Raw genomic sequence first — 63,557 nt, forward strand, 5'->3', positions numbered from 1 at the left:
AAAAACTACCTGGTATTGGTACAGAGACAGGCAGGAAGATCAATGGAGTAGAACTGAAGACCCAGAAATGAACCCACACTCCTATGGTCACTTGATCTTTGACAAAGGAGCTAAAACTGTCAAGGTGAAAAAGGACAGCATTTTCAACAAATGGTGCTGATTCAACTGGAGGACAACATGTAGAAGAATGAAAATTGATCCATTCTTATCTCCTTGTACAAAGCTCAAGTCTAAGTGTATAAAGGACCTCCACATAAAACCAGATACACTGAAACTAATAGAAGAGAAGGTGGGGAAGACCCTCAAATACTTGGGCACAGGGGAAAAGTTCCTGAACAGAACACCAATGGCATATGCTTTAAGATCAAGAATTGACAAATGGGACTTCGTAAAATTGCAAAGTTTCTGTAAGGCAAAGGACACTGTCAATAGGACAAAATGACAACCAACAAATTGGAAAAAGATCTTTACCAATCCTACATCTAATAGAGGGCTAATATCCAATATATACAAAGAACTCAAGAAATTAGACTCCAGACAACCAAATAACCCTATTAAAAAATGGGGTATCGAGCTTAACAAAGAATTTTCAAGGGAAGAAACTAGAATGGCCGAGAAGCACCTAAAGAAATGTTCAGTGTCCTTAGTCATCAGGGAAATGCAAATCAAAACAACCCTGAGATTCCATCTCACACTAGTCAGAATGGCTAAGATTAAAAACTCAGGTGATAGTAGATGCTGGCGAGGGTGTGGAGAAAGAGGAACACTCCTCCATTGTTGGAGGAACTGCAAGATGGTGCAATCACTTTGGAAATCAGTCTGGCGGTTCCTCAGAAAATTGGACATAGCATTACCTGAGGATCCAGCTACACCACTCCTAGGCATATACCCAGAAGATGCTCAAACATATAACAAGGACATATGCTCAACTATGTTCATAGCAGCCTTATTTATAATAGCCAGGAGCTGGAAAGAACCCAGATGTCCTTCAACTGAGGAATGGATTCAAAAAATGTGGTATATTTACACAATGGAGTATTACTCAGCTATTAAAAACAATGAATTCGAGAGTTTCCTAAGTAAATGGATGGAACTAGAAATTATCATCCTGAGTGAAGTAAGCCAATCACAAAAGAACACACATGGAATTCACCAACTGATTATCGGATATTAGTCCAGAATCTTGAAATGCCCAAGATGCAACTCACAGGCCACATGAAGCTCATAAAAAAGGAAGACCAAGTGGGGGTGATTCAGTTCTTCTTTGAAGGAGCAACAAAATACTCAAGGGAGCAATTATGGAGACAAAGTGAGGGACAGAAACTGAAGGAGGGGCCATTTGAAGACCTTTCCACCTGAGTATCCATCCCATGTGCAGTCACCAAAGGTAGATGCTGATGTGGAAGTCAGGAAGTGCATGCTGTTAAGGGCCTGATATGGATGTCTCCTCAGAGGCCTTCAAGAGTCTGACATATTCAGAGGCAAATGCTCACAACTAACCATGGAACTGATCATGAGGTTCTCAATGGAGGAGTTAGAGTGAGGACTGAAGGAGCTGAAAGGGTTTGTGGCACCATGAGGAGAGCAACAATACCAACCAACCACAGCTCCCAGGGTCTAAACCACCAGCCTGGGAGCACCTAGGGAGGGATCCAGGGCTTCAGCTGAATATGTAAGAGTGGAGGGCCCTACTGGGCACAGGTGGAAGATGAGATCCTTGACCTCATGAAGGCTGGACGCCCCAGGGGGTGGGAATTTTGAGGGTGGGGAAGTGGCAGTGGAGGGGCTAGGTGGGAGTTACATCCACGGAGAAGAAGGAAGAGGGGTAAGGGGATGGGGGGTTCCCGGGTGGGTGGGGGATGGGGTAAGGGGACAACATATGAAATGTAAATATAATATCCAATTAAAAAAAAAGATTCCATATTGTTGTGGTAATTCTCCAACCCAAATAAGACCAGTCAAAGAAAACACAAGTCAATAACTATGAATATAAGCTGCACGCCTAGATTGGGCAGATTTACCACTACACTGCTCTATTCCCCAGCTATGAGATCCCTTATAACTTGTGGTTTTTCCAGGCCATGTGCTTCTCCTCCATTGTCCTTCCACTTCCTACTCCTCTGTTGACTTCCTCTTCCTTCTGCTTCCTCTTCCATTGACTTCCTCTTCCTTTCTCCTCCCCTAAGTCTTTTTCTCCACCTCCCCTTCTACTGCCCAATCACTGGCTCTCGCCATTATTTTACAAATTAAGATGGGCAGAAGGTTCACTAGAATTCACCTGTGTACTGATTCACTCCTCCTCTGCAGCCCTTCCCAGGAAAGCATTAGCATCAAAATATAAGGTCAGGCTATCCACACCACATAAAGTGTTTTTATACAGTATTTTTCTTCCTTGTATATTTTCACTAAGTACAATGTTTTCCAAGTTTGTCAATGTTATTATAGTTGATAGGACTTGATTTTCTAAGGATATTAAATATTCTATGATATATTTTGTATGTGTGTGTATGTACTTGTAGCAAATGGGTAAAGTACTTGAATAGCAATGTTGTTTATGTGAAGGGGTGGTGGGTTAATTCTAATTTGCTTGACTCATTCATGTGTAAATTACTTACCAGATGTTGTATCCAAATATTTCTTTAACCATTCTATTAGTTTTATCTTCATTCTACTGATAGTTTCCATTATTGTACAGAATGTTTTAATTGATGCAACCCACTTATTTGCTTTACTCATTGCTAAATCAGTACCCAAAATATTTGTTCTTACATTTCTTATAGTATCATTTAGATGCAGGTCTTGTGGATGAAAAATGTTTTTAGTTTTGTGCTTCTCTAGGTGTATGTCCAGTTGGTTCAGGACCAGTTAAAAACTATATTTTATCTTATGTAACTTATCAGTAAATGAGTGAGGAATATATATATATATATATATATATATATATATATATATGATTTTGTTTCCATGGTCTATATATCATTTTTATGGAAATGCAGTATTATTCTTATCCCTATAGCTTGTAATGCTTTTGAAATCAGTAAAGCAAAAGGTAAGTGTGATTGATATGTTTGTTCCAGCAATGCTTTATGTCCTAAACCAACCTCCTCAGGGCCGATTGCAGGAGACCAGTATTTGAGGATCTGAGCCATGGAGAACATTCTCCTTCAGACTACCACTGTAACCACTAATATCTCTTTGTTGTAGCCTAACAAAATATAAGATCTGAAGAATGTCTTTGTGTTATGGTCATACTAATATATTTATCTTGTATGGTCATTGTGAGGCTAAATAGTTAAGTATGCCAAGCTCTTAAAAATTAATACTTGATGTTCAATAAGCTATTTCTTTGTATTATTATTGTTGAAAATTTTATGATGTAGTTAACACACACAAATATATTTAGAGATGTTTCAAAGGGAAAATATCAACAGTTTCCCCCAAATTGATCTGAACCATTAGCCATTTTATTATGGAATAACATATTTAACGTCTCGAGTACAAGGAAATAATAAGCCAACCATTTGTTATATAGTTAATAATTAATAATTACATCCTGTAATTTCTGCTCTCACCAAACAAACATAGCAGCAAATTCATGTATGTAGAAAAGATATTATAACCCTCCCATTACCTCTCTTATCTCCCTCCTATTCCTGCTGACCTCCTTCTCCGCTAGCCTCTCTCACACTTTCAGGACTTCAATCCGTTGCTTCATTTTGTCATGCCTTATGTAGGTAGCCAAAGCTTAGATGTGTTCATGACCATTGTCACATCAGGTGTCCAGCATCCTCCCAATCTTACAGCTTTTCCACCCGATTGTATGTGTTCTCTGGTCCTTGGAGGAAGTGATAGAGATATATTATTTAGAGCTGACACATCCATCACTCAGCATTTTGACTACAAATCCAAAAATATCTCTTAGTACATTTATCCATAGAGCCTATGATCTTCTCAACCATATGTATTTGGCCAATTTTACATTAAAAGGAATGCATTTCTTTCAATGGAATGAACTTCACTTTTAATCAGAAAGCAGTTAGCTATTGCTCAAATTCCATACCACTATTGTACTACTAGACATCACTTGCCTAGAAGGTTGGTATAGAAGCATACTGTGTACACTTTTGAGTAAGGCAGTTAACTCCTGTTCTTCTTCAGCAGCTTGCATCGCATTAGGATAACTAGCCAGGAGGGAATGATCTTCTAGCTTACTTGTAGTTTGATTTCTGCATCTTATATCCAAGCTATAGAGGGACTTCCACAATAAAGTCTTACCTTTACCTTATCTGATTTCTACTTTTACCAAATAAAAATCAATTTTTTCTTCTTTGTTTATATTGCCTGATTTACATATTGAACTTATGTATTGAAAATAATTTAAAATTGTCATTATTATTATTATGTACTAAATAACAGTGTTCTGGTTAACAAAATCCCATGTATGCAACAATGAATCCTTTTGTTTAAAATGGGTAGTATATCCTTCTTCCTTGGTGTGAATGCACTCTATGTCTAGTGATCAACATACTTAAAGATACACTTAGCAATAGGTATTGTAAGTGCTAAAGGACGACATATGCTTGACAAATACAAGAAGCTAGAAAAACCCCAGCCAGCCAAGCAAGCAAGCAAACAACAAACCAACCAAACAAACAAAAAAACAAACTTTTATAAAATTAAATAAAGCCCATATTAGATGACCAAGATTCCAGCTAGAAGATTTTGTATTTAGAATATGAATGTTTCAGTCTTCATTAAGAGAACCAGCTCTGGATGATTTACTGAATAGATTTTCTAAATGCAGGTTTTTTTTGTTGTTGTTGTTGTTTGTTTGTTTTTGTTTTTTTGAGATTTTTTTGGTGACTTTGTGATTCTAAGAATAAGAAAAACACTGATTTATTAATTAGGAGACTTTGTAATACAAATAATACAAACAAATTTCAACTTTCCATAAGCAGAACCAGGAAAATTTATATAACATGAGAGAAAAATTTAAGTATTAATTATTAATTGTATGTAATAAACGGTTTGACTATAAAATGTATAGATGATATTTTCACCCCTGCCCTTATGGTGTTTTAGATTCTTCTATAAGGTCTATGATTTGTTTCACTAGCCTTGGGTAGTTGGTTAGCTTTCCAGTACCAGGTATTGGTGTGCAAATCTTAAGTCAAATCATAGATCTATCAGCTTGGGCTAATATGTATGGCATGCCTCTATTGCACCCCTAGGTTCACTTTGCTATGATCATTCTTTTTGTGATTCATAGGCATAATAGGTATGCAAATAGGTTGTGTCCTTCCTTTCAAAGCTTGCATGGTACACTCTGGTACCTTGATAGCCAGTCCTTAGGGAAGAGTCATTAAGGTTAGTGTGACATAAGTGATCTCTGGGCCCTTTGTCTTCAGTACACAGTGTCTTCAGCAGCAGAAACCCAACTTCACCTCTGGAGACAACCAAAAGCAATAATAATAGTCTGTATGTTTATCCATAAGACAATTTATAAAAAAGGTATTCTCATGTCCAGTGTTGCTACTTTTTTTAATCGTCATAAGAAGTATTCTCAACTAGGAGAGAAAATTTTCATCGAAACACCCTATGTATATATGTATGTATGTATGTATGTATGTATGCATGCATGCATGTATGTATATATGTATGTGTGTATGTATATCATGTATATGCATCGTGTATCCCAGTGCTGCTCATCTCCCTGTCCACTCATATCTGCTTGTTACTCTTGCAACCTTCCCCCAAAATAAAAACTACACACATAACCGAACAATCAAAACAATGAAGCCTAGAAAAACATCTCATCGTGGAAGCTACTATTTGTCTTAGTATGTATCACAATAAATCCCTCTCTCCACACATCTTCACTTGCAAATGTTCAGTGCAATGAGTCGTTGGTGTGGTTTGAAGTCTATGGTTTCTGTGAATCATCAATATTGGATCCTCACCGGGACTCCACCTGGTTATCTTGATGTTACCCTGTGTCATGGATATTCTGCAGCTTTGAATCAGTAAGACCGGCCCTTTCAAGCATCCCAAATATTCATGTCCAGGTGTGTGAGTTCAGAGCCCTGGATGAGGGCCTGGGTAATAGCTGAGTTAGGCAGCATGCCATCATTCTTCTATCTGTACCTCCAGGACAATCTCCAGGGGTTGAGGACATCAACCTGGACCCATAGTTGCACTCAGTCTCTCACATGGCAGGCAGATCAGTTACAGGGTAGGTCACTTCCTCCAACCCCTGCTCCCACCCCGGCCTCCACCAAGGCCAGTTCCACTAGTTTTGAACAATACAACTGCACTTGATCCCAGGGCCAGCTCTCTTAATTGCCACAGATTGTGAGGGCCCAAAGGTGGGATGGGCATCACCCCTGTACTCATGCCTCCTTAGAGCAGCTGAGGGATGGGGATATGTATATTTATATGCATCTCTTTTGCATCGTAGGATTTTAAATTGATAGATAGTATTATTCCTTATGCCATTTCCCAAATATTCTTACTGTTATTTTACTGTCCTTGTGCTGTTATTTATCTCCCTCTCCCCTTCAAATTAGAGCCCAGTCTTCCATTCTCTTAGTCAAATCACTTGTAATTTGCTTGTTGCTTCTGTGCTTCTCTCTACCAACCCCCAACCCAAGCAACTTTTCCATTTTACTCTTCTGCTTTCATGCAGTTGCTCCAGGATCTGTATCTAGGAGCCTCAAATAAGAGAAAATATGTAATGCTTGTCTTCCTAGGTCTGGGTTACCTTACGCAATATGATTTTATTTAGTTCCATCATTTTTTGAGCCAAGTTCATTATTTTATTTTCCTTACAAGTGAATAGTATTCCATAGTGTATATATACCATATTTTCATTATTCATTTGTCAGTTGAAAGACTTTTGTGTTGTTTCAATTCCCTAGCTATTGTGAATATAGTAGCAATGAACATGGCTCAGCAAGTATTTGTTGGGGAGGATATTGAGTCCTTTGGGCATATGCCAAAGAATGGTATAGCTGAACCATTTAGTAGATTTATTTTTATCTTTTTGAAAATTCTTCATACTGATTTTCATAGTGGCTGCACCAATTTGCAATTCCACCAAAAGCAAATGAATGTTCTCTTTTCCTCACACCAGCTCCAGCACTGGCTGTTCATTATTTTGTAGATCTTTCCCACTCTAATTGAGGTAAGATGGAATCTCATTTTTTTTTAGACTTTCTTTTTCATAATTTCTAGGTATGCTGAATATTTTTTATGTATTTTGTGCCATTTCATTTCTTGTTTAAGAACATTTTTTTAGGTTCTAGGCCCATTTTTGAATAAATATTTCTCCTTCTCCTCCTCCTCCTCCTCTTCCACTTCCTCCTCTTCCTTCTCCTCCTCCTTTTCAATTCTTTGTATATCCTCTTTCAGATGTATAGCTGCCAAACATTCCTTCCCTTTTTGTGAGCTTCCTCTTTACCCATCTTTTCCCTCTAGATTTATAGAAACATTTTAGTTTATAATCCCCACTTGTCAATTATTAGATTTAATTATTGGTCTAATGGAGTCTATTACAGAAAGTGCTTTCCTACAATTGTATCATGTAGGATACCACATGTGTTACATTTTAGAAATTTTAGATTTCCTGATTAGGTGTTTGTAACTATTTTGGAGTTAGGTTTTGCAAATAGTGATAGCTATGGTCTAATTTTATTCTTCTTTTGTTCACGTACATCCACCTTTCTTAGCACCATTTATGAAGGATGCTTTCTTTCCTCCAAGTTATATTTCTGGAACCTTTTTGAAAGATTAAGTGGTTGAACTTATATTTAACTTCAGGTCTTCAACTTTGTTGCCCTGGCTTAGATGTCTGTTTTAGTGCTTGTTCCATATTGTATATCTTCCATCAGAGATAGTAGTTCTTCCATTCTTCCAGCATGGATCTTTTTGATCAGGATTGTTTGGCTATCCAAGGCATTTTGTTGTTGTTGTGGCTGTTGTTGTGGTTGTTGTTGTGGTTGTTGTTGTGGTTGTTGTTGTGGTTGTTGTGGTTGTTGTTTCGTTGTTTCTGCTGCTGTTCCATATGAATTTTATAGTAGATTTTTTGTTTCTATTTTTGTGATGAATGAGATAGGGAAGGGATATTCATAGGAATCACATAATATTTGTAAACAACTTCTTGTAAAATTGCCATTTCCCCTAATATTAACTCTAACAGTCCATATGCATACAATCAGATGTCATTCCATTTTCTGCTGTTGTTCTCAATCTTCAGGAGTTTGAAGTTTTCATTGTAGACTTTCTTCACTTCCGGTCTTAAGTTTCTTTCTAGATATTTCATTTTCTTTCAGGCTGTTTTGAATAGGAATGTATTCATGATCTCTGTCTTGGTATGCTTGGTGTCATGCATAAAAGCTGTTTATTTTGTGCTCCTCTAGTTCACCTAGGATAATGGCGACAGCCGAAGTACTGAACATCGGGAAGAAACTCTATGAGGGTAAAACAAAAGAAGTCTATGAATTGATAGATAATCCTGGAAAAGTCCTCCTGCAGTCTAAGGACCAGATTACAGCAGGAAATGCAGCCAGAAAGAACCACCTGGAAGGCAAAGCTTCAATCTCCAATAAGATCACCAGCTGCATATTTCAGTTGTTACAGGAAGCTGGTATAAAAACTGCCTTCACCAAGAAAGTTGGGGAGACTGCTTTCATTGCACCTCAGTGTGAAATGATTCCAATTGAATGGGTCTGCCGAAGAATAGCGACTGGCTCTTTTCTCATGAGGAACCCTGGTGTGAAGGAGGGGTATAAGTTTTATCCACCGAAAGTAGAGATGTTCTTCAAGGACGATGCCAATAATGACCCACAGTGGTCTGAGGAGCAACTCATCGCTGCAAAGTTTAGCTTTGCTGGACTTCTTATAGGGAAGACTGAAGTGGACATCATGAGTCATGCCACACAAGCTATTTTTGAAATTCTGGAGAAATCCTGGCTGCCCCAGAACTGTACGCTGGTTGATACGAAGATTGAATTTGGCGTTGATGTAACCACCAAAGAAATTGTTCTTGCCTATGTCATTGATAATGATTCCTGGAGACTGTGGCCGTCAGGAGATCAGAGCCAGCAGAAGGACAAACAGTGTTACCGTGATCTCAAAGAAGTAACTTCAGAAGGACTTCAGATGGTGAAGAAAAACTTTGAGTGGGTTGCAGACCGAGTGGAGTTGCTTCTCAAGTCAGACAGTCAGTGCAGGGTGGTAGTGCTGATGGGTTCAACCTCTGACCTTGCTCACTGTGAAAAAATTAAGAAGGCTTGTGGAAACTTTGGGATTCCGTGTGAACTTAGAGTAACATCCGCGCATAAAGGACCAGATGAAACTTTGAGAATTAAAGCAGAATATGAAGGTGATGGCGTTCCTACTGTATTTGTCGCAGTGGCAGGCAGAAGCAATGGTCTAGGCCCAGTGATGTCTGGTAACACTGCATATCCAGTTATCAGCTGTCCCCCAGTCACACCAGACTGGGGTGCTCAGGATGTGTGGTCATCTCTTCGACTGCCCAGTGGTCTTGGCTGTTCAACTATACTTTCTCCAGAAGGATCAGCCCAGTTTGCTGCTCAGATATTTGGGTTAAACAACCATTTGGTGTGGGCCAAACTTCGAGCGAGCATATTGAACACATGGATATCCTTAAAGCAGGCTGATAAGAAAATCAGAGAATGCAATTTGTAAAAAAAAAGCAATTTAATTTTTAGGAGAATAGTTACTTATTCCTAGTTTGGATTTAAAGAAATATCAAGCAAAATGATTTCATATAAGAGAAAACCATTCAGTTTACTAATTGAACAAATGGTCCACAGTGTTCCTGAGTCAGCACATTGTCAGTGCATATTATTAATATTTTCTAGCCTTACATAGTGATAGGTCCCTGTGACCTTAGCACACCAGAGGCTGAGGCCGCAGGATCACTTAAGTTCAAGGCTACCCTGAACTGTGTACTGAGACTCTGCTTCCCTGGGAAGGAATCTTTATAGCTAGTACATCCCATCCTCTGTGTAGTCACTGTTGGTTAGTATGTCATCATGGAACTGGAGCGATGTGTTTGCAGGTCAAGAACCAGTAGGGCTCTCTTGTAGACAGCCTGAGCTTGGTTTCCAGCATGTATGTAGACGGCCTCACAGTAAATAACCTTTAGTCAGGGGCCCTGACCCATGGCTTCCTTATGCACCCACTCTCAAATACTATCGCATCCCCCCACCCAACACACAGAATTTTAAAAAATAAAGTTTTTAAAAGAGAAAAAAAAACAAAACAAAAAAAGCTGTTTATTTGTTAATTTAGTACCTGTAGGCCTGGTTGGTGGGTTTTGCTTTATTGATATATTATAGATATTAATCTCTGCTATATGTATTATTAGCAAAGTCTTTCTCCCATTCTATAGGTTGTGACTTCACACATCTTAATTTCAAAAGGTCTCATTTATCATTTGCTATCCTTATTTGTGTGATGTATAGCTAGAGGGCTCGGAATACCTTCATTAGAAACAGAAACCTGAGGGGTTTCATAGTTATTTGTAGCTTTTTGTGTGTATGGGTCTGTCTGTCTGTCTATCTGTCTGTCTGTCTGTCTGTCTGTCTGCCTGTTTTTGAGTTTCTTTCTGTCTGCTTCTCTGTCTCTCTTTCTCTCTTTCTCTCTTTGTGTGTATGTGTGTATTTGTGTTTGTGCATATCAGTGATTTAGAAGATGCTAAAATATAATCTGAAATGGTAAAGTTTTACTCTAGAAAAGATAAAACGTCCTACCACAAAGATTTTTAAATGGAATGTTAAAAAGAAGTAATCACATTCATTGAAGGATTATTAATGAGTATACTTGAGAAGACATGTAGATTGTCGAACAAATGATATCAATATTTAAATGAAATATTCTCTTTTCCCTCTTTCTTTAATATTCTCATTTTGATAGAATTTAGAAGTTTCACCAGAAGCAATTATAAGTTGATATTTTGTTCATTAAAACTATCATTCTTTATTTCTCTTGAACCTTATAACTTACTATGAGTTGATGCTTTATTGTAAAAGTAGAACTTTGATTTTAGATTTTTTCCCATGTCTAAGTACATTTGTTTGATACTTATTATTATTTCCTAGTATTTTATGGATGCTCAGTTCTTCCAACAAACAACAACTTATGAAGTAGGAATTTTAAACTTATATTCTGAAAAAGTATTTTCTGTATATCAAGTATGTGACATTTACAGAACTTTTACATAAAGTTTGTGAATGAAATGGTTTGTGATTTAGCAGTAGATCTTGAAGAATAATTGTGTTTAACTATTTTGTATGTTATTAAGATTACTTTTCATTCATAAGTTGATGAATATAATTGAAAATAGATAAACCTTAAAAATAAATTAAAGCCATAAATTATTCTATCTTCCATTGTGGATTTTCTTTTGAGACTTGAAAAACGATTACTCAACTTATGTACATCACTGATGACACACAAAGAAACAATTTCTCCCACATTTTGTTTTAAAAATCAGAACATTTATGGAAGTTACTCACAGGAGTGAGGGTTAAGGGATGCTTACAGAAACACGATTAACCAGTGCAGACCCTTGTCAAGAAAACATTCCACAACAGGGGTGGTAACTACACAGACTGTAGCCTTGTTCAGTCACAAACAGAAGAAAATAAGATAACTGAGCTGCTTTGGCCAAGGCTCAGTAAATTCAGGATCACAGAGAGCAATGAGAAAGGATACTAGCTTTTGAGCCAGAGACAGTGCTTGGTAATCATTTTTTCTGAATGGGAGTATTTCATTCTTGGAGGAGGAGACATCTCAGTACTCTAAGGAAAATTATAAAACACAGTATAATCATGAAACAGAAGTTTCAGGAACCCAAGGAAGGTACAAGATCCACAAGGTCCTCTTACTTGGAATGTCAATCTTACAGATTCACAACTTCATCTTCATTGCATAAAGTTTTAAGTTTATCCTTTCTTCATCCTGACAATTACATAGAAACATCTCTTTGAAAGATGATCACATTTGATACAGTGTAGTATACAGACTTGTTTCCTACTCATAAAATAAATAGAGTAAGATATGCATGAATTTTACTTTTAGCCAAAGGAAGATTTAATTCATGGATTAATTGGTCTACATTTTTTTATTGTGAAGAATTCTTGGATTATAAATTCATAAGTATACAGAATACAGATAGCATGGAGAAAGCGCTACCAAATCAGCACAAAGACTCAATAAGAACAGCTATGAAAGAAAGGAGTGTATTTTGATGAATGTATCATTTAGCATTTAGAAAATATTGTGGGACTAATAAGTGTAGCCTGGAGAAAAGCAATTAAGACTACCTGATCCCTTTAGTGTGTATTTGGATGATAGTAATACCAGGTTGGAGACATCAAATCCCTCAGACTACTGAGTTTCCCATTGTTGTATTAAAGGAGACAATTTGGCAGATGGACACAAGTACTTGTACAGGGTAATATGGTATCACACTGAAGAATTGCCCAGGGATGAGCAGAAGAGTCATCACAGATGTGATAAACTGATGAAAACAAGACAAGATAATATAAACCTAAGGTTTTTTTTTCAAGTGTTTAAATGGGTCAAGTTAGTTGCAAGTTTCTTCATTTGTTTTGGTTTTCCATCTGGGATATATTGCTGATAATGCTCTACTGGCTTCATGTATTATTAACTAATTAATTAGCTCCTACACTGAAAAGCTTCGAAATTAAACCTGACTATTTAAAAGAGCTAAATTTGCAGTTTAAAAGGATAACCCTCTCAGAGCCACTCTTGCATTGGCCTTCATTTTACTGTAATTATAACTTTGACATATTTAAATTTGAAGGAGCTTGTGTAACAAACGCTGCTGTGAGAAAAATAAACATACATTTTAATATGTCCTATGGGGGAAGATATTTTAAAATGAATAGACTGTAAGTCCTGATATTTAAAAACCGGTCAGGTGGGAAGAAGAGAATTCATACATTAATTATAAAGCATATTGGTAGGTATGTTTGCTATACATATTAAATGTAAGTGGACAAAAGAAATAGAACAAATGTTAATTTATACATACTTACAGGGTCAATTACAAGCAAAGACATGAAAATATTGTATACATTGTGTTTATGGGCTTGTTTCTTTGCTATTATTTCCTTAATACATTGTTTTAAGCATAGATGTATATATACATGCACATCTATTGTCTCAAAGTCCTTGTAAAAATGTATGCCTCAGCTCTCTGTCTCCTGTTCTGGCTGGATTAAAAATGAGAAATTCTTTTGTCTCTACTCATGAGAGTTTAGAACACTATAGCCAAGAACTTAATGATCACATACAGTTATGACATTTAAAACAAAAGCAATGAATTCCTATTTTTGACTTACGGGAAATATTTTATTCAAAAAGCCTAAAGTTTGTACAAACTATCTTCATAATTAACAAAATAACCACAAGTCACATTAACAAAACCGCAGTAATGCAGTGAGGCAAAACTGTGATTCCAAGTTCCCTAGGGGGCATCCTCCAAACTTCACCAAATCACCGTAATTAAGAGACAATTGAAAGCTCAAATGCTCACTGGATATGTTTTGATTTGCAAACCTTACTGAATCAATTATCAAACTGAACATAGGAAGCACATTTAGAGAAGCCATGTGAGCATAACTCTTCCAAATTTCTGTTTAAAATGTTGAAACTTGTGTTACTAAAAGGAGAAGTCATGTATTAAATGTAACAGCCTTGTGCCTTTATTTTACAGTTAAATGTGTCATTTAAAACGTGTCCTTTTTCTTGCTTATCAATTTATGGGCACATTAAATAAATAATTCCTTTTGATCTGTCATTTCTTTATAACTCATATGATTGACTTCCAGACTAAAAGCTCTATCATTTCTATATCCACAGTGCTAAATTATGTAACATATGTAGCATTCAAACATTAATCTATTCATTAATACCCACAGAAAAAGTTTATTAAGCATCGATTATTGACATATCCTTGTACAGCTTGGGTACCAAGAAATGAAGGAAATTAAGACAGAACAGACACATGAGCAGAAAATCTGGGATTCGGTATACTGAGTTATTTAATACAGATTCTTCAGCACCCTGGAAGTTTATTATGTACAGTTTAATAGCAAGGAAACATTGTTGCATACAACTAAATAAGAAGAAAGGATCATTACATACAGCTAAATATGTAGTTGAACAAGGAGTTAGGCTTGGCTAATCTCAGTAGGAGCAGCATCAATAGAGGAACAGTTTCCAGGCTGTAAACATCTGAGGGATGGGGAGCTATACTATACATTTTCTGTGTACACTGTCAACATTCATATTAGGATCAGGGGAAGGCTCCCCTCTGAACCTCAAACAGGGAAGGCTTTGTGACCCCCATAGTATGGAGATACTGGTTCCTGACATGTTATTACCCATGTCAAAACCACATTCTTTTAGAATATTTCGTGCTGCGCCAAAATTGTATGCTATATATAATCCTGAATCACTGGGACATGATGCTCAATGGTGAAAAATCGTTGTCCTCAAAATAGTTAATGCTCAATTTAAGAAAAAGGCAAACATTGATTATAAACTTTGAAAAATTCTCCCTGCAACTGAGAAAAGAACACTAAATTCAAATACAAGGTTATGGAAAGCTAGCATTGAATTTTAGGAAGTAGTAGGTATTTTTTATGATGAAGTGAAGGTAGGGTCTTCTAAATACATGAGCAGCTTGAATAAGGAGATTTATGAATGAGTCACATTCTGTGTAGAGCAGTGACATTTCAATGTTGTCTTGAATGCTACATGGAATTAGAAGGATTTTTTGAAAAAACCTAATCATGTGATCCAGTTTGAAAGTTTAGAAAGTGTCTCTTGAATCAGCTTGGAGAATTAAATAAGTTAAGTCTTTGTTGAAAGCAGAGGAGAGGCTTCCTGGGAATCGAACCGGGAAAACTGACATAATTGGTTGAAATATTTGAATTCAGATATTGAAAATACAAGAGAGAAAAGAGACATGAAAGATTGCAAAGGAACCAATACACAGATGACAGGGATGTAGGCTTAAAGGTACTTAAGTACTGATTCAGACATATGTATTTTGAGTTGTGCACATAACTTCTGAAAACCAAAAAATTGTTGTCATTTTAAATGAATTTTGTCTCAGAGAAAAGATAGGCAAATATTAAACGCATATATCTAGGAAGACAGTGTATACTTAGGAGAATATGTGCATTGAATAGGTGACTACCTTATCATAGACCTTTCAAGAACAGGTCGAAAGTATGGTTACAAGTTTCCACAGAGGAGCATTTAATTTAACAGGATGCTTAGTAACTAGCAAAGCCCCTAAAGAAGTAACTTCCTAAGTCTTACCCAAGACAGCCTAAACTATCACCCTTTCTGCTTTCAGTGATAATCGCCAGCAAGATTTCTAACAGGAGGGGATGTTAGAAATAAGGATTGACTTTGAAAATTCTATAAGTGGTTCCTAATGGTTTGAGCTACTGATCTTTTCCAAACTTATATTAATAGCTATTGATTATGATGCTGGGGATAAAATCTGTGCTTCTAACATGCTGGGCACACATCCAACTTTTGAGTAATATCCCCAACAAACTCACTCACTTTGCTTCCTTTCTGTTTCTTTATTTCCTTTCCTTTCTTCTTCCTTCATTTTTTTCCTCAAAATCTCCCCCCTCCCCTCCCCCTCCCCCTTTCCCTCTCCCTCTCTCTCTCTCTGTCTCTCTCTCTATCTCTATCTGTGTATGTGTTTGTATGTGTTTGTGTTTGCGTTTCTATGTCTGTGTGTATGTGTGTGTTTGCTTCTGTTCCTCTGTTTCTGTATTCATTTCTTTTTCTTTCTGTTGGTTTGTGCCTCTGTATCTGTCTGTCTGTCTGTTAATCTATCTGTCTGTCTATATCTTTGCCCTTCTATCCCCATCTCAGTTGCTTGAGCTGTCCTGGAATTCCTGTGCTCAAAAGATCTTTCTGCTCTAGCAATCCAAGTCACTAGGGTCATAAGCATATGATGTTGGGTCTAGCTTATGTTACAATTTGATAATTTAAAGATATTGGGGATGAGTCCTTTAATATTGATTAAGACATGGAAATCCTTCTCTACTAGTGTCTTAAATGGCTTAATAACAGAGTTTTTTGGGGATAAACTTGCCTTGATTGTTTCATCCTTCTCCCATGTGATAGTGATGCTACTCTCCAGAGGAAACCATGCTCAAGGTACCACTTGAAGGAAATGCCAAAGTCCTTCCTAAACACCAAGTTGACAGATTGGTAATATTGTCCTATGTCACAGCACTGTAAATCAACACATTTTTTTGCTTTACAAATTATCAATCTTAACAATGTGTTGTAACAAGCTCAAAATAGACTAATACAGCTCATAAAATGGCCCATAAAATACCTTATATAGAAAACTTACATGAGAAAAATATTCCCAACATATATCAATTAGTTTGCTAGCAATATTCTTATACATATGCTAGAATAATCCTAAAACTGAAAACCAATTTATATCACATATAATTTGATACCAGATAGACTGATTGCTTATGTAATAGAAATGAACAAAATATATTTCATGCAAAATAACTTGTTGAAATAAATCTCATGCTGCACTTTGCATAAGCTAATTTTCTGACTTTTATGTCCTACAAAGAAGTCTGAATTTTGGAAGAATATTGAATCTCAAGCTCCTTCTGATCTCTGATTGGTCCCTTATGTTTCCAGAATGCTTATGTAATATCCTCCACATGCATAATTTTGATTTCTATAGCCTTGTCTCTCCAAACCACTAACTTATGAATCTTAACTAATCATTTTTTCATTTTTAAGCTACAGTGAATGGCAAATATTTACAAACCTGGAAAAATTACAAAGTTGGCAAGAATACGTATTTTACTAAAATTATTAGAATATTACTTTTATTATGATTCTCAGTACTCTGCTAGTTAAATGCTAGATTATTTACTTTAAAATATTCTTTGATAGAGCTATCTAAACACATCTCATCTAAACCTGGAGTTTTGACACTTTTTGGAGAAACTGTTGGAGATCTTCTGTGAGAAATTATAAAGCTGCTCATGGAGAGAATAGACAAGCAAACAAGACAAATCTTATAAAAAGCCAATCTTGTGTTTGACAAGTCCTTAAATGTGCTACAGTAAAGTGTTCCACTTTTTTGTAATAAATAAAGGCAACTGTCATTAATATGAGGAGGAAGCAACTGGAAACTTCATGATTCTGCTGTCAATCTTTACATGGAAAAACATACTTACATAGATATGTATGTATGTATGCATGTATGTATGTATAAGCTCAGGCTTGGACTCTCTTATAACCCATCCCTGAAACAGCAAGACAAGAAGGCAGAGCCACTGTGAACCCTCAACAGGACATGGTTTTATAAGAAATGGAAGTAAATGAGGTGGGGGCAGATCTATCCTTGCAAGTATCAAACCAAATGACTAGTGTAAGCCCACAGGTGGGTGTTTCAAAGTAAGACAGTATACAATCACAAATAGTCTAAAAGAACAACTAAAACAACCAGATCAGTCTTTGATTAACTGTTGCTAGGAAGTAGCTAGGGAGTAACTCTGGGATATGGACCAAAACAAGCCGTAGGGTCTTTCCTGGAGGTGGATGTAGCTTGTGTTCAGCTATAGGTCAAGTTTTCAGGCCCGTCCCAAGATCCAGTAAGTTTGACCTTTCCAGACAAGGTAGAAAGAGCATAAGATCCAGAGGAGAAGGAAGTCAGCTGTATTGTGCCTCCTAGTTAGGAAAGGGAAGCTACATCAGCAAGATTGGAACAATTCCAAGAGAAGTTAATATCATAGTTGATGGAGGAAATCTCAGGGGTCATCACCCCTAGATAAAGACTTACAAGCAATTAACAGCTGTTGAGATAGGGAGAATTCATCTTCCCTAGAGATGAGTACCTCATTGGTTTCCCAATATTGATTAGTCAAACCTGAAAAGCTATACAGGCAGTCAACACATTAAACTGATACTTAGGTATATGTAACAACTGTGATTAAAGACAAGGAGGCTGTAAATTTGGGGGGCAGTGTCAAGTGTGGGAGAGGGAGTAAAGGGAGAAATTATATAACTATATTTTAATTTTTTAAAAAAGAAGAAAAGCATCCTTTTTTCAATATAGGCAATTGGGTGCATTGTTTGTTCTTTTTCCTTCCAGCCCTATGTTTCCAGAAATGAGACTCGGGCTCAAAATATATTTACAAATACCTTGGCCATATGGCTCTTCTCTGAGTAGATCATAATTTAAAATAACTCATTTATTTTAATCTACATTCTGCCATGTGTTCATGTGTTCAGGTACCATGCATCAGCTTTGTCATATCTTCCTGGGTGAATCTTCTGCCTGGCACTCTTGCAGAATCCTCTCTGCCTCCTGGATGTTCCACATTCACGTTCTATTCTACACTTTCCTATAGGCCATAGGGTTTTTAAATTGAAAGGTGGTGCATTTATACAATATACAAGATATTCTTTCTACAGTGAATTTTGACAATTTATTATAATTTTTCCTACAAAATAACAAATGGGATAAATGATATATTTATAAAGAAACTATACATAAAACATAATTTATAATATATATATACATAATATTTAAAATATATAAAGTGTAATGTATACTTATAATATTTAGTATAATATAAATATGAAATATATGAAATGTAAAATATAAAACATAAGATATATAATATAAAATATAAAATATATAAAATATAATATAAAATATAAGATATATGTTTAATATATATCCTTCATGGAACATTTACAATTGAGTTTTAACCAAGTTAGAGAGCAAACTGGTCAAGCTAAGTTGAGATAATATAACTGACAGTGCCTGCCACAGAGTTCATTCTCTACGAGGTCCTGGGTCTAGTTACACGCCATTGAGAACAGCAGAAGTTGGAAGTGTGCTGAAGGAGATCACATGAAGACTTATCTTCAGACCACATGGGGAATGCAGGACTGAGGATGGCTGGTTCATAGCTTCAGATGCTGGGTAGAGCCGAAGCGTAAGAAACAAAGCTTTGAATGGATCAACAGCTCAGAGGGATGATGAGCTTTATATCTTTCTTCTGTTTTCCTTCTAATTTTCATGTAAATCTTATTTCTCACTTTTGATGCTAGGTCTCTAGTTTCTCTGTTGCTTTGTAGGTGAGTCCAGTGCCAGGAAATGAGGTATCTGACTCTCTTCAGTGTTCTTCCACATCCCCAGAGGCCTCTGGTTGTTCAGTTTTCTCTAGCAACATGCTTGTGCCTCTCAGCTGTGAAAACCTGCTTGTGTGTCTAAACTAGTGACTAAAGTAGTTTTTTCAAAAGTATTGGCAATTTTAAAACAAAACAAAACTCTCACAATGGAAACCGTATTTGCTTTCCCTTCTATGATGTCAGTTTCTGGAAACAAAAGCAACATCCAAGCTCTTCTAGAAGCAGAAGTATGCAAATTTCTGCAAATCTAAGCTTTTCACGTGTCTTAAAAATCATTCTCAAAAAACTTTTCAGATTCCATTTTAACTAGAAGTCTGTAGCAGGAGAGGTCCTTTATTCAGTAAATATTCACAGAAAATACAAAAACTTAGGTCTTCATGGTCCCCACTGTGTGCTTGATGCTAAGGCAAAAGGCAAAGACTATGAGATAGGCATGCTAATAGTATATTCGCCTTTGACTAAGTGAAAGTTGTTGAACTTGTGTACATTCTGAGGGTTTGAGACAAACAAAAGGACACAAGCTTTAGGAATAAGTTTGTCAAAGAAGAAAAACTAACAAAGCATCATATAACATTTGCTACAATCACAAATGATCATTTCAAAGGAACTTTCAATCACATTTATATCCTAGGTATTAGCTATGTTATTTCAATTAACAATATCACTTATGCCTGCTATTTAATTTAGGAAAAAATAACAGTATTTCTGAGAGTCATAGACATATAGTTTAACTATATAAAATCATCCAGTTTTTCATGTATCAACATCATTAAGATTTTCTAGAAATGATCATGATTTAAAAAAATATAACAAAACCCTAAATCAAGACCTGGAAACTGAGGGAATTCTTGTTTTACCATGATCTGGGTTTGCCAAGTTATGCAACTGAAGGAAATACAGGCATCCATAAATTCTAAGAGCCCTGACTGTGCAACTTTATCAACCATGGTACTGACTCACAACCACTTGATAAAATTAAATAAATATACCATGAACCAGCTTGCTGGGCAAAGTCATATAATTATCCCACTGACCTCAAAGGAGGCAAATCTAAAGACATAATAGCCTTCCTGGATCTGTAATCTGTCAAAAGAAGGAACACACACAGTCTACAAAAGAAAATAATTTAAACCAAAATGTCACTAGTGCTGAGGCCTTATGTACTTTGTGGGTTTTCTCACTGAAGCAGGAACATATTCAATTTGTAACATATTGGTACGATTATATTGAACTGAGTCTGAGCTTTGCTGAAATGTAATGTTTCTTTTTCTTTGATTGTGAGGATTTCTATGTTCAGAAAGAAAAGTTCATTTGAATCCTATTTGTTAAATTTCTGTAAACTGTCCCAACAAAACTACGTAAGTTTCACTGGTGAGAGAGATTTGTGTGGCGAGGGAGGGGTTGTGAGGCGGCGGGAGGTGGAGAGAATGATAACTACAGACGTAGTGTCAGAAGAGACTTTCATGAAAACATTAATTATTTGTTGGTGAAAACACAGTTGTACAAATAAGCAAAATTACATCCTTTGTGGGTTTTATGTGAAGGCTAAATACCTACCTTTAATGTTTGTCAAGAATTACCTCACAGAAGTACCAACTGCAGGCCTCCTGTTTTCAGGCTTCTTTCCTTTTTGAAAGTAGAACACAGTTGTAAAAAATAGGATGACTGCTATCTATCATGTTCATTTAATAGAAAGTCGAGTTTAATCACATGAACATTTGGAGAAAAATAATTTATTCTAACACAGCATGGTCTGACAATCTTGCTGAACATCTGTGAGTTTCACTAAAAATAGTAAACTTGTGTGCTTCCTCTTAGTGAAGAATTCCTCTAACAATCAGCTTTGGTGAGCGTAAAGAAAACTGTTAGCACTGAATGATTGTCATTGTGATTTTTAGTGATTTTTCTTTTAAGTCCAGAAAGAGGACTTAAGATTTTAGTTGCCTGAACATATAAAAGTGGAAGTTTCATGCCTTATGCTATTTCAAGTGAAGACCTTCATGGTTAGACCTAAGACGACTCTGAGGCTCATGAATCCATAGCTGAATTATCTTTGACAGTTGTGTAGAGACTGGACCATTGAACAAACTGATCCTGAGTTACTCAAAAATTTACCCTGTCTCCAGATGCCCAGTACAACAATCTTAACAGCAAAACAATCTTCTTAATCAATCTAGACAGCTCCTTAAAGTACTGTTTTTCTTATTCTCAATTATATATATATATATATATATATATATATATATCATGCATATATAATTATGTATTATAAAGCTAAAAATAAGTCATAGCTCTTGCACATGTTCTGTACTCTGAAGAAAACAAGCACTTAAATTAACTAACTATCCAATGATTTTTTTCTATTTGTTGGCAGTCGCATCCTAAGTCATGATGCTATATCCTGGAATGAAATGATGTGAATGAGGTGGAAACTTAAGGGTTCTTTGGAGAATCGGCTGTGTGGGGTGTTGTTTTGCTGGGGCAAACACATGAAATAGTGTTTTCCTGAAGTGGACACAGGTGAAAGGCTAAGGCGGACTCATGAAGGAACATTGCAATGAAGCCAACACAGGTGAAAGGATGTTCTGCTAAAGCAAGTACTTGAAAGGGCACGTAGTGAAGGATTCATTGTTGCATCAGTACGCCATAGAGAGATGTGGCAGAAAACTGCTACTGGTGTGCTGCAGCTTCTTGCCACTTCCTCCAACTTGGGCGATTGGCAGGGTGATGTCAGCTGAGACAGACTCAGCAGCTGAGGCAAGACACACGGTGAGGCATCACAAATGGTGAAGTAAGACTCATGGAGGACACATGACGTTTGGAGGGAGTATAAAAAGGATTCCACAGACGGTGACTAAGGCTGAGTTTGTCTTGTTTACAGAGCTAGCTGTGCAACACTTGTTGGCCTTGCATGTTTGTATCTTCACTGATTTTTGCTTCGCTAAGAGAGGCACAGCTAAGAACTTCTGATGTCCTTCTGAACTGGACTGCTGGTACATCTGTAAAGCATTTAGGAGTCGATTGAGCTGCCTGCTGCTGTTCTGTGAACTGAACTGCTGATTTCCAGACAGCACATATGGGAGTTGCTCCAAAGAATGATTTCTGTACAGGTCCACTTCCCCTGTGTCCCTTCTTTTCTATTACCTCTGGTGGGTGGTGGGCTAGAAGGGAGGTTAAAACACTTAAGAACCATCATTAAAAATATGTTTTGAAAATGTTTGTTAACTTTTTCAAAGTTACACATGACTTTCAATGAGGTCTTGGATTTTAAAAGAAAATGAGTTAAAAGGCAAAAGGATACAGGAAAATAGCCTTGCCCCTAAAATTTTATCTAAATAAGTTTGCAATCATCATCTATAGATGTAAAAGAAAAATATTCAAAGATTATTATTAAAGTGTTCTGTTTAATCACATCTTAAATGTTACTTTTATTGTGACATGAAGAATAAAAAAAAATCAATGTTGATGTTAGTGCATAAATTCTGAGGTTCCAATGCCATTATAAAATATACTGCAACGATATGAAATGGTGACCTGTAATGGTACTCTTGGTGGCATTGTGAATTAAGAGTAAGCCATTGAATAGTTTCAATGATGACTGAAGTAGTATTATAGTCAGTTCATTACAGAAGGGAGAAAAGAGACAACATCTTCATTGTTTACAGTTTTCTCTACTAGAAGAGAGATATTCTAGGTTATCAAAACCAATTTTTGAAATTGGGGTAAATATTTATTTATATAAATACATAAATCACCATGGGCAAGTTATCCTTTATGAACTGAAAAATGTGCTAGGGTTTGTGTATCATTTATTGGAAAGTTGACTGTATCATGTCTTAGGAGAACGAGCATCTAGATACATGAGAAAGCTGGTTGCAATTCTTCCCACAGACTTTAGATGACAGTACTTGCCTCCAGTTACAGCTGAACACTTTATGATTTGCCATAGCTGTATATTAAAGTCTCTGTCTGAAATATTAGAAATGTAGAAATGATTCCTAGATGGTCCTTGGAGACAGGGTGGGGTGATATAATTATCACTGTTAAGAGCTGGTGCTAAATGCCATTTGAGCAGTTTCTTCAGGAATGTATTACAGAAGCATTGTCTTCCTTTCCCTAATGCAAATGTTTGCCTTTTCTAACTGTCTAATTTGCTGCTGTGAGGTAGAAGCCCCTGGCCCAGTTTCCATACCCTAGATCTAACTGTTTTGCCATGTCTCTTTTTCTTTAAAATTCCATAGAGCAGTCTCATTTTCAACTGTTCAGATTAAAAATTTATTTCAATCAAGTTTTCTCTTCTCCTGGCAATTTATTTGATATTCATTTTGTTACTTCTGTCTTTAATTCTGATGATTAAGTGATTGACAGACAAGAAAAATGGATCAGAAAAAAATTAGTGATAATTCCCACATACAGATATACAATTATTGTTTTATTAGTGTTTTGAAATTCTTGGTGTGGTAGAAGAAAAGAGTTATTTTAGCTCATAATGATTGATGTTGTTTTTGAAAAATCATCTATGGAAAGAAAACTGTACCAAGTAATAAAGCACATTTCAGCCTCACATTGTCTGACTGTATCTGAATATGAATGAACATACAAAAATACAATAAAGATACAAGATAACATAAAGATCAATTAATCAAAATTATATTTCAAAGTTTCAGTATAAGAGCTTCAAATTATATAAAATATATCTAGTACATATATTTAATTATCATTAAAATATAAATACATTTTGTATTTGCACAATTCTGAAAATATATTTTAAATACAAAAATGATATAAACTGCATATATATTTCCAGAAGGAGATGACTTTATAATTCCTTCAGATGCAGAACTACTTGTATGAAAATCAACATTTAAAATAATACCATTATATATTTCCCTCTTTGTCAGCATTCATTGTATTATAAATATATGTTCAAAATTATGATAAAATATAAAATTAGTAGGGAAATACAAGAATCAAATTTAGTCTGTGATTTTCATGAATATTTATTAACTACAGTCTCAGTGTTAAGTGAGAAATATTTTGTTGTCAATGATAAATGAAAAACCAATTGATTACCTTATGAATAACAGTATTAGACTAAGTCATGCTTGTCAGAGAGGGATGAACCAACACATATAACAAGATTTCAGCTCTAATACTGAAAGATACCATCTCCATTCCATTACTCTAAATCAGTGGTTCTCAAACTTTAATACAATTCTTCATGTTGTGGTGACCTCCAACCATAAAATTGTCTTGTTTCTGCTTCATCAAATTAATTGTGCTGCTGTTTTGAATCGTAATATAAATATGTGACATGCAGGATATCTGATGTGTAACCCCCCAAAGGGATTGTGAGTGAGCCACAAGTTGAAAATAGCTGCCCTAACTGTTGTAATTTCTCAAAAGTTCGAAAAGCCTAAAGTCATCAATCACTGGTGCTTAAAAATCTGAAAGACAAAACGTATCTCTTGTAATTCTGAAGAAATATTTTTTTCAAAAAAATAAAAGATGCTTGCTTGAAAAACCTACAAGAAGGCTAACCAACGTGGCTGCCTTCCTGGTCTTGATCCTGCACTTTTGAGTTGGTACACCCCAGCATCTACTCCATCAACAGGTTACCTGATCCAGTGGAGGAGATGCTGCAGAATCAGATGCGGGAACACATCATCATCAATAAAGATAAAAACCTAAAGCATGGCTGTGATCAAAGAGGCAGCAGTTGGTGGCACCTGTCAAGGGACTTCAGAGTAGCTACAAGATGCCTGAAAGACCCAGAGATGCTCCAAGGGGAGATTTAGCAGTGATGCAGGAGTCTACAGAGCCCACAATATCTCTGGAAAAAATTAAGAAAGATGTAGTTCCAATGGAAAAATGTCTTTAAAAAGTAGATTTCTGAAATTGGAGGAAAAGATGAAGGAATAGATCTGTGAATTGAGGGAAGTGGCAAAACTACAGACGAGGCAACAAAGGGTGTGGGGAGTGGTGTGGAGCACAACCACAGTGGACAAAGAACATGGCATTACTGGACAGAGCTGGTCCTCAGTCCTTGGGCTGGTCCACAGTGTGGATCTGTCGCTGTTGCTCGCTATCCTGGGAGAAAGAGAGTATAGGACAACAGCCATATACTGTAGGCTGCAAGCACAAAGGTAATGCCAGGTAAGTCTCTGTGTAGCCTGCATCAAGAGCTGAAGGTGTAAGGCAGTCTGAGGGTGATGGAGATCTTGCCCCAGGAATCGGGACCTTGAAGCAAGATCACCCTGACTCTGGACAACAACAGGATATCTTACATGAGTCTCCGAGATTGTCCAGTATTTATGGTGCTTCAGAAACCAGAAACCTTTACTAGGTATTTGTTTTTCTTTTCTTCTTTTCTTTTCTTTTTCTTTTCTCTTTCCTTCTCTCTTCTTTAGTTTGCTCCTCTTTTTCTTTTCTCTCTCTCGTTATTTCTTCTTTCTCTCCTTTTTTTCTTCTTTTTTCCTGGGAGGAGGTCACAATGATGTGGGGGAGGGGAGATAGACATGGGAAGATTGGGACGTAAGTATGATCAGGTACCACCTGTGAAATTCCAAAATAATCAACAAAAATAATATTTTGAAAAAAACTAAAAGACATATCATTACATTCTTAAATGATACTTTTGATAAACACAAAAACATGACAAAAACACTTTATTGAATGCCTTATATGGTGAACTTAACAAATATATATATATATATATATATATATATATATATATAATTTGCATATACATACCTACATACACACACAAACAAACACACACACACACATGTATATACGTATGTGTGTGTTTGCTCTAGTGGTATGGTATGTACCTACTAATGTGTATGTATGGTACATGCAGTTGCCAAAGACTGAGAAAAATATCTGTTAAATATATTTGATTTAAAACAAAATAAATTAGTAAAGATAATTTTTAAAGTGTCATATTTCAGGTGCAGTGAGGCATACAATGATTTCTCTGTTGAATTTAGTGATTACACATGTACTGTATTTATATGGTAGTCAAATTATTAATCATGAAGAATAGTTCATATGGATATACATATATGAACTTATTACATATACAATATATAATATAAATAAATAACAATTTGCTTCATGATACTGGTATAAATTTTTACCAGTAAATGTCTTCTATTTAGAAGTTCGTATAGTTTGACATTTTCTTTGATGGATATCATTATCATTCTCTGATGAATATCGTATGAAAACAAGACTGATGTTATGCATGAAGGGTAAGAAGCAATGCAAAATAGAAGAATTCGGGAGGTATCTCTGGGTACAACTGAAACACACTACTGTGTTTCTTAGAATCCCTCCTTCTACACAGTAAATAGCCTTTTCTGTGTTTGGTGTCAGTCATGATTTTAGAATTTCAGGTTTCAATTTCAGTACTCAGGAATGTAATTATTTAAGAATATTTTTTTCTCAATTTTTTTTCTTTTGATCTCATCTGTATTTACCTTATAAAGTAGAAAGTGACTGGGCACTATTATTTCCATTCACAAGCCTTGCTGAGAGTTACAAGACCTAGGGAAACTTAAGGTTTTGTTCTTGGTACTTTGGAAAACAAGCCACTTGGGGAGTTCCTGTCAAGTTGTTTTAACTTGTGTTTACTTCTAAGACTAGTACATGCAGAATTAACTACAGGGAATGAAAGTTTTAAGATGTAACTTAAGCCGTCTTAATTTGGTCAACTAAGGAATCCAGCTCAACAGCTAAACACTTCAGACCACAGAGTTGACATTAACAGCAGGTTACATCTTACAACAAACGTTCTATCAACCTCTTGAGTCAAACCTACAGTATCACAGTATCACATGCAGACATTTTATCTTCCCCTTAGTTTTCATGCCACACAGATGCTTTTAATGTTAACAGAAATAAACAGAAATCATGGAAAATATATTATCAGAAGGAATGAAGGTAAGCATCAAACACATAGTTCTGGTGAAGCTTAGTCTACTTTGCGTGATGTGTCGTCGTCATCTCCTTCCAGGGGTGGCATTTCTTCAGGTACAGCAGCACTGGTCTCATCCACAGTGGGATCATCCTCATCAATACCTAGACCAAGCTTGATCATCCTGTAGATCCTGTTAGCATGGGTCTGAGGATCTTCCAGACTGAAGTCAGAAGACAGGAGTGCAGTTTCATACAGCAAGATGACCAGATCTTTCACAGACTTGTCATTCTGGTCAGCCTCTGCCTTTTGCCTTAAGGTTTCAATAATGGAGTGATCAGGGTTTATCTCCAGGTGTTTCTTTGCTGCCGTGTAACCCATTGTTGAGTTGTCTCTGAGGGCTTGAGCTTTCATGATTCCCTCCATGTTTGCTGTCCACCCATAGGTTCCTGTGACAATACAGCCTGGGGATGTCACCAGTCGGTTTGACACAACCACCTTTTCAACCTTTTTCTCCAAAATATCTTTCATAATTTTGCAGGGGTTCTCAAATTTTGTCTTTTTCTCTTCCTGTTTCTTCTTTTTCTCTTCATCTTCTGGAAGTTCTAGTCCCTCTTTGGTAACAGACACCAAGGTCTTGCTCTCAAATTCCTTCAGCTGTTGCACACAATACTCATCAGTGGGCTCAATCATATAGATTACTTCTAAGCCATGCTTTCGGAGATGTTCCAGAAAGGCTGAGTTAGCAACCTGGTCCTTGGTCTCGCCTGTGATAAAATAGAAGTGCTTCTGGTTTTCCTTCATTCTGGTGCAGTAGTCCTTCAGAGACACCATCTCATCCCCAGAAGCAGATGTGTAGTACCGCAACAGCTCTGAAAGCTTCTTCCGATTTTGAGAGTCTTCATGAATTCCAAGCTTTATGTTTTTTGAGAACTGCTCATAAAAGTTTTTGTAATTCTCTTTATCTTCTGCCAGTTCAGTAAATAGTTCTAAGCATTTCTTGACCAAGTTCTTTCTGATAACATTCAGAATTTTGCTTTGTTGCAGCATTTCACGGGAAATATTTAGAGGGAGATCCTCAGAATCCACCACCCCTCTAATGGAATTCAGATATTTGGGGATTAACTCTTCACAGTTATCCATGAAAAAAACTCTGCGAACATACAACTTGATGTTGTTCTTTTTCTTTCTGTTTTCAAACAGATCAAAAGGAGCAGGTCTTGGGACAAAAAGAAGGGCCCGGAATTCTAATTGTCCTTCAACAGAAAAATGCTTTACAGCCAGATGTTCTTCCCAATCGTTGGTTAAGCTCTTGTAGAACTCTCCGTATTCTTCATTAGTAACGTCATCAGGATTCTTGGTCCAAATCGGCTTTGTTTTGTTGAGTTCTTGATCAATGTACTTTTCCTTTATCTTCTTCTTTTTATTCTTGTCACCATCTTTCTTCTCTTCCTCTTCTTCATCAGAACCAACATCTTCTATTTCAGGCTTGTCATCAGACTCCTTTTCTTCTTTTTCTTTCTCTTCCTCCTTCTCTTCCTTTTCTTCAGCCTCATCATCACTGACGTCCTTATCACGTTCCTTCTCCACAAACAGAGTAAAGGAATAGCCAATAAACTGAGAATGCTTCTTCACAATCTCCTTTATTCTTCTTTCCTCCAAATACTCAGTTTGGTCTTCTTTCAGATGCAAGATAACCTTTGTTCCATGACGCACTGGTTCACCTGTGTCAGACCTCACTCTGAAGGATCCCCCAGCTGAGGACTCCCAGGCATATTGCTCATCATCATTATGCTTCGTGATGACAGTCACTTTCTCAGCAACCAAATACGCAGAGTAAAAACCAACACCAAACTGGCCAAATATAGAGATATCTGCACCAGCCTGCAAAGCCTCCATGAAGGCTTTGGTACCTGACTTGGCAATAGTGCCAAGGTTATTGATCAAGTCAGCCTTGGTCATTCCAATTCCAGTATCCACAATAGTGAGGGTTCGATCCTGTTTGTTGGGAATGAGATTAATGTGCAGCTCCTTCCCCGAGTAGAGTTTACTAGGGTCGGTCAAGCTCTCGTATCTGATTTTATCCAGAGCATCCAATGAATTGGAAATGAGCTCCCTCAGAAAGATCTCTTTGTTCGAGTAAAAAGTATTGATGATCAAGGACATTAACTGGGCAATTTGCCTGAAAGGCAAAGGTCTCGACCTCCTCCTCCTCCATTGGTTGGTCTTGGGTCTGGGTTTCCTCAGGCATCTTGGCTGAATGAGCACGCACGAAACGTGACTACCCATACCAGGACTCTGAAGCAACTGGCACCTTTTTTCTCAATTTTGAGTTTTAGGACTTTTGGATTTCAGAGACTTTTTCTCTTGAAAATTTCAGAATCTATGAGTGCATTTTATTCAGGATTTAGGAGCCTCATCATTTGGGAATACTTCTTTATTGTAAGTAACAAGTTAAAAAACTTAATATCTCATATTGAACAGGAAGTATATGGTAGTAAATTTAACAAACTTACATAAATTTGAATGCAGTCTCATCTATTATGGCATTTACATCATATAGCATATTATATAAGCAAGGTGATATAGAAGAGACAAAATATTTACCTATGCATTCTTAGGTTTCCTGAAGTCTGAGAGTTAATGTTACAAAATAAACATATTTATGACAGATATAGTGTATCCATTTAGTAAAGTTCCTACGTACATGAGATTTCACAGAACAATGAAAACAGAAGGCAGTTGCTAGCCCCAGGGCTTATTTTCATGTTAGCAGAATACAAGCAGTAGAAGAAACAGATCAGACAATTCAAGGAGGGAATAGGCTTCTAGGAAGTTAACTTATAGGAAGATGACCATAAGGGACATGGCAAACGGGCAGGAGCCATGTTTTGTAACGTCTCTCCTGAAGACTGAATTGTGTGGTCTTGTCTCTAGGGTCATGATATTCCAGATCCATGAGTAGGAAAATGCAAGCACTTTGGCACAGGAGCTGCAGCTGCTTTTTGGGAGATGAGACATGCCACATGTGCTATGTCTAGTTTCTTCTGCATAATGAACTTTACACACCAGGAGGTATAGGCTTTGCATACCAAGAGGTATATTTTGGAGTGGTACAGTCTTATGTTTGTTGTTAGAACTCTTTATCATCAGTTGGCTCACTAGATTGAATGTAAAATCAGGTAGAATAAGGAAGGATGACAGAGAGGGGAATGAATTCAGAAACCAATGTGTGTAATACAAATTCCAAAAGATTTTAAAAAGTTGGTCTGTTTTGACAGTTATTATGATATTCAACTGAACTATTTATTTGCTTATGGGTAAACTTACTGCAAATCTGTTTTCTTTCTTTTATAGATGGTTGTTTTCTGTCCCTATAAGCATCTGAAGCAATCTCCATTCTCTTCAGTTTGTAAAACTGGTGAAATTGATTCCCTTGATTAACAAAACACAAATGGAAAGCATATGAGAATATAGTGAACTCATTTTAATCAAAATAAGCTGAATATTTTCTTAGATCTGTGAGCTCCATTGATATAAGTCTAAAGCCCCATTCAGTGATATAAAGTTAATATTACTCTCTGTAGATTTCTTTAAAGGATATGTTGTGCTTTTTTACTCACCTGTTACTCTCTGCCTTTATGTTGAATCCTTTGACTATGGACAAGAATCCAGTTTACAAACATCCTTTGTAATATCCTGATTCTGCACACTTAGCTTAAAACATTTCTCTTGGTTGAATTTGGAAGTTTTCACACTCTTCTTTCCAAGTGGAACAGAAGAGAAAGAGTGCCCTCAGAGATAGCTGCTGTTGGCGATGGTTTGGGGAAAGTTCATGTCATACTGTCTGACTTTCATATCATATTATAATAGCTGCTTTCAAGAGTCATGATTGATTAGGACTTCCTAAAAATTCCAGTGTCAGTTGCAGCCTTAAAGGCAACAATTCTGCATTTAAAAAAAGCCTTGACTCTGTGTCTTGGTATCTTTTCTTCTCTTATCAGAAGAAAGAAAATACTGACTTTGGTAAAAAAAAAAAATATACTAGAAGAAATAGCCTTAACTTTTAACCCTTATCATACTCATATCATACTCATTTCTTTATTCACAGTTATTCCAAGAAAACAATACATCATTTTATTTTTCCATTACTTACATTTTTTTTCCTCTGAGAAAATGAAATGTTAAAGTAACTTTCTGAACTTAGCTTCAAGGAATGTGATTTAAATTTGAATGTAAGCAGCTTTTGTATTCTCGGTTTTGGCCTTTCTTCCTTCAAGCTAAAACTCATTGTTATTAGAGTCAGTACAGAATTTGTTTACTTTACAAGTAATGCAACAGATTTATTAACAAAATACTATGGATCTCAAATGAGTGACTGTCCTCAAATATTAATGTATTTGAACATTAATAATATGAAAACTAATGATTAACAACACAAAAAAATTAAGCAGAAAGTTGCTAGTAAAATGAACCTGTCAAATGTAATTACTCGATATCTCCTTTGGAAAAAAATGGCAAAAGAGGTTTAGGGATCAAATATTCACTATATTTATTTAAAAATGAGCAAGAGAAGCCAACAGTAACCAAATATCCAAGACCCAGAAGCATCCTCACAGAACCAGGGCAACACCCTGTTGCTGAGTATGCTTTTTGACTTTTTATGATATATCAATTAATGACAATTAATAGATGGTTCTAATGATGAGGTTTAAAGAGTCAGGTTCTGCTCCACTTAGGAGAAAACAGAATTTGCTGGAAGTCAGCCTTAAGCTCTCTTTATACTCCTAATGAATATTGAGTAGACTATTGGCATCTAGCAAATAATGCTGATATGCATTTTTAATAATGTATAGAATTCTTTAATGATCAAGATCTGCTTGGTTAGTGCATAAAACTTAGTAAATACATTCTATGAAATTAATAAAACAGATCTATTTAGGCAGGATATTATGAAAGATTTCTCTAATTATTATTAACATTAGTAGATACTATTGTGTGAGCTTACTGGATTTAGTGTTCCTGTTACACAGAAGGGACACAATAGGCACTCTACCACATAACCTCAAAACATTTTGGGATTCTATTAGGTAAAATATAAGTTATTTCTAATTTTCATCCTAACTTTTATCTGATATAGAAAATTACCCCTACAAATACTGTTTTTCATATTTAATACTTCATTTACATGTAAATCATAAAGCATAAATAACAATAAGTGAAATAAATGGGTGGATGTTTATTTGAATAGTTAGAAATATTTGAGTAAAAAAAGTCATTTGCTTTAATTAGTATACTACTTAATGACATAATATATACAGTTTTATGGTTTCAAAAGTCTGTCTCTCAAAGGTCAATAAATTCATGTTTTACACAGTACAATAGATTATTATATGCATCTGGCACAGATAACCATTGGCTCTGTAGAAACACCTTTCTTTACCTTAGATGAAAGGAGAAAGCACTGAATATTCTATAGCTTTATAAGGACTAGAGAAATATACCTGTGCTTAATAAAAAAAAAAAAGTTCCAAGTTGATTTTTATTTCATCCAGTGGACATGTCCAAGCATTGCACATTTTTTTTTTCTGCTCTGAAATCTTTGATAATGTTTTGAGACTAGTTTATGGTTTCATTCTTAACTATTTTTTTCTGAATAAAGAGTTGCAGTCAATTTTAACTACATATAGGCATTTAGAAGGTATAGAATGGACCTTTTTTCTAGATTGCTTTTTTGGAGAATGGAATAAAAGGTATAATTTGAAGACTGACCAAAGGCCATTTGATTGCATCAAAAAGGTTCACAATCTGATGAGCAAGAATGCATACATTAGTAAAACTGTAAATGGCCTCTATCAGCACAGCAAAACCAACTACACTTCTTAACTACAGCTTTCAATAGTTTCTATCTCTTCAATACCTAACAGCTCAGTATGTTTAAGAACTGAGTGTCAGTCATTTCAGGTATTTACCTGTGGTTTCATCCTTCCAACACTCCAGTTGAATTTCCCAGCCTTACTCATATTCTGCCTGATTCTACTTGTATACTCCAATTTCCTATTATATTGAGAAGTAATTCAATTAAATTCTCTGTTGGCATTTTAATTACCCTTTGGATTTTGTATATCTGCAAATTTAATAACTATGTCTCATATGTCTTTGCCTACCATTAATCTAAATTGATGGTCTATCAAATTAGGTAGTGGCATCTAAGGTACAAGTAACAAGTGTCAGGAGATAGACAAAACAATAACAGGTGACTTTTTCTCACATATTTATCAATTAGCCAAATGATATTAACCTTTATAAATGTATATGTCACAAATTGATTCACAAAACTTGTGGCCAAGTATTGGTGCCCGTGTGATTGAGAGTTCTTGAACACAAGTGTCTTCGTCTTTAATATATTGCAGTTCACGTGCTTTAAGTGGGCTTTCTTGGTCTTTGAATCATCGAAGAGTAGAAAATTATTGCTCTTAAAGTGATGTGGGAAAATATTCATTTGCCAGTAAAAGTAAAGGAAGCAAAGGTGACAGATGCGTTTTATGGAGGTGTCTTGGAAGGACCATTATACCAGGAGGCTTTAAGAACTTTGGACAGAGCATCAATTCATTTTTTAATTATTATTGAGAAGATTGTTTCATAAAGTGTATATGGTTAAGTATTAGGGTACTAGAATGATAAATCAATATTACATAATGAGGTGAAAGAAGTGCAAAGAGGAAAATATTTACAAGCCAAGAATTCAGAATTCACTCATGATGGAACTTTTAGGCATCATTTTTATGTCTCAATCAATCAATCATTCTTGTGATGTCCACTATTTAAGTTTTCAAGTGAAATAATGTGTTTTTCAGTTGGTTTCATTTCCTACCAAAGTAGCTCATGGTGACTGTTTCTCTCAGAAAATAACTACTAGTCTTTGGGAAATATTGTTCAGTCCCTTTGGGAATTTTCCAGCAGTCTCTACTTCTGTACTGACAGATTATGATAACAATATGTGAAAGATATACAAAATACCCATATGAAATCCAATGGGGTGGTGTTTTCAAATAAGCTTATTTATTATCTGATGTGGAAATGAAATGAGAATTTTAGGAGTAGTGTTCTTAATGATCACTCTTCCTAAATCCCTAAAAGTCACTTACTTACTGAGAATGACCAGGAATGTCCTGGGACCGAGGTGGAGGTTGGAGCTTACTGCTTGACTTTCTTTCTCCTGGCCTTTATACATTATTAATGAGGTTCAAGATTTTAATGACTTTTAATGAATCACTAAACATTGGGAAAAAGAGAGAGAGAGAGAGAGAGAGAGAGAGAGAGAGAGAGAGAGAGAGAGGGAGGTAGGGAGGGAGGGAGGGGAGAGAGAAAGAGAGAGGGAGAGAGAGAGAGAGAGAGGGAGAGAGAGAGAGAGTTTCAGCTTGTGGTACTTTTGCTTTTTTTGGGTTAATATTCAATAGTTTGTTCTGCATTGTCCTAAGGCCCATGAGTCCCCATCCTGGAGTGTGATCTTTCAATGAGTTCCAGTGGAAAGAAGCTTGCTTGTGCAGATGTACTCTTGAACAGGATTCTGCGACTATAGTCTCTGTGACTTTCATTTCTTTCTTGGCCACCAAGAAGTGAATAGCTTTCTCTCTTCCTGGTTCTGTTTGCAATATTCCTCATTATTAGCCCAGGTAGCCAACTGTGGATGAAAAGCTCTATGATTATAAACCAAAATACACATTTACTCTTTTTATGTTGATTATCTCAGAGATATTGGCACAGTAACCCTAACCTTAGCATGAAGTTCTTACATAGCATACTGAGCTTAACATATAGAACTTCATATAACAACATATAGAATTTAACATGTTTGTATTGCCATTCAATGAAAAAATATTCCATATATCTTTTGCACTGAATCATTTTCATTATAGTATTTAATAATATAATTCTGTTTGTTGACCAGAGTCTAAATGAATTACTTTGAAAATTATTTAAGAAACTGATACTACTAAGATTATCACTATGATTTCCAGACATATATAAAATAAACAGCATTAGATAAGGTCTCCCTAACATTGGTGAAAATATTTTAATGATATAATAGTTTATTTCTAATATACAGACAAAAGATAATTCTAATTTTCAAAGAAAAATGTATTAATATAAACCTTTTTAAATCCCAAAAGATCTCTAATGACTGTGGGAATATGAATTAGAATATAAAGAAGTACTGGAGTGTTTAGAAGTTTTTGAAATTATACAGCTATGAAGATAATGTTTTTCAGACAAGCACTTGAAACATAACAATAGTTGTTCAAGACTGTTTGACCTAAAAATTTATAAAGTGAGTTACAAAAATACATTAAAAAATAGTGTAGGTAGAAGACTGAAAGCAAAACCTACACACCTGAGATTTGGAACATAAAATGTAGCCAAGGGCATAGAGAGATGCCCTGATGGTTAAGAGTATTTGCTATTACTACAGAGTTTATTTCTCAGTACCACAATGTCACCTGTAACTCCTGCTCCAGGGTATCTGACACCTTTTGTGACTACTGTTACTATTTGTGCATAGGCACACATACATACATACATACATACATACATACATACATACATAGAAATCAAAGATAAAAATCTTTTAAAAGTAACAAACAAACAAACATAAAAACCAAACAAACAAAACCCTAAAAGCAAGCAAAATATAGTCATTTAAAACAAGAATACTTGTTCTATCTTCCATGGGCAGTTGTGACATGTGTCTGATTAGCAGAAACTAAATTATCTTGAAATTTATCTGTGAGAATATTCATTTAATTAATTCCTTTTCCTTGCTCACCTTTAAGGAGGAGGCTAGAAATCATATTGATGTGTGAGCATCATGTCTACTAGAATAAAATAATTAAGAATTATTTCTATGCAGAGAAAGGCGGGATCTACATATTGGGAAAGGAAAGCTTGCTCTTCTCTTTATTGTTATGGCAGTCAGATTAATGGGAGTTTGCTGCTCTGTTCTGCAACCAGACATCTTTTCATCTACTTTGGATAGTTTAGTGAGTGAAATTTTCCTTTTATTGCATATTTTCCATTTTGATCTGAACATCTCCCTTGTATGTGTCTCATGGAAAGCATTATGCTTAAACCAGTGAAACACTGTGGTATGTGTGCAATAGATATAAAAGTATAAATATTTAGTGTAGAAAGGCATTAATGGATAGATCTTCAGAATTCCCTCACCTCCCAATTCACATTCTCACTCTATCAAATCCCAGGGGGGATGCATGTAATGGAGAAGGAAGATAATGTAGACACAAACAATACTGGTGGAACTCATTAGACACAGTAAAGCAACTTACAGACTTTTCGCAGATCTCAAAATTTTTTGATTCATGCAGTGTAATCTCAAGGTGTGAGTAATTGACAGAAATGTGGTGAAGGTGGGACCAAGTTAGAGAACATACGCAGTTGATGGAAGAGTCTGTAAAAGGATAACTGAATATAGCATGGACAAAAAAGGGGATGAAATGAAGTTAGGCCAGAGAGACAGAGAGCAGCACTCAAAGATCTGAGGCACCATTTCTGCTTTTTATTCCTGCTAAGATTGATGGTACTTGAGTAAACAGAGACTTGAGAGGGAATTTAAAATTAAGGATAACATCTACATTTATGGACCAAGAAACTGGTAAATTATGGAGCTGGTTTATTAGGAGATGGTTTTTAAGTTCTTTTTTTTTGTCAGAAATATGATACATTCCTTTTACACATATGGCAAACTTGAGGCTCTTACTCATTTGATGTTGGACATGTCTCATGCCTGAAGGTATCGTTTCACTTACTGTTTACTGCTTATTTTATTCAGTCCTTCTTGAAATGCTTCCAGCTCCCTTTTCTCCTCCAGATTTTAACATATTCTAATGTTAAGGTATATCAAGCCTCAATAATGAGACAGCTTAGTTCTCTGTCACTGAGAATAGTTCCACACCTGAACTTGCTGTAGCAGATTAGGGGACTTTTTCTCCAACATGATTCCCTCCACTTCTTACATGGTTGCTCTAGCTTCCTAAGCAAAATGCTGCCTCAAGAATAGAATGCTAACTGCACTGGAAGGACATTTACTAATTAACTTTTCTTTACTTGTGATTTCCTTTCCTACTTTGGCAATTTTTCTACAAAAAGGAAGTAGACAAAATCAGCTGAATCTTGAGAGAATGTTTCCACTAGTGGGAAAACCAGGTGACTGGGCACTGATGCAGTGATTAATAAATGGCATTTCCCTTTGGGTTAGGTTTCCATACAACCTTCTTTGAACAGTTGTAAATGATATGAGTCTGATATGACTGAGGTGCATAAAGATTGGGAAAGTGTAAAATTCATTGAAAAATCTATGCTTAATGAGAATTTAATACATTTCGTAAACACATAAAATGCGTAAGAAAAGTAATCCTTTTTATAATGTAACATCTATGATTTCAATTATAGTAATGACAAGAATTCAGGCAAAACTCTGAATTAATGAGAATATTCTTGTGATCAGATTTTACATCAAACATTCACATTCATTTTTTCATTAACTTAATTATTAATTTACAGATTGATCAAAGCCCCCAACTCTTCTGGATCCCTTCACCCTGTGTATCACCCTGCCCTGGAACATCAAGTCACCGCACAGACTGAACCACCAACCAAAGAGCATACATGAACTAAACCTAGTCTCACATTTGGAATCCCCCAATATCTGGAGTCCCACAATATTTGGAGCTGTCTTTACATCTGTTGCCTGCCTGTGGATCCTGCCCCCCTAAATGAGCAGCCTTGTCTGACCTCAGTGGGAGAGGATGTGCCCAGCCACATTCATTTTAAAAGGATAAAATCTCTCACCAGAGGGAAATCTCCTTTATATGTGTAAATGACTATGAATTAATGACTATACACTATTACAACTATTCAGTGGCCAAAGTATCATCAATGTAACTAATTGTGTTGAATAGGGTTATTTTTAAATTTTTAATTTTACTTATTTTTTGTCAACATGATACAACTTAGAGTAATTTATAGGACAGTATTTCAATTGAGAAAATGCTGACATCAGATTGGCTGATAGGTAAACCTGTGATATAGTTTCTTGGCTAATGATTGGTATGAGAGTAAGGGAAGGTCCCACCCACTGGGGGAGGTACTGCCACTGGGCAAGTGGTCTTATTTTCTATAAGAGAGCAAACTGAGCAAGCTGGCAGCAGGAAGCTAGTAAAAAGCATTTCTTTCTGGATCCTTCTTCTGTTCCTGCATCCCAGTTTCGCCCTAGTCTTCTTTCATTCATGCTGGAATGGGATTAGAACATGTCAGGAAATACACACTTTGCTCCCACAGTTGCTTCTGATCCTAGTATTTCCCAGCAAAAGAAAACAAATGACAACATTGATACCCTGTTCAACAGTGATCTCGAAGAAGTTCTCAGGAAACCTGTCTCTTGCTATAAACTATTTCATCCACCCTGAGCTGACATCATCTAAGCACATACTATGGGGTGGAGCTCACTGTGATGCATGTGAACTGCTCTGATTTCTTTTTTCCCAGCATAGAAACTAGAGTGTGCTATGTGAACAGACAACCTGAAAGCAAAGGAACTTTCCTTGAGTTTAACTTTTAAGTTCATCTGTCCTATTACATGCTTTATTTCTTTTCCCTCAGAATGATGTACAATTCCATTTGCTAATATAGGTTCTATTCTGCCAAGAATATTTCAGAAAGCCTAATTCATACTTTGGTACGAGTAAGAGCATGAATAATATGCTGTCTAGAATAAAAAGGAGGAAGTCATCTTCATGCCTTTTCTGGAATTCCCCTGGAACCTGGCTGTATCTGATCTATGGTGCACATGGGGGTCCCTGGTGCAAGAGGAAACTGCAAAAGTATCTGGTGCATCTGTTGTTTTTTTCTTTCCTAAATCTAGATTCCTTTCTTTTCTCCTCAATGACATCTGGCATGATCCAGAAGTAAACTAAATAAACTGAAAAAGCAGTTGGTATTCTGTGGAGGAAATAAAGGGATGCAAACTATAAAATGCAAAATCTATGTTTTTTTTATTAATATGTTATTCCTTTTCTCATGCTTCAGTATCAGAAAGACATATAAGGTCAGCAACCTTATATGTCAGTTTTGTTCTAAGTTATGAGGGAAAAATCTCTTCTGTCACTTTCATTTATATAAGAATGATATAAACTAGAGATGCAATTAAGAATATACAAGGCTCTTCCTCCCACCAGCATCTAATTCTTGGACAAAGTAGAGAGTGGTGGTTTGGAAATCTATATACTCTAGACTATTAGACTAAGAATGCAGGGATAGTTTATAAACCAGTATTTTTGAGTTGTGTGATGCCAGTCAGATAAAAACTGTGTTGTATTTGATAAAGTGGCCTTGGTGCTTGATATATGTAAAATAAGGATGTCATAGGAGCCCAGTTAAATGAATTTAATCAATTAGGTCGTCAATTTTATTTGTCACTTTTTATTACAACAATAAGTAGCAGAAGTAGATTCCTTTATTCAATTTACAGTTTTAGAGGTTGTACAATCAAGGTCATTATCCTATTTGTCTCTGGTGAGAATATAATGACCAAGAGCATTGCAGTTGAAAGTTTTTTTGAAGAAAAGATCACAAAAGTAACAGAAAGCCAGAGAGACAGAGAGCCTATAAGTTCACAATAACCACTGCAGAATTCCACTTGGTACTGGCCTGGTTACCAATGGACCACCCACTGGATTCACCTTCTAGTGTGATCATTATAGGTTCCAGTACTACAATATATGAGTCTTTATGGTTTCAAACTCTACCAATATGCACAATAGGAATAGCTGTGCATTTATTGAATAAATTACTAGGCCCTTACATCCTGAGTTTGTATCATAGTACTGGTGGAGTAAGAGGCTACTATGGGAAAAGTGTTAGTCATGAGAAGATTCACACATCAGGCACCAAGTTAAGAAACAACAATTCATAAGAAAAATGTTAGTCTAGTCAGCAACACAATGATGGTTATGGAATGTGTTGGTCTTTGCCCGATCGAATGTAGCAGCTTGTAACCAGAATACTATATTTAACTTGCTTTTGATGGTTTTAGTGAAAGAAGATTCTGCTTTGAAAAAAAGGACTGTTGTCTTTGCTTCAATTTTATTCAAATATATACAATGCAGGGTTATTATATGTTGCTGTGAAAAGGATCTATTAAAAAAATACAACTCCAAGCAGTGGGGCAGGAACTACCTGAAGGACTGCTGGAACCCATGTGGAGAACACCCACTTTTATGAATCCAGTAGCCCAGTCAAGATTTTACAACACATAATGGAAAAATCCCAACATAATGGACCAGCAGTAAAGAATGGAGAAATAATTTGAAAAATGCTTTGACTAAACAAGGTCTCCCATCATCAGAAGATAGGTAACCAGACTTTAATTCACCAGGATTTTATTTTTATTATATTTTCTCTGCAAAAGGAAAATACTCATCCTCAGCTGAGCCTAGTGATATTGTCTCACTGAGGGAATGAGAAAGGTAAAATGCCTATAAGTTCACCCTGGCTCACTAACCTACCCTGAGTTTTAAACATAGGCACAGAAGATGCCCCCAGTCAGAGCCTCTGCACTTTCCCATTAGTCTCATAAACACTGCTTACAGCACTGTTTGGTACACAGTAGTTGACACCTGGCCGTTACCAAATCATAGATGTAGAGAGTTATTTTTTTTAATTCTTTTTTTTTGGGGGGAGGGTCTCATTTCTGTAGCTTCTCTGACTGAAGATGAATAACCACCACACACTATAATTAACAATTGGGCTTTTTACTTATTCTATATAGCTGTTGCTACTAAAATTTACTCAAGCATGTAGCTGTAAGAATGCTCTTATGTTCACAAACAAACTAGCCACATTACTCAACAATTTTATTTGCTAATTGAAAGACAGTGGGCAGGGAATGTTAGCACATACCTAATCCCAACACTTGGGAGGGAGGACAGCCAAGGCTACACAGAGAAACTCTGTCTCGAAATAAACCAAACCAAACCAACAACAACAGCAAAAAGACAATGACCTCAAAAGAATGAAACATGCAGTTTTCTTGAATATATCTTTCAGTTAACCATATTACTAAAATTCACTGCATGACACAGTGGAAAGAAAGAGAAATGCAAGCCAGTAGATATGACTTCCAGTCTCCATTTATTTCTGCCTACTGAACATATAGTGGTTTGAATTATTTGCTTACTCATAGTTAACCTGGTGTGAAAGTCATAGAATTAGACCTTGAGATGTTAAGCTTCTCTTTCTACTCAAAGCCATCATAAGTTCTGACAAATGTGGTTATTCTTCTAGAGACCAATGCTACTGGTACTCATGCTTTTATCCATGTCTCCTTTTCTATGACTTCATCTGGCCTTAGAAGTCTAAAGATATACTCTTTTATGCCATAAGTATGTAAAGATAATTCATTCTATTGTAGTTCAAATATCTTCATTTTCTTAATTATTGAATTAATTATAAAATTTCATATATACTACAGTGTTTACCTAATTTTGCTCTTTGCCCTCAACCCTTGCCATGATTCTCATTCCAGTCAAATTCACAGCCTCTTTTTTCCTTTAAGTGTACACACACACACACACACACACACACACACTCACAGAGAGGGAGAGAGACAGAGAGAGAGAAAGAGAGAGGAGAGAGAGAGATCTTATTGAGTTCATTTAATATTGTCATATGGATATGTTTTTAAGGCTAACCATTAGGGAATGGATAACCAGTTGGGAGCTTATCACTGAAGAAGACTAATTTTCCCACTCAGCAGTCACTGTTTGCCTATAGCCTTTCCTTTATGATTAGTGAGCAATGCAATGTTTTCTATGTATTTGGGCGTGTTTTCTTGTATTGTCATGATCAGGTATTGTTTAGATGGCCTCATAGTTGATATTTCATGTGTTTAGCTTTTCTATCACATGTAGAAGTTAGTAATATTGCAGCAGAGTTCCTGATTATTTAACCGTTGCATTTTTTCTTCTTCCTCTTTTGTAATTTTCTCAGAGTCTTAGGTGGCATTGTAGATGCATCAATTGGGACTGGACAGACCATGGTCAATTGTTGTCTGCATTTTGACCACATGTGGATCTATGTACTGGTCTCCATCTTCATTGATAAGGGTTGTAATCTATGCTTATCTGTGGATATAAAAATAAGTATTCTCAACTTATTCTCGAAAAAGATACTGACCTCAAGAAGGTTTTTGTTTTAAGAGAACAAACAACGTATTTAGGCATACTGACTTTTTTTTAAATTCATATTCCTTATTATTATTTTTTTAAATTTTTGTATTGGATATTTTATTCAATTCAAGAATTCAAGAAATGTTACAGCACCATGCTCTGACTTATCTCTCTTTATAATGATATAATAAATTGAGAACTCTGAATTATAGTGAAAGGTCAATATACAACTTTTCCTCAGTCAGTTAGTATTGAAAATAATTAATTAAATGCTATCTATCTCCAATGACAAAATGTGTTTCTTTTTTTAACTTTCCTTTTTTATTGAAAATTTTATCTATTTACATTTCAGATGTCATCCCCTTTCCCCATTTCCCCTCCCTAGAACACCCTATGACATTCCCCCTCCTCCTTCTGCTTTTATACTATTTGGATAACATGTAAGTATTCAGGTAAGATCTAGAATGAAGGACTAGCAATACAATAGATACAGATAGTCAAGGAACAAGCAAGACAATAAACACAAGTAGTCAAAGAACAAGAAAGGCAATAAACAAAATTCTATGAACATTCCCATGATCACTGTTTTTAAGGGCTTATCAGGATGACCAAAATGTCTGAGTCAACTTCCCTGTCCTAGACCAAAGTCATTTTCATGTCTGAAGCCTAGTTCTTTATTCTTGCCTAAAATTTAGATTCCTGCCTGAAATTACTTCCTTGTTCTAACCTAATGTCAGATTCCTGCCTGAAGTCTACTTCCTTGTCCTTGGCCAATGTCATATTTCTGCCAAGCAGCCCATTTCCTTGTCCTTGGTCCATGTCAGATTCTTCCCAAGCAGCCCCAAAGGCTCTCCACCTCTCCCCCCTTTTTTATTTTATTAACAAGACTGAGTCTGTCTTAGGTCATTCTGACAAGAACGCCTTCCTTACCTGTCATGGAATATGCATTATCAAAAGCAATGCACTTGTGTCTTAGGTTAGTAAGTCTCTGTGTAGAATCTTACCTGTCTTTGACTTGCCACCTGTTAATTTAATAACTCTGTCTGGGGGTCCATTTTTAGGTTCAAGCCATGTACTTTGGCTGCCAATATGTTGATGTTGTTAAAGTCAAGCTTTAACATGATGGGCAGGAATAAAAGTATTCTCAGTACAAAAAGGCTTTTTGAAGCTTGACCAAAATAGAAATACTGACCTCAGGCCATGGGTAATTTTATCAGCAATATCTACCACATCAATGCTCAGCAGAGCAGCATTCTTGAAATACATAAGCTCACTATGTAAAGTTAAAATATCCAAAGAGGAGTTAGACTTGTGCCAAATACACTGAAAGTGTCTTCAACTTTTTCCTAATTAAAATTACTACCACTGTAAATTTTATAACTAACATGAATCCAATGTTTTTTGGCATGACACTCAAGGTGGCTCCTTACCCTTAAATTCTGAACCTCCTTGCCCTAATTTGAACAGGATAAAGAACATCAATCCATTCTTTCAAATGCCTATCTAAATTGTCTTGTATATTCAACATATTAGTAACTTTTTTTTGCTAAATGATTAAAAAAATTAGCTGTCTTAATTTCTTGTGTCAAACAATTGCAGACACAGTGTTGCTAACAATTAATGTAATTAAAGCTGCTATATCAGCATTAATAATCAGCAATAATAATCAGTGTTTATTATTGTTGCTTCTGCTTAAAGACTGACTTACTTCTTCAAGTACTTGAAAGCTTTTTTTTTTCAGAAGATCAAGGTTTTGTGATACTTAGGGCAATAAAGAAAAGCTAGTTGATAGACCTCTATAACTGAAATGCCAGATTTCAACACACTAACACAATTAGAAAGTTCATAATCAATGCAACTTACATTAAATACTGTAGAAGAAGTGAAAGTATTTTTAACTTGACAATTAAAAGAGCGACATGGTCCCCAATGGAGGAATTAGAGAGAAGACTGAGGGAGTTGAAGGGGATTGTGGCCCCATGTGAAGAGAGATAATACCTACCAACCAGAGCTCCCTCCCAGGGTCTAAACAGCTAGCCTAGGAACACACATGAGCAACCCATGGCTCCAGCTGCATATGTAGTGGAGGACGGCCTTGTTGGGCATCAGTGGGAGAGGAGGTACTTGGTCCTGTGAAGGCTGGATGCCCCAGTGAAGGGGAAGTTGAGGACAGGTAGGTGGGATTGGGTGTATAGGAGCCGGAACACCTTCAAAGAAATAGGAGGAGGGAGAATTGAATAAGGGGTTTCTGTGGGGTGGGGTGGGGTGGGGTGGGGAAAGATATCTGAAACATAGATAAATAAAGTATTCAATAATAAAAAAACAAAACAAAAACAAAAAACAGACAATGGAACTGGCTATTTCAGTCGAACATTTGAGACTTTTTGGCAGCGATTTAAAATTACCCATATTACTGGAATTCCTTATAATTTTCAAGGACAAGGGACTGTGGAAGGGGCCATGGAACTTTAAAACAATATCTTCATAAAATAAACAAAGGGGGAGGTATATCTCTGTACACCACAAATTTATTTAAATCATGTTTTATTTTTATTTTTAATTTTTTTTAAATTGGGATGCCAAGGAACTTTCTGCTTAGTGTCTATGGCACTCTACAACTAGGCATAATTATGCCTAGATGAAAGTGAAGAATCCACTTACTGGCATATGGCATGATCCCAATTGGGTATTTAATATAGAGAAGAAGGTATAATTGTGATTTTTCTGCAGGAAGCTGAAGGAATATGGTTGCTGCCAGAGCAATGGGTGAGACATGCTGATGCCAGGACAAAGAATGATGCTGACCTGTGAGCTTGCTGAGTTCCCTGACAATGGTAACTGGGAAGCTGTATTGGACATATGTTCCCGACTCACCTTTGCTTACCTATACTCCTGATGGGACAAACTGCCTTGCCTCAAGGTTTTAGAGCTCATAAAACTGAGATTCTAAAAGAGAAGTCATAACGATTCTTGTATTTTTCTTAAATGTGACCAGTTATTTGGACTCAATCATGGACTGGTCTAGAAAGCAATCCAATATTGGAAATAACAGTCTTCATTTGGAAGGCTGGATCTGGACATTTTCAGAGACCTATTTGGAAGTTAGATACAGTTCTCTATGATGTTATGTTAGCAAGAGGTAAAGTTGGGACAGGATCTGGATTTCAAACAAGTGTTAATACATCTGTTAAGGCATATTGACTTTAAAAGGTGACGAGATTAATTTCAAATTTGATTCTGTTTCTTAAAAATTATGTAAATGGGGATTTGGGAATGTATACCTAGCATGCAGAAAGCCCTGATGTCAAGCACTGTATAAATGCCTTGGATACAATTATATGATACCTTAAAATAGTATTTACGCTAATTTATTATAGTGTGCATTTGTGTGTTACTTGCATGCTGTGGCACATGTGTGGGGAGTAGAGTGCTAGTCATAGGAATTGGTTTCTCTTTCCACCATGGGAGACCCCAAGATTAAACTTGGTCATCACTCTTTTTATCTGTAATTACTGGTCTTTCTCTCAAAATATTGGGACACTTTTCAAAATTTAAAAAAAAATGCTGTTTTAAATAATGATCACTTAATTAAATTTATTGATCTGAAGTTATCTCAGTAATTCTTCTGGGCCTTACACACACTACTCACGCCAATCCTCCAACAGTGCAATGTTGAGTTTCCTCTTCTCAGTTTTCAGAGGCCCTATTTCCATAGGCCATGTCAAAGTTTGGTCATATATAGTTAATTTTATTTTGATTTTTAATCTAAATGTTACCTAAAAGTGAAAGTTATCAGTAGTTATGTTTTGTCAAAAGTGATCATTTTCAAGCATAGTTTTCAAGAATTTAATTAGGCTGAACACTAAGTAAATAGAATTGTTTTTTTTTAAATTTTACTATCAAATAATAAGGAGTAATTGATCTAAAAACAAAAATAACAGATTAGTCCTGGGGGGATGTCAAAAGCTAAAAGATAATATAAAAAGCTAAATGAGCAGGTAGATAAAACAACTTCACCATTAGAGTGGTGCCTGAGCTTGCCATCCCACAGAGAAGGGTTGGGTGCCACATCTTCAGTGCAAAGATGCAATATATCCTATGTTCTGTATGCAGAGCGGTGGCTCATTACTTCAAAACCTCTTAAACTAATTCAATCCACTAGTATTCACCATGGATGACAACATTTTACTGAGTAAAATGCTCACCATCAAGATTAAGAGCATAGGACCTAGAGTTCACTCACTTGCATTAAATGCAGCTCCTGGTAGATTTGACTCGAAGTTTGGTCAATTCCCACTGTCCAAAGTGCTTTAGATCCTCACTTGTAGAATGAAGATAGCAAAGTTCCTTCTTTTGTGAAGAGCTGCAGGCAAGGTTACACCAGATACTGCACAACAAAAGCATTTAGAACAACGGATGGCATGCTTCTTAAGCATTAGCTTAAAAGCTCTGTGTTATTATATGTGAAGCTATGTCCATATGCTTAGCATTCAGCTTATGTTATATACTCCATAAAATGAATTGTGTTTATTAATTTTAATTAGTAATTATGAATTACTATTCAACTCAATTACTTGAATTTGTTCATTTAATATTCCATGTAATGTCAGGAGAAAACATATGTGCTGTGAAAATCAACTTTACTAAGGCTTTGACTTGATATAATATAGTATAAGAATACACTATGGTTTCTGAAAATTTTTAACTTTATTAATATGGGTTATATTAGTATGGGAGCCTTCAGGGATGAGTAGAATAAAAGAATTCTCCCAGTTGTTAACCATGGACCTTGAAATTAATTAAAAATTGAGTAACTAAACTACAATAAGACAACATATACTATTTTATTTCCTATGTATATAGATTATTATATAACAATTCTCTGTTCAATATTATGATTTCATAAGTCATAAAAAGAATATTTTAAGAGATATATGTGGAAGGGAATGAGATTACCATAATGTTTAAATGGTTTTAAATTAAGTTTCTAATTATTCAAATCTCTTTAGCATATTTTGTATTTTTGATGTCACCTGTGGTGAACATAATAGGTGCTATTAATCCTGATTCAAACTTTGAGTTACTTTTTAATGGCAATTATTCTAATACTGGTATATCTTAGATGAAAAACTTCATACCATTCTTCTCAAAGTGATTTCAGTAGTATTAAGTTATCATCAATCCAAACCAAAACTATCAAACTAAGGAACAGATTTCAGATTTCTATACTTAAGTGACAGGGAAAAATTAAATGTTCTTTGATGTTAATGTTGCTTACTTATTTTAATGATATTGAAAAGAAGAGGCTGAGAAGATGAGCCAGTGAATAAAGAACTCATTGCATCTGCATGAACCCTTATAAAGTCCAAGAACCCACATAAAGTCACAGCGGCACACTTCTGTAATCTAAGTTCTCCTATTAGGAGATAGGAGGGGAGACAGGAAAATTACAGAAATTGAGAGGTCAATCGTCTTGGAATATGCAGCATTGAAGAGGCCAGAAAACAAGATGACAAGCAAAGACTAATTCTCATAGTTGTCCTCCATACACAGGATGGTATGTACTTACACACACACACACACACACACACACACACACACACACACACACACATTTAAAAATATAGAAAAGAAGAGGGCTGAGAAGATAAGCAAAGGAGAGGGGAGAAGGGAGAGAAATGAGAGAAGAGAGAACATGCATACCACAATTTTAAAAAGCGGAAATTACTTCCATTTTACATATTATATTTTCATACTATAATATCTTTCTATCTTTTACACTCATGAAACTAATCTAAAATAAATCAGCTGATTCCACCAAGTAGATTTCAATTTGTTTATTTTGACATGATCAGTTTACTATAAACTTATATACCTGATATATTGTTTTCCAAAAATTGAATCTTCAAAAGTTTGTAAACATATATGTAAATACTGTAACATTTATGGTACTGTAAAATTTACAAACAGCTATAATGAAAAGGAGCTTATGTCTACCCACATATTAGATGACTATTTTATATGTATTTATTAGAAGTTATTTTCTTCCTGACATCAGTGTTAGTGCAAAACAAAACAGATAATTATATGCTACTTAAATATTAAGGCTGATTGTTAATTTGTTACTTTATTTTTATAAGTAATTTGTTTTTATTATATTACTTGTTTAAACTTCAAAATTAGATTAGTCCCTCATTATCTACAGGGAATGTGTGGCAGGCCTTTAGTACATGTTTGAAACTATAGTATTCTTCACCAAACATGATACGTTCTATCATTTATTCTATATGTTTATAACCCTGTGATAAAGTTTAGTTTATAAAGTAGACACAATTGGGGATAACTTAGCACACACTTTAACAACTTCTGCAGATGATTTTGATTCTTCACTTTTTAAGGCCATAATTTATTGACCCTGTTTGTCCAGCATTGGGGTTTTTACACTTTAAGAGCCACTGTTAACTAAAATGATGGTTATTTGAATGTAAGATCTGCTGTTTTCTATACTTACTGTGGTACCTATGATTGCTACTAAGAGATGAAATATACAGAAAAAATGTGATGGTTGGCTGGGCAAAAGATGACTCATACCCTGGGTGGGATAGCATGGAAAGGGCAATTTTCTTATTGGTACTCAGAACAGAAATTAGAATGTGAATAATTTTGTTTCTGAAATTTTCTATTTAAAAGCTTTGGGCCACAATTCATTAGAAGTGACTACAAATCAAAGAATATGAAACTGGTCGAGGGAACTACTGTACTGTACTGTAAGCTACTAACATAGAATTTTCAAACAGCATTTGTATTACTATAATTATTTTGTTGCCTTGAAGGTAAAATACTGATTCCCTTCTCATTTGTAAGCATAGTTGAATAGCTCAGAATTTAGATGTATGAAATGAAACTTTAAAAAAAACCACTTTGGTAATTCCTACTTTTCTTAGACATGTAGTTTCCTTCCTATGATGATGCACCAGGTTAGCAGGCAGAAATTTCAGCTGTATGTGGCCCCAGAGTCTTGACCTATATTTCATTCTGTACTGTTAAATGCAGTATATTTGGGCATGATTTCCTGGAACCACTAGGAATATTCATTTTCTTGATTACATTCCTTGATTATATATGTATAGGCACATCACAGATGCTAGAAGTTTGAATTTATAGTTATATTTAGAAAGTTATTCTAATTTTGAAAATTTCACTTTAATTCTTTTAAAGCATATGATTTTAAAGTATCTAGTTATTTTATAGGCATTCTTATATTTTATATTTCTTGATGTTTGCAATCTTGAAAATATTCACTGCCTTAGGTCATTTAATTTATTTTAATTGTAACCTTGCATTTGTTTATATACACAGACATGCCAATTTTTCAGTACTCTAATATACCTTATTTTTGCCTTTAACTTGAAGATTCAATGCTTTCAGAAGCCCCATGTCCTGATAGATTTTGGCTATGACATGTCTAACCATAGCTCATATATGAAGACATGAAACTTCTGTGCTGATTATTGCCCAAGATGTGTAGAACAAACTCTGCTACCCAACAACCAGCAACTATAACATATGAACAAATAACAGAACGTTAAATGCTGATATTTACTTGAGAAATTCAGTATACACCTTTAATATTTTAATTTCTGGTAGAAAACATATGCACATAATCCCATATCGAAGTGATTTCCAAAGAGAGGAGGATAGTAATAGGCATCCATTGAACCTGCAAGGTTTTTTAGCTTAATATCAAAGAGCACAGTATTAGCATTTAACAGCTTACTAGGCATGATTCTCTAGAAGAACAGAAACATATACATATAATATTATATAATAAGAACTTAAGTAGTCCAACAATAGACACTTAGCAGCTAAAGAGGTATAGAAAACAGTACTTCCCTTTTCCAAAATTCTGGAGGTCTTATCAATTCCAATCTAGATCAAAAACTTTTGCACTTTCTGCAAATTATTCGCATCAAGTCTAAGCTGAAAGGCAGGAACCTCAAGTCTTGAACATGGGGGCAGCAGAAAATCACAACAGCAGCTCAGTAACAAGCAATAAGCCAGTCATACATACACTGCTTTTTCTAGGGAGCACTTTAATATCTACCTACTGTTTGAAAGTACCATCTATAATAAAGGTTGGTTTTCTTCAGCCAAACATCTTGCAACACCTGTATAGTTTAAGATAGAGGTAAATCTCAAAGTTGATTCAGAAGTCGGCCAATAACAATTATCACAGGCAACTAGTAACTTCTTACAATCCCCACCCTCAAAGATTGTCAATTGGTTGTTTAAATGGCAGGAACTAATGTCTAAATGGGTAATCATGCTAATATGAGGAAACCAGTATGCTTCATTTGCATTATAGATTACATCTTACAAAACATAAATGAGAATCACTTGGGTAATCACTAACATTTTATTAAAAAAGATGTAAGCTTCATATTATGTTGACCTAAATGTTTTGATGAAAAGTTTTCCTTATGTTTTATGTGCTGCTGCTTACCAAAAGGAACCTGCAATGGCAAGAAGCATACAGAATTTATGTGAATAACTAATTAGGTTTGAACTCATGCCAATGGTTTCTTGAAAGAGAATCAGTAAGTCAAGTGATATTATTTCAAAGGAAGTAAATGAATTTGGCTACAGCATAAAGATACCATAAAACTTACATGAAAACAACTCCCACTGTTGGTGCTGCTTTCACTACTGCATGGGGTGAATGTAAAATTCTCAGGAGCATTACACAGAGACTCCACATATATACTTTTGATTCATACCCCTCTGCCACTCAACAATTTTGGTACCCTCAGTAGTTATCCTGATTTAGGAGATACCCAGTTGCAGAATGGAATGAAGATGAAAAAAAAAAACTATGAGAAAGGAAGAAAAGAAGGAAGCCAAGAGAGAAAATATGAGAGAATGATAAGAGGGAAGAAAAAAGAAAGGAAAGAAGGAAGGAAAGTCGGAGGGAAGGAAGGAGGAAGGGAAGGAGGAAGGGAGGGATAAGGGAGAGAACAAGAGAGGGAGAAAAGAATTCATTTTGCTAAGAAACTTTTGTAAATACAAAAAGTACTCTAAAGAAAATCAGCACATGTACATTATTAGAATGCCAAATGTCATTTCATTTCATGAATCTATAGATTTTATGCTCAGGAAATGAGTTCTAAAACTACATCAGTTCCATGGCTGCTTACTTTTGTACCTAGCTGATGCTTTGATATGGACTCCTAGTGGGCTTTCAACCACATTGGTGTTATTGGTGTTCAGAACATCTATGTGGACACATTTCCCTACCTGGAAATATCTTAGTCTAGATCTATATTTCAGGTTCATCTGCTGTACAATTTAGAAAAGAATGGACAAGACATATAATATTAATATCACTGCCCATCATTAAAATATCTTTCCTGAAACACATTAAGTAAATATATATATATGTCTCTGTGTGTATGTGTGTTTGTGTGTGTGTGTGTGTGTGTGTATGTGTGCGGTTGTGTGTATATATGCCAAAGACTGATCAAGTGGTTCATATTAATTTTTGTCACAAATATAAGGTTTCTCTGTGTGAACATTTTTACCTAGCACTAGCTCCACCTTTATTCTCTTCCTGTAATGAGATGCTATAAGATCCATTTATATAACAGACGTCCCCTTTTATTATCATCCTGTTTCTGCTCCAGATAAGTAGCAATTTTGAATTCTGAGAACTTATAACCTTGGGTTTCAGAGTTCACGTCTCAAGATGAATCATATTACAAGGCTTTAAATTTTGTTTCAAAGAATTCTTATCCAATAATAAGATTTTTTTTCTTTCTAGAACTCCAGAGAAGCCCATATATTCAACAAACAAACTTATCAAACAGTCACCTCCTCAGGACTATAAATTACTCAGATGGTCAAATTCACTTGCCTATAAACAACCATTTACTCACCAAAATTCACGCCTTGTCTCCATATATCTTCCAATCCTAAAATGCTTTATTAACCTCTACAATTCAATCCTGTATTGAAAGATTTGCAGTAAATCATAAGCAAAAGAGATCCTGAGACTGTGAAAATAGCCTTAAACATAACCCAGGAGACACTCTAAGCGACTGTCAACACCATGCCACCACACTGCAGTCAGTAAAAATTCCGCCTTTGCTTTCTCAACAGGTCATGGTGGTTTCTCCATAACCCCCAATTTGGAAGAGAGTTTACTCTTATTATCAGTCACAGGGGACTGATGTCTACTGTGAGTTTTCTTTCAACACTATGTCCAGGATCTAGCCTTGGCCCATGAATACTATAAAGTAGTTGGTTAGCTTCATTATTTCCTCTTCACTATTGCACCATCGAGTGTACCTTGCCAGTTCAGTCATTATTGCAAGTCTCGGAGGTCATAGTTGGGACTCACTGATGATTATTTTTCTGCAGTAGTATGCATAGCACTTTCCAGCAACACATAAGCAGTATGTAAGCAAGGTAACAGCGGTGGAAATTTCAAGAGAGCTTGACTCATTCAACTTCCAGAGAACGAATGGTAGGATTAGCAATAGCCTATTGTGTGGGTCTAGGAATTCTCACTGGCCAAACACTCCAAAATGGAAAAAAGGTAACCAGTTCCTGGTATTGAGATTTTTGTTTAATATGAGCTGTTGTATTATATCCATCAGAGTTTTTTATGAAAATACTTCTTTATTACTGTTTGATTGGTCGTATTAGTATTGAAAGTAAGGGCCTTTAACAAGGTCCAAAATCTACATTGTAACCCCAATTTTCTTTTACATATTTGTTTAAAATAAATGAATTTCAGATTCTATCTTAGATAGTTGTAAATTTTCAGTTATAAGACAAACTTATTTTAACTTAGTCACTTGTTTTAAGCACTAGCTTTAAAGTCCTTTGCTAATAAGCCAAGAATCTACAAAGTGTATTACTTTTTACACACAGCTTATAAACCTTTATGAATGTAAAAGGTGTATGGAAATTATTAAATGTTATAAAATATGGGGCACAATTTATGATTTCAGTAATTTTCAATGACCTAAATTTCACCATCAACAATGTTGTGTTCAATCACCAGTTTTACATATGTGACAGCAGTACTGATAAAAACAATACTTTTGATTGATACCGATCTAATTGAGTGACATATGAGCTGTATGTATCCTTGGACTTATAGTAGCTGTGCTGGTGATATAGTCACAAAGAACGCATGGCTATACCAAAGATTTTTTTTTCCATTTACAAAGGACATATGTCATGAACAATTTTTTCCTAAAAAAATTAAATGAAGACATAATATTTTATAACAACCTAAATATCAACCCATTAAGAAAAGTGCTTATTTGGTGACTGCACATGGGATGGATACTCAGGTGGAAAGGTCTTCAGACGGCCCCTCCTTCAGTTTTTGTCCCTCGCTTTGTCTCCATATTTGCTCCCTTGAGTATTTTGTTGCTCCTTCTAAGAAGGACCGAATCACCCCCACTTGGTCTTCATTCTTTATGGACTTCATGTGGCCTGTGAGTTGCATCTTGGGCATTTTAAGGTTCTGGGCTAATATCCAATAATCAGTGATTGAATACCATGTGTGTTCTTTTGTGATTGGCTTACCTCACTCAGTATGATAATTTCTAGTTCCATCCATTTACCTAGGAACCTCTCAAATTCATTGTTTTTAATAGCTGAGTAATTCTCCATTGTGTAAATATACCACATTTTTTTAATCCATTCCTCAGTGGGCACAGGTGGAAGATGAGATCCTTGACCTCATGAAGGCTGGACGCCCCAGGGGGTGGGAGTTTTGAGGGTGGGGAGGTGGGAGTGGGGGGGTAGATAGAGGTTACATCCACAAAGAAGAAGGAGGAGGTGTGAGGGGATTGGGGGTTCCTGGGTGGGTGGGGGATGGGGTAAGGGGACAACATATGAAATGTAAATAAAACATCCAATAAAAAAATTAAAAAAAAAAAAAAAAGAAAAGTGCTTATTATAAAAGAAAAATTCTTTGTTAAGAAAATTTATAATTTAAGTACTATTAAAGCTCAAATATATTGCTATTGGTAAAAGTGCTTGATACTTAAAAATGTTTATTCCTTATAAAGGAATATATTGTGATAAATATATACAGGGTTATTGATGTATACATGCATAAAAATGATGGCATCATTGTTTCTGCAAAATTTGTTTTTATAACTATAAATATTACCTGATTTACAGAGGATTAATGTCAATATCCAGGTGATGGTTTCTAAGTATAGTGTATAGCCCAAAAGTGAACAGATTTTTTTTTTAATTTCAAAACAGAAATTTAAAATGTAAGTGTTTAACAAAGTATTCAATTACCTTCTAGAATAATCACATCAATTATAGCTGATTTTTAATTTATTTTATGCCAGCATTTTCAGTTTTTTTCTATCTGCAATTGTATTTTTGTAACTTTAATTTTTTACAAACCTTGTTTTTAATGATGGTTCTTAAACACGTTAACCTCCCTTTTTGCCCACTACAGACCAGAGGTAGTGGAAAAGAAAGGCAAGGGTGGGGGAAGTGGACCTGTTTAGAAACTTTCTTTGTAGCAACTCACATCTGTGTTGTCTTGAAATCGGCAATTTAGTTCACAGGTTAGCAGTGGCAGCTTGATCCACTCGAAAATACTTCACAGATACACCAGCAGTCCACTTTAATATGGAGTCGGGATAGCAACATGAATTAGCATAGCAGAGAGAGCTAAGCCTCAGCCTCAGCAGGAAGGACCAGTAGGTATGCCAGAAGTTCTTGGCTGTGTATCAGGGAAGCAAAGAACAACAAAGACACAAGATCCACAAGTGTTGCACAGCCAGCTTATCAGCAAGCCAAACTTAGCCTCCATCACTATCTGTAGAGTTCTATCTATCCCCTCCAAACATCACAGGTCCTCCATGTGTCTGGCCTCAGCACATGTCTTACCTCAGCATCTGCTTCTGTCCCAACTGACATCACTCTGCCAATCAGCCAGAGTCCACAGAAGAGGCAAGAAACTGCAGCACACCATCAGCAATTTTTTTTTTCTTTTTGGCTCATTTCTCTCTATGGAGTCCTGACAAATGCAGCCCAACTATGTGACATAAGGCAGACCAATGTATGCGTGTTGTTAGGAAAGGACCTTTTATCACATGTCCTTTCATGTGCTTGCTTTAGCGGAACATTCTTTCACCTGTGTCTGCTTCAGCCAAACATTCCTTCATGTGTTTGTTCCAGCAAAACACCATCCAACTGACTTTCCAAAGTACCCTAAATTGTGGCTTGAATTTAACTGCTTGGATCAAGATTGAAATCTTCACTTCAGTACTTTGCACTGGTTTTCAAGAAATGTGCAGACTACATTAAGCAAATTTAAATCAGCAATAATTCAAAACAAAATGTAAAAGTCAATGCCTAGGGAAGCAATATCTACTACAAGCCCCTTAAAGGGGCAGGGCAGATTGAAACAGAGCTCACTTGTGTCAGTAATAAGCACATTGTACACCATTTTTGCACATAAAGTTCAGAGGTACACTTTTTCCTTTAGGTTGTCATATCAAATAAGTAAATTGAACACAGGAAATAATTTACATTACTCAAGCTAAAATTAGCCATGGAATCACTGTGGGATATTGCTTACGATGTCATGAAGCTAATAGAAAATATGGTAATAGATGTATATTGAGTGTCAGTCCTGGTCTACATTCAGTTTACTAAATAATCACTGTAATAATCCCCTCTGGTTTCTCAACACCGGCTTCTTTATATGCATCATTTCTGCATTGTTTCAGAATCATTCCCTCTGTTTATCAAAAAAATCTCAAATGTCATATTTACATGTGACCTAGAAGAAGGATCAGAATTCATCTCTACAAAAGAAATATAATTATCCGTGAGACATTTCCAGCCTTTTCTTGATGAGATGTTGCATCTAATTTTCACTTCTTTAGGACAAGTACGAAGAACACAGTGCAGGAAGCTATCACAGGAGCTTGGAGTCAATGTCACTTGCTTCAAGGATGATGGAGGAGACCGGGCTTCCAAGGAGCTGGATCTAGATTCATAAACTAAGACTTGCCTAAGTGTATGGCTAGTTCTCTGCCTTATCCCATTACACTGCAAGTATTATGGAGGAGGTAGAGGCAGAAGTTAAAATGTTTTTATTAGACTTTACAACATGTTGACAACTTAAAATCTAGGGAGAATGTTTGTAAATATTAATCATACAAAATTTCCTAAGAAATGAGAAATAGAAATAAACAATTTATTGCCTTTGCTCTCTGAAATTGAATGACATTTTGAATTGTGGCTTGAATTTAACTGCTTGGATCAAGTTTGAAATCTTTTTATAAAAGTGCAGTAAACTTTTCTCTCTGCTAGTTGACATCAATCTTACATGTAAATTTGATTTCTTCTTTATTAAATGTATTCGTATCATCATATGCCTTAATTTTAGTATCATACACATGAACAGGGTTCAAAGTTCACTGTTGTTCCATATACAGTGCAGTTATTAGTGCACTTGATTTCACAACAGTTCACTAAGACAAATTGTCAATGCAATTCCATCTAATAGTACAAAAATGGATGCTAAGAAAATTTAAATAACTGTTTTGAAACTCTGATAATACATGGTTGGAACAGACTTTAAGTGTATCCTACTCAATTCTAATAATAAAATAAATACATACTAACCCAATGATTACTTCTGTTATATTACTCGCTTTGTCTTGATCTACATGTATTATTCTTTGTTTATATAGATGTTCTTAAAATCTATTAGGATCCTTGAATTTGTTTTCTTTGTGATGGATACTCACCATAACAGAACTAACAATTTCTAACTTATGAGTAGTTATTTACTTTCAGTAAATTATTCTATTATCAGTATGTATGGGTTTATGCATGCATGTTGGGACCATAAATTGATGTCAGGTGTTTTTTGATCACTCTCCACTTCATTTTTGAAACAATATCTCTGACTGAACCTGAAAATAACTAAGACTTACTTGTATAATTTTTATTGCTTAATTTGTCTATTTTAATCTTAAACTTATCTATTTATTTACTGCTGTCTGAACATTTCTGTGCATATACATGTGGAAGCCAGATGTTGCTGCCAGCTGTCATTCTCAATCTTTCTCCACATTATTTTTTGTGACAGGGTTTCTCAGTGTACCTGGTGTTTAATACTTCAGCTAAGTTGCCTGGCCAGTAATGCTCTAGTATACTGTCTCTCTTTGTCTACGGTGGCGATTTGAAGCATCTGACATTATGCTGGGTTAATGTAATGTGGGCCCTAGGGGTTCAAAATGAGGCATTCTAATTGCTTTAAAGACATTTTTAAACTGAGCCATTTTCTTAATCATAAGTGTATATTATTTGCACATATCTTTTCATTTTTATCATAGTTTAATTAATATTTTGATTTTTATAGGTTTAAATAGTTTTTTATTCAGGGTAGAGATTATATAGTCACTAATGAAGAAAGTCTGGTCCCTTTTATTTTTTTGTATTTTTTAAATATTAGTGAAATATCATATAATAATGTAATAGTGACAGGCTAGGTGCTTGATTACTAATATATTTATGTATTACATATGCTGTCTAAAAACACAAAATAGGATAAGCACAAATATCACACATATGTTTTTCCAATAGAACATTGACATAATTTATATAAAAATAATAGCTTAGTTTATGTTATTTAAGATGAGGAGGCCTGAAATTTGAGTCTTTCTACACTAAAGAATCATCAAATTCACTTCCATAATCTGAAGGCCTGAGCTCTGGTAGGACACATTGCAGACCAAGATTAAAAACAGACTGTAAAACACAAAAAAGAGTATCAAAAACAGACCCTACCTCTCAGAACCATCAGTCAGGGAGGCAGCGAGCACATTTCAACCTTCCTCTACTGTTTACTGTTAGTAATGCCATCAGAAGATTAGATGATATCTATATTCATGTGAGGCAGGGGCTCACCAATTCAGATTCTGACCTCTCTTAGAAATAACCTTATGGACAAGTAGGAGATTCTCAATTAAATATTTGTATGTTTCATGGCAGACCAAGATGCATGAAAGTAACATGACACAAATATTTATTTTCTTCTTCTAAACTTCCCAGGTTCTGAAGTGAATATATTCCTACACATAGTGATCAAGGTTTCATAGAGTAGAAGCCACAAAAGACAGTCAGACAAAAGAAGATGAAACATGTAAAAAATTTATCCCAGCTTCAGAGAATATATAGGACAAGAAAGAAGACCAGTTTTCATGGATTGCACCTTATCAAATTGATTTTGATAATAGAAACCTAATGATGCAATAGCTATGCAGACTTTGAGAAGGAAAGAATCTCTGTGCTGTTGTTATATAAATTCACAGAGTCATAGAGTTATGCATAATTTTTAAGGACTTGTGAGTATGCCAGTATTATTGGATCATTGAGAGTATGCATGTGCAGTGACTGAGAAAATTTAAGATACAATGTACTCCAAGCCTGGAGAAAGAAATGGAAAATTTCAGTGACTTTTACAACAACAAAAAACAAAAGAACATTTTAGTTTATTCATGCTTGTTTAAAGGAATCTTTCAACTTTGCAAGAAACTCCTAAATACTCTGTAGAGAATTATGGCCTCTGTTATTTTTTTTCCTGAACTACAGGTATACTGAGATATCATGTGATGTTTTATTTCCATAACTATTCAATTTTCTATGGAAATACTCTGAGCACTGAGACCTTCATCGAGCCCTTCTCTATGTGTAAACGTCATTCTGGACAACTGGGATTCATATGTTTACTCACTTCTCCACTGTACATTTCTTTATCTTGTAGTGACTTCTGCAAAGCCAGCTTAGCAGCACTTGGCCATGACCTTTAATCTGTGATATTCTTACTGATGGAGCCCATCCTCTTAATATTTTAAAAAGGAAGCTCAACTTTTATAGGTCTAGGCATTCAGGCCTTCTGTCCATTACAGGGGTGGGAATATATCAACTGATATCCATCCTAGTGATCTGTGCTAGGCAAGGTCATGAAATCAATGAATCATTGAATAAGAACACAGACCCATACATTTAGCTGCATTCCAGTTCAATAAAGGTAAGGACAGAATTAATGAGTTTGTATTTGCACACATTCTGGAAAGATCACAGAATTCGAACAAGTATAACTTCAACTACTTCAAAGGAGATAAAGATGTCAGAGCAGTGAATACTAGTGGGTCAAAATGGGTGACAGTGATAACTCCCTTTCACTTCATGGTTGTGTCCTTGTAGACTAAGGTTGATAGATGAGGGTATTTAAAATGTAACTCAGATTCTGAAAAAGCATATCCCAAGTAAGTGTCAAAATAAGCTATGAGTTAGAAGAAAACATATTTAATACTGTGTTTATTTGTGTTGGAATGGACATTCTGTCTAGGACTCCATTTGCCCAGGAATTAATCCGAACAACTGATAAAGCGGTAATTCATGAACTAAAAAGTTTTGTCAGGGTAAGGAAACAAGCAAAGAGGAAACTCACAAAGGGAGAGAGAGAGATTTATTGCTTCCAATATATCTGACAAAGGATTGTAATCTAGAATGTATACAGAACTCAAAAGACAATGAGTCAAAACAAGCAAACCAGCAAACAAACAAACAAACAAAACAAACTGGTACATTAAGAAAAAAAGGACTTTAGACAGAAATGGTTTTCAAAAGAATAAATAAAAATGGGTAAGGCATCTCAAAAATATTAATCATCCTTAGAATTAAGAAATGGAAAATTAGAAAAAAAGCTTTCAGATTTCATTTTAAGCAAGTGAGAATGGGCAATATTAAAAGCAAAGCATAGCTAACCAATGGTGAATCGAGTGTGGAGGAAAAAGAATCCATATTCACTGTTGAAAGGATGGCTGATTGGTGCAGCCATGATGGAAATCAGAATGGAAAGTTCTCAAAAAGCTAAAAATAAATCTACCATATAACCCAGCCATATATTCTTGGCATATGCCCAAAGGACTCAATGGCATACTTCATAGCTAACTGGCTCAGCAATGTTCATTGCTGTTCTATCCTCAGCAGCTAGGAAGTAGAAGCAATTTAAATGTCCTTCAACAGATGAAAAGATAATGAAAATGTGATACATAAACACTAGGGGGTATGATTATACTATATAAATTAGAATATATATGCATAATAAATAAATATAATCAATCAATCAATAAAAATTAAGCTGAGATATAATGTTTGTAGGTAAAGTAATGGAACTATAAAACATTATATTGAGCAGAGTAGCACATACCTGAAAAGCAAGCATTGCATGACTTATCCTTAGTTCCTTTACCCAAATATTTAATTGTAAAATATAACATAACATAATTGCAAATCTAGAAAAGTTAAGAAGAAAAGGAGGAGGAGGAGGAAGACAAAGAAGAAGAAAAAGGAGGAAGTGAAGAAGAAAAAGCAGGAGGAGGAGGAGGAGGAGGAGGAGGAGGAGAAAAAGGAGTAGGAGAAGAAGCACCAACAGCAGCATGATGGCTGGAGGTGGAGGTAGGGGTGGTGGCTCTCAAGGGGAATAACAGACCACAAGTGATATGAAGGGAGAAATGGAGGAGGAGACCTTAGAGAGAGAGGGTAGACAGGAACAGGAAGGGACAGGAACCTCACAGGAAAACCAACAGAGTCAACCTGGACTTGGTGCTCACAGAGTCTGTATCACTAACCAAAGAGCATACATGGGCTGGACCTAGGCCTCCCAGTTCATATGTAGCAGACGTACAACATGGTCTTCATGTGAGTCCTGGACAACTGGAGCAGGGGCTATCCCAAAAAGCTGTTGCCTGTGTGTGGGATATGTTCTACTAGCTAGGCTGACTTGTTTGACTGCAGTGGGAAAAGATGTACCTAGTCTTTCAGAGACTTGATGTACCAGGATGGGGACTATTTGGGGGTTCTACACTGGCTCAGAGGAGAAGGGCAGGAAGAAGGGGAGAAAGACTGTGGCAGGGGAGTGATCAGTAGGAGAGGCAGTCAACAGGATGTGAAGTGAATAAGTAAAAAAAAATTTAAAAGGCTTAAAAAATTAATACAGAATTATATTATTTCATTTTACCTAAAATTGCATATAATATATATGAGTGTATCTGTATACATACACATACATATTATTATTATCATTATTATCAATATTTTATTTTAGTGGGTGTTAGCCAAAACAATGTTTCTCTGTGTAGTTTTGGCTCACCTGAAACTCACTCTGTAGACTAGGATGGCCTTGAACTCAGAGAGATACTCCTGGCTCTGTTTCTCAAGTGCTGGGATTAAGTATGCATCACTGCTGCCCTGTTGTATATTTATAAAATGAAATTATACTACTTGAATTGACATGTTCCTTCTCAGAGCTGTAGGGCATCTAATGATAATCCAAGAACTAGCCATCAGAAACTTCTGTTTGAATTATTTGTCATGTGAGTCCAAAATTCTACCATAAGAATATAGGTGATTGATGTTGCGCTTGGTTGATTCCTAAAGGTTAAATCTAAAAGATACTCTGTACTTTGGACATGAGAGTAAGAACAATAATTCTCACTCTGTGGATCATGAACCCTGTTGGGGGGGGTCACATATCATATATCCTACAAATCACATATTTACATTACAAGTCATAAAAGTAGCAAAATTACAGTTATAATTCAGCAATGAAATATTTTTATTTTTGGGAGGCACCACCACATGAGAATCTGTATTAAGCTGTTGCAACATTAGGAAGGTTGAGAACCACTGGCTTAGAAGTTTTGAGATGGATCAAACCTGAAAGCCTCATCCATAAAAACTAGGTTTCATTTTACCAGAATACACTATGCAAGTTTTCAAGGAATAAAACTAAGCAAAAGTCCTACTCAGCTGTGAAACCTATGAAACACAACAAGGTATTTCTAAAGGTGCAGTAGTGGTACACATATCTTGACATTAATAACCACTATCTACTTAGATTAACACCTACAAAATAGGAGGGGAAGCATGTCTGGTACTAGAAACCTAGCAAACTATTTCTGAGATAGTGTGATTATGTATATTAGAGGAGAACCTACTACTATTAAACCAACCTAAATCCTAATTGAATTCCAAAATTTATCCTTATACACAGAGAAGTGTGGCTGTCATCTAAAATCAAGGAAACTTCTCTTTGAAGCACATGGAGACCACCATCCTAGAAAAGCAGAATTGGTCAAAACCCAGAGTACAGGGTGCTCATCCAGAGAAACAGGAAGAAGGCTGTGAGACTGTGGCTCCTAGAAATGACAGGGAATCTATTCCAATGACTTTTTAATAACATGGTTGCCAAAATATTATCCGAAGGAGGATGACAGCAGTAGACATGCTAGTGTTGATAGGGGAAATCTCACAGAGCTCCAACCCTAAAGAAAGAGCCCTAGGCAGTTAATCACTGATGAGAAAGGAGAATATGTCTTACTCAGAGATAAGATTGGTTATCTAACATCAAGTGATCTACTCTGAGATCATGTATATACAAGCAACACTAACTGGATTCAACAAATTGTATTTATATATTTATATATATATTATTATAGTAAGCAAAGGAAATGGAGCTATAAATTTGAAAGTGAGAGATGGGCATGAGAAGAATTAGAGGGTGGAAAGAGAAGAGGGTAATAACATAACAATATTTTAATTAAATACAAAATAGATAGAAAAGAGAAGCTAAAGATGTAAATTAAAAGTTTTGGAAAGAAGAAAACTATGTGGTGCCCTCTGTGGCCCTCTAAGCTCATGCTGACAGAGATACTTTCTGGAAAGAAGGAAAAGGAAAGTTGCATTTTCTCAGGAAACCTCCCATAATCCTGGTTTCTCAAGAGCAAAATGTTTAAATAAAGACAGAAGAGTGAGCTGTCTTCTTCACAAGGCACCTTGATTTATCAGCAGCTACCAACATTTTTGCCCTGTAGAATCCCATGATAATTTTAATACTACCTAAGTATATTTTTTTTTACAAGGCTTGAAGTATACACAAATAAGAAAGGAACTCAGAAGAAAGAAGAAAGAATGAAAGAAGAAAGAAAGAAAGAAAGGGAGAAAGAAAGAAAGAAAGAAAGAAAGAAAGAAAGAAAGAAAGAAAGAAAGAAAGA

The 63,557-nt window shown here is 35.6% G+C and overlaps 2 pseudogenes; one reads left to right on the forward strand and one right to left on the reverse strand.

Moving 5' to 3' along the window:
- Nucleotides 1–8,430: 8,430 nt before the first annotated feature.
- LOC114632572 lies at nt 8,431–9,715 on the forward strand (annotated as a pseudogene).
- A 17,535-nt stretch (nt 9,716–27,250) lies between these two features.
- LOC114632458 lies at nt 27,251–29,444 on the reverse strand (annotated as a pseudogene).
- Nucleotides 29,445–63,557: the final 34,113 nt, after the last annotated feature.

The sequence above is a fragment of the Grammomys surdaster genome, unplaced genomic scaffold (genome assembly GCF_004785775.1).
Source record: "Grammomys surdaster isolate TR1022 unplaced genomic scaffold, NIH_TR_1.0 97, whole genome shotgun sequence".
Taxonomy (NCBI): domain Eukaryota; kingdom Metazoa; phylum Chordata; class Mammalia; order Rodentia; family Muridae; genus Grammomys; species Grammomys surdaster.